Here is a 72,089-nt window from a genome sequence, read left to right on the forward strand (position 1 = left end):
TCTTTTGAAGAAGCTCTTAAGGATGTATGAGCTATTAAACCTGTGATCTTCTTCTTTTCTCTCCATTCCTGTCTTGTTGTAACATTAGGAAAGACAGGAGTATAGAATTCTTGATGAACTCTCCTTGGATATCCGTGCAGCCTATAGCAGAAAGGCCTAATATGTCCTTTCCTTCCACAATGATGACATGTCCAGTTATAGAACCTGGGCACAGGATGTTCCATAAGATGTTGCGACAATCCTCCTGACACAAACGTGTTGTTGATTGGAGTATGTATAGTGGCATTGTTGAACTTCATCTGTTGCTTTACTCTTTCATGTTCAAAACCAATGGGCTTAGGTTTCCCGTAGTTTTGTCTTTGTAACATTTCCTCAAAGGCATCAGTACCTTTGGTCATCATTTTAGCCACTTTTGTGACTTGATCCAAGTCAGCATTTAACTTGGTCACTTCTTCACCTTGTTCAGCAACTTTACACAGGAGGTTAGACTTCTCCATTTCCAACTGTTGAATTTGACTACTCTGATCTTCAACCTTAATGTTGAGATTATTAATGTTCATGAGTAAGTCATTTCTCTCAGCTTGCAGTTTTCCATTGATCTTCTTTTGTTTCTCCAATGCTTTGCAAACTTCTATACTTCTATTATGAAGATCTTTGTAAGTAGCAGCTAGTTCCTCATAAGTTACCTCCTCATCACATGATTCTGAGTCAGATACACAAACTCCTGTTAAAGCATTAACAAATTTGGCAGATTCTTCCTCCTCTGAATCTGTATCAGACCATGAGACCACAAGACTTTTCTTTTGCCTTTTTAGAAAGGTTGGACATTCAGGTCTGATATGGCCAAAACCTTCACATTCATGGCATTTCACTCCTCTTTCATCTTCATTTGTCTTTTTCTGAAAGCTGGACTGTTTGTTGTTGTTGAATCGACCATTTGGCTTGTGCCTTTGATCCACTTTCTTCATCAACTTGTTGAACTGTCTCCCAAGCATAGCCATAGACTCAGCTAAGCTTTCTTCACCTTCAGATTCAATTTGTAAATCATCAGCAGCACTTTTTGAAGCAAAGGCTAGATTCTTATCTTTCTTTCATTCCTTCTGTTCAAACCAATTTCATAGGTCTGAAGTGATCCTATGAGTTCATCTAAATTTAGGCTTGAGAGATCATGAGCCTCCTCAATGGCTGTCACCTTCATATCAAATCTTTTAGGCAAAGATCTGAGTATTTTTCCAACTAGCTCCTCATCTGAGATAGGTTTTCCAAGTGCATCAAACGAATTTGCAAAGTCAAGCACATTCATCTGAAAGTCATGAATGGTTTCTTCCTCCTTCATTCTGAGATTCTCAAAATTGGTTTTGAGCATCTGAAGCTTAGATAGCTTAAGTTTTGATGTTCCTTCATGAGCTTTTCTCAGAATTTCCCAGGCATGCTTAGTAGTAATACATCTCTTAACAAGCCTGAACATGTTAGCATCCACACCATTGAAAATTGCATACAAGGCTTTGGAGTTGCCAAGTGCCAGATCATCCTCATCTTTAGTCCATTCATCATGTGGCTTCTTAACATCAGTTTTATTGCCATCTTTGTCAAGAACCATTGGTGGTTCCCATCCACGTAACACAGCCTTCCATGTCCTGCTGTCAATTGATTATATGAAAGCCTCCATACGAGATTTCCAATAATCATAGTTCTCAGGACCTGTCAGTAAAGGAGGTTTGGACACTGACCCTCCTTCTTTATCCATTGTACCAGAAAGTACTCTCCCTGGAGCTCACCCAAAATAACAGAACAGGGTGCCTGCTCTGATACCAATTGAAATTCTGGTATCACTAGAATGATGTTACCGAAGATGTCCCAACAACTACTTTATGAATAATGTTGTTTTTATTGTTGGCACATCTTATAACATATAAAAACTGACAGAAAATAAATAAATGACACAAGTAATTGTTAACCCAGTTCAGCCAACTGCCTACTCTGGGGGATACCAATCCAGGAAGGAAATCCACTAATAGCTCTAGTTACTAAGACCTCCAGCAAACCCTAGGATTTACGCCTTAAACTAAGACCTCCAGCAAACCCCTGGTTTACGCCTTATAACCTCGACACTACTCATGCAACTTCTGCCTAGGAACTCCTAGACATGAGATCCCATCTCACTTCCACTCACACAACACAACCTGTGTTGTTTAAACAATGTTAGGAATGATGTGGCGACAACTTGCCAATACAACACTTCACTTTTGCTTAAAAGCTTCAAGTGAATCACACACGGTAAACTCCGTACTTCAAAGCTTAGGAGTCACCTTAAAATAATAAACTTACTTCTTAACTCGTGTTATAGAATCCACAAGCAAGAATTACAATCAAACAATAAAAGACTCAACAAAGACTCAATATGTGTAACTAATACTTTTCAATGAGATACCTAGTCTTGAGCTTGGTCTTCGTATATATAATGATTAGGCATGCTCCTCTTTCTTCACAAATGCTCAGACGCTCCTTGAGAATCATAAAGGATGATCTGATACTTTTTCAATCTTCATTAAGGATATATCAAGACTTTCCAAAAGTGTTTAAAGAACTTTATATGATAGGATAAGTCATCCAGCTATTTCATTAAGTTTGTCTTATCCTTATAACTCCTGATCAGATCAGAACTCCATTAAGCGTGCTCTTTAAGTGGATTTCCATATATAGCAGATGCTCTCATAAATGCGCGAGATTTCCTTCAGCAAAAAGGATGTTGTAACATGTTTTCCAACATCTTGTTAGTATATTTGTTTTAGCAAAATTAAGCCAATTCAAATATCCAACATGTTTCATCTAAGAGAATTACTAAATGGTACGAGTAACTTATGCAAGAAAAGCAAGAATATAGTATTATAGTGTGTTTCTATTTTAAAAAAATAAAAAACTATAAAGTCCATGTTTTGCGGAAATCACGTCCATGTGTTGGTGAAAATGGACGGATTATAACATTTTGCATGTTTCGTTTTTCTTTTGGATTCGTACCAATGATCATTTTCCTTCATCTAATTAACAAGGTGTTCGTGCAATAAAACACCCCTCCAGAGGTCATGGTTGTTAAGGTGAAGATTCTATATTAATGATAGCTAAAGTCCCGTAAAAGGATTTTAATTATATATTGCCCATGTGAAGTGATTGATTAATCCTTATTTTGTTTAGGAATTAACAATAAATAATTCTTTATTTTCCAACCTATTAACTTTATTTTGAATTGTAAATACTTTTTTTATATTAGTTAAACACACCTTAATATATTTCAGTTAACTACTTAAAAAAAAAGAAAGTGATGTTATAAGAATATTTAAAAAATAGTGTTGATATCATTCTTCTTAAAAAAAAATCAATTAGAATTAGAATATAATAGAAGAACATATTTTATGTCCACTCACACTTTTCCTATGACTATATGGAGTGAATATTTTGAACCTATAATATACTAAAAAAATATTCTATGGATGTAATCGTCCACCAATGAATTTAATTATGGTCCATGTTATTACAAAGCAAACTCTCTCTTCCATGTAAGGAGAAGGCACAAAACTCTTCATGTTCACCTCAGCTGATTAATTTAAACAACACTTATCCTCATCTCTTTCTCCATACTCTTTTGCTTCCTCTTTCTTCCAAGTTCCAACATCATCCATCAACCACCTTTATTTTAACATTTTTCCACACCTACCTTAATTTATTTAATAATAATTCATTTTTAAGATTGAATTTGGTCATAATATTCAACCTAACAATTTCAGCATTTTTATGGTGTTAACTCTTTGATTTTTAAAGGAAAATATAGTAATTCAAAATTCAACCACATAGTAAATAAAATTTTACAAAAAAAAAAAATTGACTTTTTTATGTAGTAGGTGATATTTGTGAACATTTAATAATCCATTTTAATAATATTTATTATTAATAATTAAGTCATGGAAACAAAACAGTATTATTTATATTTTTAAAATATTGACTATCCAAATTTTAAAATAAAATTTATATTTTAAGTTTTTTTCTATATCCTATATTTTTAGTTTTTTTTTGTCAGATAGCCTAGTGACTTTGTATTTTTAGTTTTCTTTATTAGTGACGAACATTAATTAGCATTTTCCTTATTAATTTTAAGGTTTAATTATATATTTGGTCTCTTATATTTATTTTAGATTTTAATTTTGTCACTCAAGTTTAAAAAGTTTCAAGTGAGTCATTTTTGTCAAATTTCGTTTTAAATTGTCAATGTAGTTAACAAATTTGTATACACGGACAACTTAGGAGGGTGCACGTGGAAGTTTTAAACGAAATTAACTCAAAATTTAATAAAAATGATAAACTTAAGTTGAAATCAATAACATAAAAAATTAAATTAAAAAATTTAAAATATAAAAAATAAATTTAAAATCTAAAATAAAAATAAGGACTAAAGCCGCTTAATTTTAATTTATATTTAAGTCGCTTTTTCTTCAACCTTACTTCTTGGTTATTGAATCATCATCACAACACAAGTCCAATATTCTAATATCACAGACTCCGTGCACTCAACTCTCTTCTTTCTTCCCAAATCATCCATCCATGGCGTCACCAACAGCATCTCTTTACCAAATCCAATCCATTTTCCATTATAAAAACAACAACAAACCTTTATTCTCATTATCATCACCAACACATCAATTTCCTTCCAATTCCAATTTCTTCTTACAAAGGAAGTTATCATTGACGATGCCCAGGAAAGAATCTGTTATTGTTGTGTCGGCGACGACGGCGGAGAAGAAACGGCATCCGGGTGAGAAAAAAGGGTTTGTTGAAGAGATGAGGTTTGTGGCTATGAGGTTACATACAAAGGACCAGGCTAAGGAAGGTGAGAAAGAAGTTAAAGAACCTGAAGAGAAAGCTGTTACTAAGTGGGAACCTACTGTTGATGGTTATTTGAGGTTTCTTGTTGATAGTAAGATTGTTTATGATACTCTTGAGAAAATTGTTCAAGATGCTGCTTATCCTTATTGTAAGACTTTTTTTTTTTTTTTTTTAATGTTTTTATTATATTAATTTTATTACATATGTGTTTATTTTTTTTGGTGAAAAAGGATATTTGTTGTTTTGTTTGTGATTGATATTGCTGACAATTGTGATTGAACTTGGTTGGTTGGTTGGTGTTATCTTTTCATTTTTTAGTATTAACCTTCATGTTGTCGGGGGAAAAGGGTGTCCTGGTAATCCAGAGTTCGGCTGCGGGATATGTAAAGTCTGGTCAAGAATTGTTCCCACCGTGTAGAACAATTTGTCCTTGGGTAACTCATTAAGACATTAACCATTTGAGTCAAATTGCTTGGTTGGTTGGTGTTATCTTAAAGACATAAAAAACCATGATGTAGTATACAAGGTTGTAAATTAAGGTCTAATACCGCGAACTAGACTGTGACATAATGATTTTGATGCTACTCTGAAATTGTGATGCGTTTGCGATTGAGGCCGCATTTGAACCTGCATAGGTTCTTTTACGATGATACTTGGCCGGTGAGGTACCAAGCTTAGGTCTTAGGGATAACTGTTTGTATGGTAAAAAGTGAGTGTGTCTCTTTTGCTGCCTTTATCCCTTAGTATATATTCTCTGTCTAGCCGAGACTATCCCATCTTGGTTGAGACTTGAGACTACTTCTCCTCATGGATCGTGCCTTGCCAAGTGTCCCACGTGCTGTTTGCCTGCGAGTTTACCTGACATAATCTCGTCATGGATTCATCGAGATAACCTCATCGTGGGTAGATCTTATCACGGATATTGAGCTATACCCGGTTTCCACCATATCTTAGTTTTGGACCATAAATGGGAAACATGTATGGAGCTCAAAATGATTGTGATGGTCCAAAACCAATTCTTTGAAATATCAAAGTTAAGGCTTTGTTTGAGATTGGATTATATCATCTTTCTTCTATACAATGTAGAGTAGTAGTTTTGTGAACAAATAACGGCAAAACCATTAGATATTATTCTTTCTTAACATGTATCTTCAAGCTTCTTGATAACTAGGCCTTGTTAGTTCGCGCGTGTTTTCTTTCCAAGTGTTTCTTGATGTTACATGTATCGGTTACTTTAGCATATCTAGACAGAGCTATTGAGTTGGTGTTCTCGGGTATACTAAGGTTCTCAGCAAATTTGATTACATAATTGGATGGTGATTTTGTGTTTGTTGTGTAGATGCTGAATTCAAAAATACTGGATTAGAAAGGTCTGCAAGTTTGGACAAAGATTTGGCATGGTTCAAGGAGCAAGGTTATACCATTCCCGAACCTTCAACTCCTGGTCTTACTTATGCAGACTATCTTAAAGATTTATCTCAAAATGACCCCCAAGCCTTCATTTGCCACTTTTACAACATCTACTTTGCACATTCAGCTGGGGGTCGAATGATTGGGAAGAAGGTAATCCTTTGCATCTATGCTAAAAGAGCTTATATCATGTTTGAGTAGCACATCTTTGATTTTGAGTATCTTTTGCGCTCCATAACATGTATCTTTTCACGATTGATAATGATTAATGAGACTTTATCCAGAGATATTTTCATTTTTCATCGTGATAGAGATCTCCTTGGAGATGTTAGATCATACTGGATTTTTCTTTTAGATGTATTATGTATACAATGTTTCATATCTTTCACCGTCAAATACTCTGTTTGGTGGTACTATGGACATGCTGATTGTAATTAAACAATATTCCGATTGAATATGTACATAATTGGATTAGCATATTCTGTGTTTGAAAATAAATTTTCAGCACAAAGCATTTTCTGTATGATTTTGATTATAAGCTGTTTAGAAATCTCAACAACCAAAACAACTGAATCTTGAAATGCAACTGGGCAGAAAAGTTTCTTATATTACTTTATAATTATCAATAATAATAAGCTTTATGTACAATGGCCTGTTTGGATTGGCTTATTTGAGCTTATCTACGACTACTAGTATATGCACTTGTGAGATCGTATAGAAACAACTTATGACATGTCCATAAACTGTTTTCAACGTATTTCCATAAGCACTGCAGAATAGCTTATGAAAACAACTGAGTTTATATGTAAACAATGTGGTGGTTTTGTTATATATATAAGACTTCTATGATAAGCGCTTATTCTATAAGTGCTTAATTAAACTGTTTATCCAAAGAGGGCCTTAAATTTGGTTACCTCCTACTTTTGGAGTAAATCATTCTTACAATAGCTTACATTCTTTTCATAATAGTATGAAGTTTCCTTCGGTCATTGTTCACCTGATGCGAGAAAAACTAATAATGATTGTTGCTTATTACTTTCTCTTACAGATTGCTGGGCAGTTACTTAACAACCAGGCTTTGGAGTTCTATAAATGGGATGGTGACCTTTCCCAGTTGTTGCAGAATGTTCGAGACAAACTGAATAAAGTTGCTGAAGTATGTTTCTCAAAATCTCGTTTTTGTTTCCATATAACCAATTAGCTTTACAGATTTTCAGTCATGGTGATGAATATATATATATACCTCTTTAGTAATAATTCTTCGTTGTTTCTTCAGGAATGGACTCGAGAAGAGAAGGATCATTGTCTGGAAGAAACAGAAAAGTCATTCAAGCTCTCGGGAGAGATTCTGCGTTTAATTCTATCATGATGATAGTAAGAACCCAACTATGTGTAATTACTTGTGTTGAAGTGCATGGCCGAAGCCAATGCCAATAACATTTTATTTCATCATATGTATATATAAAAAAATGTAGATGCACATTTAATTTTCAATTCACTAAGGAATAATAGTACTTATGTTGTTGAAATGATGCACCATTTTGTTGATTACTGACTTTTTTCTCTTTAGTGCTTTTAGTTTTTAGATGCCGAGAGAGCATTTTCTGGTTATGGCATTAAGCCAAAAAAGTCTACTATAAAGGAATTTTTTTTGTCAAGTAACTTAGTGGCTGTGTTCGGGATTTAAACCCCCGCCCTGCATATATAATTCGATGTTCTTACCAACTGAGTCAAGTTCAGTGAGACACTATAAAGAAATGATTAGTAGTGTGATAATATAATAACAAAAATCTCTATCATTGCTTAATTCTGTCAAAATACAGTCCACCGGAATACATTAAACCATGGGCAAGGAAAGTAGGAATGAAAAAGTGGAAACAAAATCCTACTGAGGTAAATTGACAAATTACAACATGACTCATGACTCTGCATTTCTCTTTTTTAGCTAGAAGTATCTTTTGTAACTAAACTGAATAAACAATGAGTTTTGAATAGGAATATCATCGGAGCGAAGATTGAGTGGGGAGTACTTTATCACTCTCTTTTCTACTATCTAATATGTTCTTCATTTTCATTTTCTATTTCGTAGAGTATGCTTCCACCACCCCATATTTTTGCGGAGATCCATCAATATTAAAAAAAAGTATTGAAGTTCTATTATTTTTTAATCAAACTAGTTGTTAAAAAAATATAATCATAAACAACTTAAAAATTAAGCAAGGTAATTGAAACCGGACCGGACGTCGAACCGATTGAGGCATCGGTTCACGGTTTAAAGGTTCGACTGGGGTTGAAGCGGGGTTCAACCGGTATTAATTAAATATAGTTTTTATATTTATAAATATTTAAATAGTATATAAAATAATAATAATAATAATAATAATAATAATAATAATAGTAATAAATAAAAATAAAACAGTTGCTTTTATAAAGATAAGTGAGCTGTTTTTAGTCTATGGAATTTTTCACTTAGGCCCAAACCCACTTATACTAAACCTAAAATGCTAAAGAAAATTAAGGATTTTCATTAATTCACAACAACAGCAGCCGCCAGCTCTACTCATCTCATATCTTTGATTTCTTTAACTGTAGAAAAATACCCATTTTTTCTTTATGCAATTGGTACTGGTACAAGTTGCTTGTTGGAAATATTGATGAACACTCTAAGATGAGACCTTGCTTTTTATGAGTTGCTTTTAATTACCCAAATATAATTTCTTTGGCATCACCTCTGTTAGAAGTCTCACATTGGCTAGAGATATGAAATGGATAGTCTTTATAAGTGTAGTGCAAATCTCAACTCTTAAGCTAACTTTTGTGGTTGAGTATAGGCCTCCCAAATTCTAATATGGTATCATAACATATCCTAAATCCATTTGTTGTTTGTTGCGGAGACCTCCCATATTTGGGCCACCTGTTGTTGTTGATTTCACGTTTCGGTGATATGGTTTTTTGTGTTTTTGTATTGCGGAATTTGGTGAGATATAATTTTAGGGAGAAAACTCTCCTCAAATATAGGGTTATATGAAGAATACTAAAGTTCTTGTTTTATTCATTATATAAAAACAAATCATATATTTTTAAAACAAAACTAATCCTATAATAAATTCTAAACAAATCTTAAATATTTTAAATAGAAATATAAATCATAAAACCTAATATTATCATATTTTAAATATAAATCTAAATAATATTTAAATCTAAGATCTTCAGAAGATATTTAGGCATATTATTCTCAACACTCCTCCTTGACTGAATATCTTTTGTACGTATCCAATCTGAGCTTCTTGAAAAATTATTCTTCTTGTTTTGATTCTTCTTCTTATCGCAAGCTTTAACATCTTTGTGCCTTGTGGACTTCATGGTAAAAACATTGCATTTGTTATGACTTTTAGGTGATTTTTCACAAGCATATTTATTCTCCTCCTTAACTTGAAATTTCTTCAAAATACCTGAATCTTCGCGATCTTCTTTGAATTTAAGTTCTTTTTTCTCTTCAATAATATGATCATTCTTCATTAAATCTAAAACAAATCTTTTGTCTTTAATCTGAGATGTGATCACTACCTTATTGTTTTGATCCTTAATCACACAACTTTTATGTTCAAATATCACTTTATAATTTTTCTCCAACAGCTGAGCAACACTTAAAAGATTCTGATTAATTTCAGGAACATATAAAACATTGAAAATTTGTTTCATACCTGCATGAGTTTTAATTGAAATTGTTCCAATGCCTTCTACTGCAATTTGTTCTCCATTCCCAATTCTGACTTTGGAAATAGAAGTTTTATTGAGCTCTTTGAAAAGATCTCGATCATAAGTCATATGGTTTGTGCAACCACTGTCAATGAGCCATTCTTTTGACGGTTTGTTGGTTGTAAAACCTGAGATTGCAAGTAGTAGTTCCTGGTCTTCTTCATATTGTTCATGAGCAATGTTAACATCTCCTTGTTGTTGTTGTGATGTGCATACCTTCATCATATGACCTAATTTACCACATTTTTCACATTTTGCATCAGGCCTCCACCAACAATTCTTTGGTGGGTGATTATCCTTTTTGCAATGAGGACATGGTTTGTGTTGGTATTTCTTTCCAAAACCTTTTGCTAGACATATACCATCTATAGTTCTTTCTTCCCTCATAAGTCTTCTTTGTTCTTGTGCCTGCAATGCATGTAACACTTCTGGCAGAGTGATTTTACTCAAATCTTTTTTGTTCTCCAAGGCGGCTATAGAGGCTTCATATCTTTCAGGTATCGTTACAAGGAGTTTTTCCACAATTCTGGAATCAGAAAATTGAGTGCCTAGTAATCGTACCTTATTAGCAATACCCAATAATTTATCAGCGTATGTCTTGATTGTTTCATCCTCCTTCATTCTTTGCAACTCGAAATCTCTCAATAAATTCATAACTTGCATGCTTCGAATCCTTTCATCTCCTTTATATTCTTCTTTTAGGTAATCCCAAATTTCTTTTGGTGTTTTGAGAGTCATGATTTTAATAAAGACGGTTTGTGAGACACTTGCAAACAAACAAGTCTTTGCCTTTGCCCTCTTGGTTTTTCTTTCTTTATGAGTTTTCATCTGTTCTACTGTGGGATCTTTTGGTAACGAAGAAACATCGTAATCATCCTCCACAGTTTCCGATAGATCTAGAGCATCTAAGAATGCCTCCATTCTCACCGCCCAAAGATCATAGTCTTCTCCATCAAAGATCGGAGGAGCAACCTTTGAAAAATCCATCTTCACAGGTCCTTATGAACGTTGGCTCGGATGCCACTGATATGGTTTTTTGTGTTTTTGTATTCCTGAATTTGGTGAGATATAATTTTAGGGAGAAAACTCTCCTCAAATATAGGGTTATATAAAGAATACTAAAGTTCTTGTTTTATTCATTATGCTTATGGCTCTATATATAGAGCTACATAAAAACAAATCATATATTTTTAAAACAAAACTAATCCTATAATAAATTCTAAACAAATCTTAAATATTCTAAATAGAAATATAAATCATAAAACCTAATATTATCATATTTTAAATATAAATCTAAATAATATTTAAATCTAAGATCTTCAGAAGATATTTAGGCATATTATTCTCAACAAGGGGGTGTGTTAGAAGTCCCACATTGGCTAGAGATATGGCATAGATAGCCTTTATAAGTGTAGTGCAAACCTCAACTCTTAAGCTAGCTTGTGTGGTTGAGTATATGCCTCCCAAATTCTAATAACCTCCTTTATTTCTTCTTGTTACTGTTCTTCTGTAATTATTTCTTCTTGTTATTGTTCTTCTGTAATTATTTCTTCATCTTCTCTCTCTTTTATTTTTTTATTTTTCTGAGACAAGGTTGTCAAAACAGGGTGGAAAAGGAAAAAACTGAAACGACATTGAAAAGAAAAAAAATCCAGACCGCCGAATCGCCCAGACCGACCGGGCCGCGTCATCGGTTTTTACCGGTTCGGATCCGGTTTAAACATTTTTTTCCCGGTTTGTGTGCACAGCGATTTTAAGCATTAACCGGACCGGATATAGGTCCGGTTCACGGTTCGACCGGCCGGTCCGGTTTTGACAACCTTGAAATTAAGACATTATTGTATTTTTGTTGAAACCGTTAATCTTGATAAATCTCAATTACATATCAAATGGTTTTAGATTTCAATAAAATTTATATGAATGATTTAAACTTTAATCCAACGGTGAATTTTATAAATCTCTGACTCTCTCTCTCTCTCTCTCTCTCTCTCTCTCAACCGTAGACAATAGACCAAGGAGCGAAAGCCACTCAATTGATTGCTAAATCTCGAATTCGTTAGAAGGATTTACTGCTTGAATTGATAGAGGAATAAGACAAGGGCTTATAGTATAGCGTCTTATCTTTTTATTTGTAATAGGAATGGAGTATCTTTTAAGGAAACTCAAGCAAAAAGCCTCTAACGCCCCGAAATTTATGAATAGTTATTTCGTTATTATTTAATTAATTTCGACAGAAATATATGTCGAACCAATTAATTAATGGGAATTTAGAATAGATGAGATGGGATAGTGAAAATAAATAATTTAATTATAATTAGAGAATTTTTGTTTAAAAAAAAAAAGAAGAAGAGAATTTTAGTAAATTAAATAAGTGGAGAAAAATAAAGAGAAAATTTGAAAAGGGAAGTCAACCAAAATTAAGAGAGTATAAATCACCTCTTAACCTTCCCCATATTAGGCACACATTTTAATTTTCCCCTTATTTCTAGTCGATCTAATTACTGATAGATGAGTCAAGTCGGTATTTCTTTAATTAATTTCCTTTATCGCCGTTTCGATGGAGTGCATTGTTTCACATTGACTCCAATTCTTTTTTCTTTTGGGTGAAATAAAGGGGTCAAGCCCCAAAAGAAAAAAAAAATATAAAGTTATACGAACATTGACTCCAATTCAATTGTCTTAATATTATGTACTCCCTCTGTCCTAAATTATAATAGAAAATAAAAAAATCACATTTATTAAGAAAAAGTAAAACATGAGAATTTGAAATATGTTTTTGTGAGTTTTCCTTGGAATAAGTTGCATAGGAAGATATAAAAACAATTTTTATTGGTTATTGTTTATTGACAAAAGGGTAGAGAGAGAAAATTAAATGCAAATTGCATTTAATTTTATGAGAATAAGGGAAAAACATTCTTGAAAATGATTTTCTCCCTTATAATTTGGGACAAAAAAATTGGTTTTTTTCCCTTATAATTTGGGACGGAGGGAGTAGTCCTTTCGATTCTTTTTATAAGAAACTCTTTGAAAAAATCACACAGACTAAGAAACACATTGTAAATGGTTATTTTCAGTTAATACTCTTAAAAATTTAAATTTATTTCATATATACCCTTATTTACATGTGATTTTAAAAGAAGCAACGTTAAAACATGTATTTACTTATTTTATTTTAAATTCTAATGATGATAAATTATAAAAAGGGTAAATGTGGATTTTAGTTAAAATAATAAGGGTAAAAGAGGAAGACAAAATGAAATGCTAGAAGCTATAAACTCAGAAGCTACTTGAAATAGCTTCTAAAAAAGAAGCTATAAGTTAGTAAAATAAGCTAAATGCTCTTTATGAAAAAGACTGTTACCAAACAGATCTTTTAGCTTATAAGCCATAAGACAAAAACTAAAAGCTAACTTTTTTGACTTGCCAAACAGACCCATTGGTCAACATATTTTCCACGTATTGCTAGCTAGCTCAACATAAACTATATTAGCAATAATCACAATTGAAAGCTATTTCTATTCTCGCCGCAAGACAAGTCGGTAAATGATTTTTATCGGTAGTAATTGTGCTAGAAATAATTCCTTTAATTTCTCAAATGATTTAGAACATAAGAATGATCAGCAATTTGAGGACAAGATCACTTTTAGAGGGGTTGGTAATGATATGATCAATGTTGTAGTGATTGCATGTTTGTTCACAACTCAAGTATGTTTTACAATGAGGAAATCATTTATGACATCAAGGTTTTTTGGTGTTGCGCTTGTTTTTCTTTTGGTGGTTTTTTGGTGCTGTTTTTGTTGCTGTGTTGTGCCGCTGTAGCAAGGCATTTTGGATTTTGCAGGTGTTGCCTTTGTGTTTTTTAGGCTGCCTGACAGTTTTGTTTTGTTTAGGGTGAAATTTTTGTAAGCCTTTATATGTTTGTCCTTTTTGTTGTAGTGGGGGCAGACTTTGCCTTGTTGGTTTCAGATCTTGTAATGTTCCTTTCCTTTTGCTGCTACTAGTACTCCTTGTTCTAGAGTAAGCTTTAATAATATTTGCTGATTCAAAAAAAAAAATTTATGACATCAAGGTTGTTGAAGTTGAAATGATGGAAAGAATTAGGCATAAGAAGATGTTTTTGTCATCATGGAGTGATGCTCTTGAATTTTACCATGTTCAAATTATGGTTACACAGGGTCAATTCAAAAAGGTTTGTGCTTGGGATAATCCTTGTGGTGTTTCCTTTATTATTTGTACTGATATTAATGATCCAGGGAGAACTTTATTGCTATTATGTGTTCTTCTGTTTATGAGGAGGATACATGGCCCTCATTCTTTGAAGATTGGACAAGCTCTTTGGTATTCTTTTTATTGTGTGTTTGCTAATATGGACCAAGTTAACAATGACGGTGAACTCAATGTTAATTGCACAAACTCAAAGGTGTTAACAAAGGTGGGGCATGCATCCACTTGTGATTTGTTTCCAATTTCTTGTGCTCACTTTGAACCATGGTAAATTCTACCTAATTACCCCCTTAATTTTAGTTGTAATTTAATTTCTTGAAAGTCTATGTTGTAATTTTTTGAAAGTCTATGTTTGAATTTCCTTGGAATACCTTATTTTTAGTGGTAGTTTAATTCAAAGTTTATGTTGTAATTTAATTTCTTAAATTTGCAAATTATTTTCAAATGCGCTGCGGGTTTGGGTTTGGATGGAAAAAACCCGAACCCAATGGGTGTGGGCGTGGGTGTTGTTTTGCCACCCGAACAACCTTTGGGTTTGGGTGTGAGTTTGGTAAATGGTAAGTATCAAACCCGCACCCACGGGCGCCTGTTGCCATCCCTAGTTTCTGGGCCAAGTAACTTCACTTTTCCAGGTATTTGCTTGCTTTTGGGCTTCATTTGCTATTAAAATCATCCTAATCTCCTGTTAAAAACATCATATAATTGACTGTCATCAATAATCTAATTGTTAGTCGATTAGAGTGCGGTACCATCTGCGGGAATTAGGGATGGCAAAAAAACCCAAACCCGAGAGACCCACCCGAACCCAAACCCAAGTCAACGGGCGAAACCCGATTTTGCCTGGGTTTGGGTTCAGGTGACACCCGATAATATGGGTGTGGGTTTGGTATCAGTCAAACCCACACCCGAAACCCATACACCCACCCGAAATATTTTATAATTACCTAATTACCCCCATAGTCTCCCTCAATTTCCTTGGAAGACCTTAAATTTTAGTTGTAATTTAATTTCTTGAAAGTCTATGTTGTAATTTCTTGAAAGTCTATGTTTGAATTTCCTTGGAATACCTTAATTTTAGTTGTAATTTAATTCAAAGTCTATGTTGTAATTTAATTTCTTAAATTTGCAAATTATTTTCAAATGTGATGCGGGTTTGGGTTTGGGTGGAAAAAACCCGAACCCAATGGGTGTGGGCGTGGGTGTTGTTTTGCCACCCGAATAGCCTTTGGGTTTGAGTTTGGTTTTGGGTGATGATTTCGGGTGTGGGTTTGGTAAGTGTCAAACCCGCACCCATGGGCGTCCGTTGCTATCCCTAGCGGGAATTCTGTAAATACCTGAAATGGAATGATGGCAGAAAGAATTTTGATACAAACATAACGACTGTGACTAGAGAAACCAAATTTCTCTTAAACAATTCAATACCACCTAATTGGAATGACACACATATGATTCAAATTTTTGACAATATACACGCCACAATGTCAACTAGTTTGATTAATTGTTACTCAAAAAACCTAGTTATATCAAGAACTGATAATTAAGACTCTACCAATTCTTTTTTTTTGGTCAATAGTCTCTACCAATTCTACCAAAAGAACTAAGGAAATAAATTGACCAAATTGGAATGGAAAATATTTATGAATTTAAATGTCGACAATTTAACAGTTCAACAACAACTAGTTAGATTAACTATTACAATAAAATATTTAAGCATATTAAAAAATTTAATTTTTTTTGTACAAAAATATAATTATATGTGTTAATGGTTAAACGATAAATAAATATTAAACTTTGTCAACTAATAATATTAAAAAAAATGAAAGCAAATAATAATAATAAGAATCCGTCAATAATAATAATAATAATATAAAAAATTTGTTTAAATCATACATTTTTTTTTCTTTCAGAAAATACCATGTGTTTTTCAAATACTAAAATTATATTATTTTAAAGGATATTAAATTATTTTATTCTTGTTAAAAAAATGTGACAATCTAGATTAAAAGATTTGACGCATGTTTTGATTTATTGTAGAACATGATTGATAATTATATTTATGTGAAAGATACATTTATAAATATTAAAAAGTAGTGTTTAATGATGAAAACTTAATAAAGAAACAAAATTCGCATTAAATGATTGTCACCTATTAACCACCTCAGCGGTGTATCGGTACACATCCACATAATATGTGTACTGGACTGGGCAATGGTCAATGGACTAAGAGAAAATTGTCTAGGCCCAATAGATCCAAGAAAGCAAAGCCCAATCAAAGACAGATCATGAAATTTAAAAGACACGAGGGCGAGAATGAAAGCACGTGGCGCCAGCGATCCAAAAGTTGGTTTGTTAACTAGTGCTTAAGAGACACTAATTAACCTACCCTTCTAAAATCTAATCATTTAGAATTAGAATGATATGTTATATAAATGGTAGTAGTAAGTTGAACATTTAAGAGTGTGCTTGCGTGGGGTATTGGCTATGTAGAATATACATTGCAATTTTAAAATATTTGTTATGAACTGATCGAAAATGTAAAGTTAGCATTGACAAAGAATTGGGTGATGGTAAGACAAATTGAGGTTGAAATTTCTATGAATGTTATGAACTAACAATCCTAAGGCATCTCTATTTTATTGCATATTTTCGAATTAAAAAAAAAAAAAAAACACTTTTTTTCAAATATCTATATTTTAGTTAATAACTGTGGTGGGAAGAAATTGGTACTTGATACAAAATTTGTTGAAAAATGTTATTTAAACACAAATTTTTAACAAATATACAACAAAACTACACTTTTTGCTTTTTTTTTAATATTTCTTGCACGTCTCGATATCCGTGCTATGAGTGCCTTGTATGGTGTAGATACCATCATCAAGAAATAACATGTTGAAAGCGCAAGTGACATTCATAAGTTGGTTAGTTGACCTATGTTCAGTTTTTAAATTTTCTCTCATAATAAATAAGGGTATAAGTGAAATTTAACATTTAAAACATTTGAAAATTGGTCAAAGTTTCTTATAAAAATGACCAATTTTTTTCTTCTCCAAAGTATTCCATATAAAAAGGACAGAAATGAATATATAAACAAGATGATGGGTATGTAAATTAAATTGTAACAAAAATTGAGTAGAATCTTATTCTTTCAATTGGGTGTATTTGGTTTGGTTTCTACTTGAGCTATCAATCTTTAATCCAAACCCACTCATTTATTTACTTTGGCATCGCACAAAGTGGACACTAAGACTAACTAGTGGACACCGCATTTTACAAAAGCCAATTTGCATTCCACTCATTTATATCTTATGCCATTTAGACTACACATTACCACACTTTGATTCGATGGACCTAATAGCTTCTGTCATGAGATGAGATGAGATTGATTTTTATTTATAAAAATTAAAATCAACCAATGAGGTGCAAATGCATCCCAATATTTTAGCTATGTTGACACTTTAACCCTCAGAATAATTTGTAGCCCCTCAAAGAAATGTATTAGTATAAATAGAAATAAAAATGACACATGTACCAAAAAAAAAAAAAATGACACGGATTATGTCAAAACTCAAAGAATGAACATATAAAAAACCGCTAATTAAAAGTCTTATCATATTATATTAGTAAAAAAAAGTAAAACAATCTTATCATATTATTATTTTATTTCGGTGAATATAATTCAGTTAGTAAAAAATTATATTATATATATGTAGATACCGATATTTGAATTTAAATTCTTTTACTTATTCAAAACTCAAAGAAATATATACAAATAATTATTCAGGAGTGTAACAACAACAAAAAAACTATTCAGGAGTCCTATCATAAACTACTGAAATCAGAATTTCAGTGTAAAGTTATTTTACACATGCGTCAAATAATATAGCAACACATCATGTATGATGTTTAAACACACATGATGAGTCACATTCATTAAATGCTGTGTCAACACATCATTGGATGCATGTGTAAAAAAACTTTAAACTAACGGTGCATACAAATTAAACTCATCAAATTATTGGGTTTAAGTGATTAATGAATTTTACTAAAGAACGAATCATTCGGAAGAATTTAAATTCGACTCTGCCTGAAACAATTTTTTGACCAATGATATAAATTTTTTTACATAGAAGCTCATAAACATTTTCTATATCGTATCGCATCGTATTAAAATTTCTTGTGTTTTAATAAAAATAAACTTCTGAAATTGGCATGAAACATCACAATAAAAATAAACTTCTGAAATTGGCATGAAACATTACACACAATAAACATAAAAGTAAACTTCTGAAATTGGCATGAAACATTACACACTAATAATTAATATATATTTATAACAAAATTAATATTTCAGATATGCTGATTCAAAATTAATATTAATAACAAAATTGATTAAGCAAATTACAACGTCATATGCTAATTTTTTTACAACAAGTCAACAACAGCAATCAATGTCTTATTCTATTGAATGAGATCGGTTACATGATCAAATGATAGCATCATTTTTTTTTTACTAAGATACCATCATTTTTTAAGTGAATGGAAAATACATGTTTTTGTTTATTTGAAGGAGATAAATACATTTACTTATTTTTTTTTAGACGAAATGATAAGCATCACCTAAAATATCAAACACAATCGCAAGGTTCTAAATTTTTTTTTTTTTTTTGAACCAAACAAACTTACTGCATTAACACATATAAAAATGTTCTACATAATAATGCCATTTTTTCTTGGTTAAGCTATAGCTACAAACTAACGGGACACATACATGTTATAATGGTTAAAAAAAAAAAAAATCTTTTTGGAACGGCAATGGTTAAAAACTTAAAATAATATTAGCAAATGTTTATATTTTTCTAACTAACATTTTAATTTTTGTCAAAAAAAAAAACTAACATTTTAATTCATTTAATATTTTGTTAAAGAAAAAAAAAATCACATCTCAATTGGTACGTTGCAATTGCGTGAGGTTAACATATGATGTATATTTATTTTCTAACCGCTCCACAATTCATTTCACACAATAATAACATGTTAAAACTTAAAACTATCTCTCAACCGATATAGACACAAAATCAGGACGTAATTTCATGTATATTACTATCATTTATCACTCAAACAAGAAACCAACTACAATACTAATCCTCCACTTATGGAAATCAAAATTAACAAATTATGATAAAGCAAAATGAAAAATATAAATTTATACGTTCACGTGAGGTTAATTCAATAGGTCAAAACATCACAAAGACAATATAATTTGATCGAACGGTCAGATTTTTTCTGATTGCAAATTACTATATGGTCTATATATGAAATACCTAACTTACCAACAAAACCATGGTTGATAGCTCAAATCTCACAACCAATTAAAGACTTTGTAACCTTAATTATAAAGTTTGAGGGTTTCCCTCTCTTAGAGGGGACTCGACTCATGGACTCGACTCATGTAAACTTATTTTTGTAAAAAAAAAACTCAAACTTCCACAAACAATATATACAAAAAAAAAAAAAAAAACTTCAAGAAAAAAAGACATACATATTATAAAAATCGACTGAAAATCCAAAAAAAACAAAACGAAATCAGGAAGCATGAGACTGAGATGCAGTGGGTGTTCTGAGAGGGTATTCATTCACCTGTTCGCCTTTACTATCATAATAAATTACGCCGGAGAAATCCAACGGCTCACATTTATCACCCATCATGATCGCTTTTTGCCAAACTCCACCATCTCCCCAATCTTCTTTCCCTTTCTTTTTCTTCTTCATCTTTTCAATAAACGGCATCGTTTTATTCGTTATGTTTTTCAGCAATTTCTTCGTTGTCGACGACTTTACAGTAGTTTTCCGGTTCTGATCATTAGTTGCCGGTGGCGCCGCCTTCAGTTTCAACGTAAATCGACTTGCTCTCTTCACCATCATTGTCATCAACGTTGCTGTGTTGATCAAAAAACGGTTAGCTTTGCGCTTTGCCGATTCTCTTCTTGTTATTATGTCGGCCATGGTGTTTTGAAATTTTGTGAGGTTTTTTCTATTGAAACAGACTGTGAAATGTTGTGGTATTTATAGTTGGTTAACACAGTGTCTATGCTTGTGTCAAAAAAAAAAAATACTTTTTATTTATTTATTTATTATTATTATTATTATTATAGTGAAAATACATTTGTCTTTATGAGCTTGACTCAGTTAGTAAGAGACATAATATTTTCCCAATATTTTATATGTGGGAGGTCAGTGTTCGAATTTCGAACATCTCATTTATCATCTTGAGGGTAAATTTTTTAACAACTAAACTACTCGAAAAAAAAATGAACATACATTTTTATATAGATTAGTCATTTATTTAATAACGAATCACAAATTAATTTACTTCGGTATATAAATATCAGAGATTATTATGAATTTTATTTATGTGAGAGATTAAATTGAATTTTTGTGTAAAAAAAAAAAAGAATTTCTACTCTTATTTTACATATCTTTTCTTATCAAGATTACTGCATTTTTTTGGTCAAGAACAAGATTACTGCATTTAATTTTTTATTATTTTTTTTAGTAAAGATTATATGTTATTATTGTTTGGAAAGAAAAAACCAAATGATATTCCATTAGAATACTTTTCTTTTTATGTACCAAAAAAAAAAGAATACTTTTCTTTTTTGAATACAATACTTTTCTGTTTATGGGATATATATACTTTGCATTCATTTTCTTTTATGTGATATGATTTTTACTATTTTCTGTAACATACTCAAATTTATTGTCATTCAGAAAATTGACTTACTCCCTAAGTTGTTATTATTTATTTAAAACACACGGAGAATTGATGGTTTTCATTAATGGAAAAATTGCAATTTTAAACAACTTTCACTTATGTTTAAATAACACACGGAACGGAACATTAAGAAACACGCATGTAAAACTACTCTTTTTTTTACTAAAAAATATACATTCATTCAAATTGAAAGTACATCTGATCATTACCTAAAAATTGAAAAAAGTGAATCTACAAAAAATCTTACAGCATCTAGGTTAATAGCATATAACATCATGAAAGTGCCTACAAATATGACAAAATAAAAGTAATCGGAATTTTCATACTCCCGGATCTGCAACGTTGACGTCCAAGTTTTCATCAGATCTGTAATGAGTTGAGGTAAATATGTCAATTTGAATCAACGAAATATCGTACTAAAATGAACCACCAACAAACGCCGCACAAGACGACGCCAAACACAACGCCGCACAAGACGACAAACTTAAAATACAAAAAACAAAATGTCAATGAGAAATATAATATACTAAAAACAAATTTTCATGAGAGAGAGAGGTAGAGAGAGAGAGGCGCTGCTTCTAGGGCACACCTAGGGCAGCCGTTTCGGTCATCGCCTTCACCGGAAGTAAGGCAGAAACGGGGGGATGCTTTGCTAGATAGCGGAGAATGGACCGAGGTGAGACGGCGAGGTCGGAATGGGCGTAGAGAGGATGACAGAGATCGATACTTTTCAAGGCAGACCAGACGTTACTATGCTTCATGATCGATTTCAACATCCAGTCTTCAAGGCTTTAACGATCATCAACCCTTCCCTTCTCATCGCACGCGTGATCGCTATCAATCTGGGAGATGCCAGACTCGTTACAGTAAGGAACGACGTGATTTTGCGCAAAAAGGAACTCATCTAAACAGGCGATATGCTTCAGGAATTAACTTTAGATCACGATCTCCTTCTGGTATTGAAAGACGGCTGCATCAGCACGATCATGAGAGAAAGAAGCTCAGCCATCGTGTGCGACGTGATCCGGTTCGCAGTCGGTACCAATCACGTTCTTATTCTGCTCATCGGCGTCGGCGATTAACGTCTCAAGGAGGTTGTAGGTTGTCGGAAGATGGGAAGGATAGGAGCAGAGAGCAGGGTCGACATTTAAATGATGGTATGACGGCATCATTTGATGATGACAACAAGGATTTCAGCCTTCGTGCGCGACGTGATTCGTTATGCAGGCTGCGCAATTCACGCTCTCTTTCAGTTAATCGACGTCGGCGGCTGCCGTATCATGGAGATCGCAGGTTGTCGGATGTTGGGAAGAAGAAAAGCTCAGTGCAGCGTGATGGTGTGTCGGTGACGTCTGATGATGGCAGTGGTAAGATTGCAGGAGGCAAGGTTCTAGCTGGTGGTGTGTTTGATGGACGCAAGGAGTTAAAGGATGGTGGTGGTGTGAATGTTGGCTTCAAGCTCTGTGATGTCAATGTTTCGGGTTCAAACCTTAAGCGGTACGTCTCTTTATACTTTACAAATTTTCCGGCACAACTACCAAAGTTTTATCTTAGAAAAGATTTTGAAGTTTGTGGCATGCTGGAGGATGTGTTCGTTGCTAAAAAGAGGAATAAGTATGGTCAACCCTATGGCTTCGTCAAATACTCCAATGTTAGAAATGTTTCTAAAATGACGAACGCCTTGAACAATGTCTGGTTTGGTCATTTTCGTGTTAGAGCAAGCATGGCTTTGTTCGAGCGTAATGATTCGAGGGCAAGCAAAAGAATGGAGACGCAAAAGTCTAAGAAGGCTGTAATGGAACAAGTAGATGCATCATTATTGAAGGACGAGAAGCAAGAACTCTCGAGGCATGAAGCACCCATTATTAGGGAGGAAGGACTTAAGCCCTCAGAGCGACATTCTCAATGTGAAAGTGTACGTGTTCCAAGAGTGGAGAAGGAGTTAAGTGTCCCTACGGAAGGAGTCCGAGTGGGGGACATAGTTGTCGGGTTAGGGGCAAGGAAGGTCCAATTAGCCCAAAAGAAAGCCCAACAAGAAAGGAACATGTTGCCTACTGAGAAGAATAAACCGCAAGCAGTTACCGGGACGGATTGTGGTTTCTTTATGAAAAGCTATCGCACAAAATCTGTTGATGTGGAGTGGGCTCGGAATGGTGTAGTGGCTACCATTATCAATGGAGAGGCGGTATCTTTAGTACAGGAAAGAATAGTGGATGCGGGTTTTCACGATCTGGTTATCATTCCTATGGGAGCTGGCAAAGTTTTTATCTGTAGTTCGGAGGGTGTCGACACTATGGAGATGGTGAAAAACGCCAAAAGTTTTTCCAACTGTTCTTTTCGAATTGGATACGCTGGGATACAGATGTGCTGCCTTATAGGCGAGGTGCGTGGGTTCGTCTTTACGAGATCCCTTTACACGCTTGGAACGAGGAATTTTTCAAGCTCTGTGTTTTCGATTGTGGTCGTTTTCTGCGTACGGATTGTTGGTCAGCTGAAAAGGATAGACTTGATTATGCTCGGGTCCTGATAGCTACACCCAACCTGGGTATCATTAAAAGAGTTGAGACTGTTTTGGTGGATGGTTGTCAGGTGGAGGTTAAGATTGTGGAGGAGTGGGGTTTTGATATGGCAGAAGACTCTTGTCTTGTAGTTGAGGAAAGCGGGTCGGATGTGGCTAAATCAGATTGTGGCGAGGGTCATGTGGATCCGGAAGTCAGTCGTGATGTCGACGCGTTGTTCAACAATATCAAAGAAGGGTTCGAGGACGAGGCTGGTGTTGATGTTCAAGGTTTGCGTGAGAAAGAATATTTAGACAAGCAAATTGAAGGGGAACCTGAGGAAGAGGTGGAGCAAAGATCCCTGCCTCCTAATCCAATCATTAATAGTGTTGAGACTTCCTCTAACATGAGGCCGAGCTCTCAGAGAACGCCTAGGGATCCTGCTTTTAGGCCAGAAAGATCTTCTGCTGCGGTGGAGGCACATGCTCATCCCTTTGTTCGGATGCCCCGTAATAAACGCACGAATTCGTGTCCGCCTGTGGCGAGACGTTCTGTTATCTCGGGGCCTTGGAGTTTGGAATGGATTAATGATCAGAATCACGGGGATGCTGGTGTGATTTTTTCTGCGAGTAAGGAAGGTAGGAAGGGTTACTATTCTGGTCAGAGTTCTATTAAGAAAGGGCAACAGGATACTCTAAAAAAGAAGGCAGGTGGGGTCCTTCGTCACCCGCTTCACAGTATTAAAAAAGTTGCTCGGATGCCAAACAATGATCGTCGTGAGATTTTAAAAGTTTTAAAAAAGAAGGTTCGACGACGTAGGGGTGTGGACGATATTAATCGTTCTTGCTCTGTGAGTCGCCTAGCCTCCAGTGGAGATTCCTCCTCGTCCGGATCCATTAGTAACGATTGGAAGAACTGGGTGGCCGTTCACGGCAATGATCAATTGGCGGTGGATGATGTTTGGGGTATAGGGAAAGCAATTGGGATCAAGTTTAAGGGAGACAACGTGAACATGTTCAATATTTTATCCAGGGCGGGTAAAGGTAAGAAGGAATATTCAAGTAGGGGCTCGGTGGGGGAACCTCGTCCTGAGAAAGGATGCTAGTTTGTGTGATTTTTGCTGAGTTAGGGGAGAGAGTGTTTGTGAATGAAGATCGTTTCTTGGAACATAAGAGGGTTGGGTGGGTTCGAGAAGAGGAAGGATGTAGGCCAGTTGGTGGGGGAACTGAAACCCTTTATTCTTTGTCTGCAGGAGACGAAGCTACAAAATTGTGATGTTTTTCTTTGTTCTAATCTGTGGGGTAGCTCTTTTCATGGGTTTTCCTATCGCCCTTCGGTTGGGGCTTCAGGCGGGATTTTAACTTTATGGGATTCTTCTGAGGTGGAGATGTGGTGGACAGAGAGTCGTGAGCACGTGTTGTGGTGTCATGGTCGTTTCACTAAGTCTGGAGAAGAGTTTTATGTGGCAAATGTCTATGCCCCTTGTGATGATGGGGCACAGCAACGGCTGTGGGAGACTATTTCGGAGCGGCTTCATTCGCTGGTGGGGAAGAGAGTGTGTGTGTGTGGGGATTTTAATGCCGTGAAACGAGTGGATGAACGACGTTCGGTGCGGGGTGGTCATTGTTCTTTAGATCACGTTCCCTTAAGTCGGTTCATTGAAGATAATTCCTTGGTTGATCTCCCCTTGATTGGTCGTAAGTTTACTTGGTTAAAGGGGGGTGGTTTGTCTATGAGTTGCCTAGATAGATTTCTCCTTTCTGAGGAGTGGTGTTTGGTTTGGCCTAACTGTAGGCAGGTAGCCAGACTGTCCTCTTGTCTTATCGGCGAATGAGGAAGACTGGGGGCCTCGACCGTCTAAGATGCTAAATTGTTGGAAGGATGTGCCTGGATATCATTCTTTTGTGAGAGAAAAGTGGAATTCGCTTCAGGTCGATGGTTGGGTTGGTTACGTGTTTAAGGAAAAGCTTAAGTTGCTTAAGGCAGGGTTGAAAGAGTGGCATAGGTCTCACACTCATAATCTTCCTAGTCGCATCGATAATTTGAAAGCCAGGCTTTCGGCCCTAGATGAGAAGGGTGAGGAAGAGGATCTTTCTGAAGAGGAGTTAGCGGAGCTTCATGGTGTGTCGATTGATATTCACTCGCTTTCGCGGTTGTATGCCAGCATAAGTTGGCAACAATCTCGTTCGTTATGGCTAAAGGATGGAGATGCTAATTCGAAGTATTTTCATTCGGTTTTGGCGGGTCGCCACCGAAGGAATGTGTTGTCTGTTATTCAGGTGGATGGGGTTACTATAGAGGGTGTGGAGCCGATTAGGCAGGCAGTGTTCTCACATTTTGAGTCTCACTTTAAAGCTTCTAATGTGGACCGGCCCGGGGTGGAGGATCTTCAGTTCAAAAGGCTGAACCACGTGGAGATTGGTAGTTTAATCAAACCTTTTACGGAGGCAGAAGTGAAATCCGCTGTGTGGGATTGTGATAGTTATAAAAGCCCTGGTCCTGACGGGATTAATTTTGGTTTCATTAAAGACTTCTGGGCTGAGCTGCGGGGTGACATTTTGCGTTTCCTATCTGAATTTCATCGGAATGGAAAGCTTTCTAAGGGTTTAAATTCCACTTTTATAGCTTTAATTCCTAAAGTTGATAGTCCCCAAAGGCTGAACGACTTTCAGCCCATTTCTCTCGTGGGTTGTCTTTATAAAATTTTGGCAAAGGTTTTAGCGAACAGGTTGCGTCTTGTGATTGGGAGCGTCATTTCTGAGGCCCAGTCAGCGTTTGTGAAGGATAGGCAAATCCTTGATGGCATTCTTGTTGCTAATGAGGTGGTGGACGAGGCGCGGAGGTCTAAAAAGTAACTCATGTTGTTCAAGGTTGATTTTGAGAAAGCTTATGACTCAGTGGACTTGGGCTATCTGGATGATGTCATGGGGAGAATGTCTTTTCCTACTTTGTGGAGGAAATGGATTAGAGAGTGTGTCTGTACGGCTACGGCGTCTATTTTAGTCAACGGTAGTCCAACTGATGAATTTCCTCTTAGACGTGGTCTTAGGCAAGTGGATCCACTGTCTCCTTTTCTTTTCCTCTTGGCTGCGGAGGGCCTGAATGTGTTAATGGAGGCAATGGTAACGCAAAATTTATTTACGGGGTATAGTATTGGTGAGCAGGGTTGGACTTCGGTATCACACCTCCAGTTTGCGGATGACACTCTCTTGCTAGGGGTTAAAAGCTGGGCAAATGTTCGGGCTTTGCGTGCTGTTCTTGTATTGTTTGAGACTATGTCAGGTCTGAAAGTTAATTTTAATAAAAGCATGTTGGTTGGAGTTAATATTTCTGATTCCTGGTTGGGCGAAGCTGCGTCTGCTCTGTGCTGTAAGGTGGGAAAGATTCCTTTCCTTTATTTGGGTCTTCTGATTGGGGGTGATCCAAGGCGACTGAGTTTTTGGGATCCAGTGCTGAATCGTTTAAAGAATGGATTGTCTGGGTGGAAGAGTCGCTTCTTGTCTTTTGGTGGTCGTCTGGTTCTGTTGAAATCTGTCTTGACCTCTCTACCTGTCTACGCTCTTTCCTTCTTCAAAGTTCCCTCAGGTATTATTTCCTCGATTGAATCTCTTTTCATAAATTTTTTATTTTTTTTTTGGGGGGGGGGGGGGGGGTTGTGAGGATTTTAGGAAAATTTCTTGGGTTAGTTGGAAATCTGTTTGTTTACCTACGGAGAGTGGAGGTTTGGGGGTTAGGCGGTTGCGGGAGTTCAACCAGGCCCTTATGGGTAAGTGGTGTTGGAGGATGTTGGTGGACAACGGGGGGTTGTGGTTTAGAGTGTTGGCAGCTAGGTATGGGGTTGAGAGAGGCAGAATTCGGGACGGAGGTCGGAGGGGGTCTTTGTGGTGAAGGGAGATTGTGCGTATCAGGGAGGGAGATGGTGAGCAAGGGGGTAGTTGGTTCGGGGAGCATGTTGTGAGGAGGGTGGGGTACGGGTCAGAGACTTTTTTTTGGACCGATCCCTGGGTGGATGGTACGCCCTTGTGTGAGCGGTTTGGGCGCCTGTTTGAGTTAGCGGCGAACAAATCGTGTACGGTGGCAAAGATGTTCACTTTAGGGTGGGGTGCGGATGGAGAGGCGTGGGAGTGGAGGAGGCAGTTGAGGGCGTGGGAGGAGGAGTTGTTGGGGGAGTGTCAGTCTCTTCTTTATAACATTTGCTTGCAGGCTTTTTCTTTAGACAGGTGGCAGTGGCAACCTGATCCTATTGCAGGTTATACTGTTAGGGGGGCATACCAACTCCTGATATCTCATGCTTTGGTTTCTACGGATGCTGCGGAAAATCTCATATGGCACCCACAGGTTCCGATGAAGGTTTCTATCCTTGCGTGGCGGTTATTGCGTGACAGGTTGCCTACGAGAGTGAATTTGGTTACTCGACGGGTTTTATCTTCTACAGATCACTTGTGTGTTTTTGGATGTTGTGAGGCTGAGTCGGCTCATCACTTATTCATTTTATGCGGTTCTGCTGGTTCTCTTTGGGATTTAGTGCGTTCATGGATCGACATTCCTGTGGTGGACTTCGTTTCTTTGCGTGATCACTTTATCCAGTTTACATATTTAGCAGGTGAATCTCGAGCGTGTCGATCTTTTCTTCAGCTCATTTGGCTTACTTGTGTTTGGGTTATTTGGACGGAGAGGAATCATCGTCTGTTCAGAGGTTCAGCAGATTTGCCCCATATTTTGTTGGAGAAGATCAAGCTGTTTTCATTTAGGTGGTTGAAGTCGACGTGCATTACGTTAGCTTTAAACTACCATAGCTGGTGGTCTAATCCTCTACTTTGTTTGGGCCTTGTTTGACTTGTGTATTTGTTTTTTATTGTATGATGATGATCTTGTAAACTCTTGTAGTCTATCCCGGTACGCCTTGTGCTAGGAAGACTGATTTAGTTAATATATCTCATTTTGGCTTGTTCAAAAAAAAATACAAAAAACAAGAAGCAAATTTGTGTGGATAATCACTTATTTAAATGAAAAGAAAAGAAAAAACAATTCGGAGGGGAAAAAACAATAAAAAATAATTCATAGGGTGATTTTGGATCAAAAATTGATCCTAAAACCACTCATCCTTGGTGGATGAACAAAAGAGAAAACTAGGGTTGGAGGTATGTAAAACTCGAGTTCAGGTTCCCTCCATTTAATGATATCTCCATTTAGCCCATTGATTACAAGGATGAATGCCATGTGTAAAACAAATATCCTATGGTTGAGATTAGGTCCAAGATATTAATATTTTTTTAATAAAAATCAAAAAGAAAACACTATAGTTGCGCTTCTTCTGCTTACGCGTATTTCTCTGATGTTGCACCGCCGTGCCACCGGTTCCGCCGCCGTCCTTGTCTGTTGACGGTAACTCTGCAAGTGTACAGAATCGCTCATAAGTAATAAAGTAGTAAGTTATCGTCTCCATAGGGATTGCCTAAGTTATCAATTTTATTTAGGAATTTATGCTTTTAAAAGTAGATTAAAGTAAAAGACTTTGCATTCGCTTTGTTCGTTTAAAAGGGGGTTTGAATAGCTAAAAATAAATGGCAATTAAAGTGAAAAGCAGTAGTAAATATGAGTTGAGTTTCAGATGAGAACAAATGGTTAAGTACTTTTCGAATTCCTCCCCTATTCTTGTTTGGTAACTGGCGTTATATCTGCTTACTATTGATGTATTATCTGGAGATTAATTTCTATAAAGTAAGCCTAGTAGAACTATACTTACTTCTATTGTAATATGCTTAGGGCAATTCAGTCAAACTAGGTTTAGCCTTCGTTATTTCTTGTCCTTACCTTAACGAGTTCAGCCTTAAATAGGCATCTTTACCTTTAGAGGTTCCTAATTTAACAAGTTGTCTAGCGTGTCTGGTTGGCTGGTTCCCTAATATCAGTACAAAATTTAGCTATGTGAAATTCTTAATCTCAAACCTAACCGCAGATACTGAATTTAATGGTCTCATATAAGTAGGTTATAGTATCCCTTTGTTTCTGAAGTCTTAGATGTGTCACGATATCCACTTCAACCCTAGTTACTAACAAAATATGTGTACATAATATATGCTAGTGTATAAAACGATAAATACAAATACTAACAAATAATAAATGAATAGTGACGGTAACTCTGCTAGTGCACAGAATCGCTACCAAGTAATAAAGTGATAAGTTTATCGTTCTCCTCCACAAGGATTGTGTCAAGGTTACTAGTTTCGCTTAGGAATATGGATAGTTGCCTTCGCTTTGTTTATTTAAGAAGGTATCTTTGCGGGTACTTCAGTAAATACAGGAAATAAATGCGGAATTTAAATGACTGAAAATAAAAGGTATGTGTGTGTGTGTGACCACACGAGGTGGTTAAGTGTGATCAGATCCCTCCCTTACTCCTGCTTGGTTGCTCAATTATTTCCCTCTCCTAGGATTTAGACTATTGAAAATAGGTGCAATGTATTTATTATTTGTGCCTATTTCTATTCAAGGTTGTCAGAACCGGACCGGTCATCGAACCGGCGATCTCACCGGTTCAAGGTTCAACTGGTCGGACCGGGGTTCAAACGAGTCGGACCGTTTTTTATTAAATATATTTTTTAATTAATATATAAATAAAAATATATAAATAATGACTCAATATTCCTTAGTTTTACACTTTAAAATGATAAAATGTCATAAAGTCAACATAAAATAAAAACTTTAAAATTAGACATAAAATTTCTAATTCACCTAATTTTAAATTATTTTTATATTTTTAATCACTATATTAAATGAGGTATAATTAATTTATGTACTAAAAAAAAAAAAATTTATAAATTTAAGGTAAGCATGTTTTTTTTATAAGATTAATCTAAATCATAACTTTGTAACAATGAAATAATATATTTTAAAGTAAACATTGAATCATATATATATATATATATATATATATATATATATATATATATGCGCGTAAGAAAAAAATCTTTTAATCCTCCAATAATTTTTTATTATAAAAATTTGGTACTGTATTTTTTAGTTTTGAATAATAGTTTTAACTTGGCCCAAGCCCACTTGTATTCCTAAGTCCCTAACCCTAATAGTAATGAGTCAGCCGCCACCTACTCTTTCATCATCTCTTGTTCACTTTTCCTATGAATGAACCTTTTAATTTTCTTCTTTCTTTTTGTTTTAACTTCTTACTTTCATCTCTCATTTTTCTGTTTTTGAAGTGTAATACATGCATATATTATCCACTCTTTCTTTCTTATGTTGCTTGATTTAAAGATCTGTTTGTGTGTGATCTGTGTTTCATCTTCTTTCTTCTTTTTCTTCTGATAATCTCACCTACAAAGAAACAACAGAGTTTTTTTTTTGTATGGAAACAACAGAGAAACTTTTGATCCATCTAAAACATAGGAAAAACACAAATCACGATCTTACCGTGAAAACCACTCCAGAACCGCCAAACCGCCTCGTCCGATTCACCGGTTCGACCCGGTTTCGAGCCGGTTCGCACGTTTTTTTATTGGTTCTTTTGCTGTCCGTTTTTCAGGCATAACCGGACCGCTCCACCTTCCGGTTCTCGGTCTGACCGGTCCGGCCGGCCGGTTCTGACAACCTTGTTTCTATTACAAGCTTCTATAGAGCTTAGTTTAAGGTTACCCTTACTTTATTTAGACACCATGATCCAGAACTCCACTTTTTCGTTAAAACTTTGGTCTCATCGCCTTGGGGACCCCTAAATTATAAGTTGTCATGTTTGCCTAAAACTAGTCACCTACCCACAGGCATACTCTGTTAGGTAGAAATTAACGTTCTATTCTAATCCTATATTAAGACCGCAGATACTGAATTTAATGCTCTCATGTAGGCCTTAGCACGCTGTCCTTCGGTCGGGATTACTAGCTTCGTTTCCTATGCGATATCCGCTAGGACCTTAGATTTTATTCTAATGTGATCAATATTAAAATAACTAAAACCAGACAATCAAAAGAGTTTAAAGTAGAAATAACTGAATTTATAAATAACTAATATAAATATTACAACCAAGCATTCGTAAGAGAGTTTCTCGACTCCACCTAACTTAAGAAAAATAAATTAAAAAGACAGAAAGAAAAGAACCTTATTGGCCTTAGAGTTCCTTGGCCTCATTGTCTTCTCCTTAGAGTTCTCCTAACTCTTGAATCTGAACTTCATGTTTGGTCAAGGCGGTTTCTTGATTGGGGTTGTATTTATTCCCGGTTCAGATCGTACAGCAACCTTGCGGAATCTTCCCCATCGTCTGATCCACAGGTCTTCCTTCTTCACATCTGCAATATCAATTGCGGGAGGATATGATTTCTTGTCTAGGTCTAGCTCTGCTATTCCATCTTTGAGTTCCTCCATTGTTACCTTCATCCTCCATCCTGGGTTCTTGGGTTCTCTGAATTATATCCTGCAGCACTAGTCATTTTCACCTCGAATGTAGATCAGTTGCTCTTCATCCCCTATTCTTAGCTTTAGCACTTCTTTTTCCATGTCAATAACAGCACGACTGGTAGCTAGAAAGGGTCTTCCGTGAATGAATAGGACATCAGCATCCTCTTCTATATCAACTACTGTGAAATCAACTGGAAAGAGCATATTGTTTACTTTTACTATCACATCTTTCATGATTCCACTTGGGGGTATGATTGACTGATCTGCTAACACTATCTCTTTTTCATAGTTAGTGTTGAGCTCCTCAATCTCTCACTTCTTTGCGAACTTCAGCGGCATTAGATTTATGCTGGAGCCTAAGTCACAAAGGGCTTTTTCTTGCACCTTTCCCAAACAGCATGGTATGATGAATGTTCCGGGGTCCTTTCGCTTAATCGGGAGTTGGTTTACTATGTTTAATCTTTCAGCGAGAGTCTCCTCGTAGTACTCATCTAACTCTTCCATGAATTCGTCATATGCGTCTTCCAAGGTCAACCCTAGCTGTTTGAACCACTTTTGCAGCTGCCTTAGCTCCTTCTCATCCCTCTTTCGTTTTTCTTCCACTGTTTCAGTTCTCTCTCCAAGAGCTTTACACTCTTCCTTTTGTTACCTCGAATTTTTGACCATATGCATTTAATATTTACTTGGTGCGTTATTAGGCCATTAATATAAATGAATGAAAATAATAAATGGAATGTATTAAATAAGTTAATATAAGATATGAAAAGGTGATTAGAATCGCCTAATTAAGATTATTTAAAGGTCTTAAATGCATAAAATATCTTGTTAACAAAGGGGCAAAATTGCCTTCGAATCAAGTAAAGTTTTCGAATCATGGTATTCGAAGCGATTCTGGACTTAGAATTATTTTCATTGTTTTCAGCAGGAGATGGCAAGAAGTTCGAAGGCTAGTTTCGAGCGACAGTTGGAGCTAGGATGCAGTTACTCTTTTCAAGCAAGGTCAAGAGATCGTGGGATCATGGGATTAGAAAGCTGGCGAAGCACGTTGCACAAGCAGTTGTTCAATCTCGTGCCTATAAATAGTAGTTTCTTCAATTGGAATAAGGGTCACAATTCATATACAAAATTCACAAACCTAAAGTATCCATGTGTTCGAGAGAAAAGGGCGAAGTGAAGAAAATGTATGAATTCGTGAACCATTTCTTTTATTTGTAAAACTGTTACATTTTTTATGCAATTTTAATCTTTCTTTTGCAATTTATCTTTTCAAATTCTCTCATTCGAGTGAATCTTGTTTAATTTACATTTTCTTTTTTAAATTGTTCTTTCAAACCGGTTTACCAAATGTTTATTTCAATGATGAACATTAAAATCTATACACAAAACATGTCCTAGGATTTACTAGTTGGTCCTGCAAGTAATTAAAATAAACTAGCGGTTGTTTATGAAAAACCAGTGTAAACAAATTGGCACGCCAAGTGAGACTGGTTTTGTGTGTTTTTCTTTTTGTTTTCATAAAGATTGTTAGATTTTTACTAAGTGTATGAATTTGAGAAGTGGCACATCCCTTCCAAATTTAACAAGTGTTAAGTCTCTTCGAAAAATGGTGAGACCACCCCCTCAAAATGCATCCACAAGTAATTTGTCCACAAGCCTTGGCGCAAGTTCTAGGAATGCTGGCCTAGAAGGACAACCACAAGCGTTTTCTTTAGACGCTACTTTTGATTCGACCATAGGGACAACAAATCCTACGTTTCATGCAAACACACTTAGTGGACATAGTTCTGCCTCGATAGGGTCAACTCAAGTTACTCATGTCTCGAATCCAACTAATCTGAATTCTCAAGGGAATCCAAATGATGGAAAGAGTCCTCCTAGATCTCCGTTTTCATTCCCAACTAACCCTGGATTTGGAATGCCAACAACTTTAATGGCAAATTTATTTAGTAACCAACATATGGAGAGTCCTCCAAGATTTTCTCCTTCAACATCAGGTGTTGGGAGTTCAAGTTCGAGGCCAATAACTCAGGCCTTAAGTTCTTCATCTGTGATGTCCCTAAGACAACAGATGGATGAAAGTAATCATGAAATGGTTAACACTTTGACATCACAATTAGGAACTGTGTTAAACCCTCTAATTAATAACACAAATGACAGTTACCAATTGTTGGCTGGTCAAATGAGTCGAATTGCTAATTTCTTTGGCGCTCCTCCAGTGCCTAACCATCCATTTCGAACAATTCAGAACCAAATACCTGTTCAGCATTAGAACATGCCTGAATATAGTGGGTATAACGTAAGTCATACTAACGCACCAGTAAGGGTTCGAAAAGAACCACAAGTCCAAATGGGGATGCCTTGTGTCCTTAATCCTGGCGTGACTTTGGTTCATCGAAACCAAGATGCTGATGAAGTTGTTAGAAATGTGCAACAAGATAATTATGATGGCCAATACAATTTGGCTAACATGGTTGAAACTATACTTGCGCATAATGGCCTTAACGTTGGTTTACATAGGCCAAACTTGGTATCAGCATTTTCGGAGTATGTACTCCATACTGAATTACCAAGGGGTTGGAAAATCCCTAAGTTCATAAAGTTTGCGAGTGACACTAGTGAATCCACTGTCGAACACATTGTTAGATATTTGGCAGAGGCAGGGGACTTAGCAAATAATTAGAATCTAAGGATGAAATAGTTTCCTAATTCTCTCACTAAGAATGCCTTTACTTGGTTCACTACACTGCCCCCTGGTTCCATCCATCATTAGACTCAATTAGAAAGAGTTTTTCTATATGGGGCAATCTAAAATTAGCCTCAAAGAGTTGTAAGGTGTGAGGCGAAAAACCTTAGAGTCCATTGAGGATTACTTAAATAGGTTTAGACTTCTTAAGGCTAGATGCTTTACTCAAGTGCCTGAACATGAGTTAGTTGAAATGGTTGCTGGTGGCCTTGACTACTCTATTTGAAAGAAATTAAATACTCTACATTTAAGGGATATGGCACAGTTAACATATAGAGGTCGACAAGTCGAACGCCTTAAGATAAAAAAGGCTAGAGCTTCTAAGTTTCAGAAAAAAGAAAAAGTTGCATATGTTGAAACTTATGAGGATGATAATGAGTAAGAAATCAATTATGAAGATATTGATGAAAGTGAGGTTTGTGTGGCAGAATTAAAGCCAGGGTCTCCTTATACTTGTAAATTGCTAAAGCTTTTGAATGGAAAAAATCTAATCGAACCCAAAATTGATAAATATGTTGCAAAAACTTACTCTTTTGATATTACTAAGTGTGATGAAATCTTTCATATTTTGGTAAATGATGGCCAAATAGCTGTGCCAAAAGATTTAAAAATTCCACCAATAGAACAAAGAAATAAAATAGGTTATTGCAAATTTCATAATTATTTGGGTCATAAAACATCTCATTGTGTACTTTTCAGGGATCTGGTGCAGAAAGCTCTCAATGAAGGTCGTTTGAAGTTCGATGATAAGAGAAAAGCTCAAATGAAAGTTGATTCTGATCCTTTGCAAGTGGTTGAGACATCATTTGTCGAGCCATTCGAGCAAATGGTAGATATGTTGCCTTTAACAAGAAAGTCCTGGAAAAAGGTGCTTCGAGTCAAGGGACTCAGCAAAGTGCTGCAGAAGCTAAAAAGTACTCGTATAGGAATAACTATATGGGTAAGAATCCAATGACATGGACACAATGGCGTAGATTCCAATGTCAGAAGAAGCAAGAGAGCCAGAAGACTCAGGCTGGGGGCAAACTTGCCATTATTGAACAGGTTGGGGGCAAACTTGCAACTATCGAACAGGCTGGGGGCAATGTTGTTGCTGTTAAACCAGTCGAAGCATGTGCTCTTGTGGTGAAAGAACCTGAGATGGTCAAAAAACCAATAAAGGAAAGAATTTCTCTTCTTCCCAATACTCCACCTATTGCTAATGTAGAGGAAGAAGATGAATATATGGAAGATGGTCTGTTGGATGAAGATCAAGACTTTGACGTTTTGGTCGATGTGGTATCTATTTTGCCACGATAGTATGATATGTGGTCTATGTCTGAAGAGTACGATCTAGAAGAGAGCCTTCCAGTGCCTGACATTAAGCTTGTATGCTATTATGTCATGGATAATGGTTGTGTTGAACAGCAACAAGCCATTTTCGAGAAACCTAATGAAGGGATGAAGAACCATCTAAAGCCTCTCTTTGTCAGGGAGAAGGTAAATGATGTGAGCATCAACAAAGTCTTGATTGATTGAGGTGTTGTTGTTAATCTAATGTCTCTTTCCTTGTTAAGTAAAATTGGAAAGTATGAGACTGATCTCCATTCTCATAGCATAGTTCTATCAAACTATGAAGGCAAGAGTGACCATTCTTGGGGTGCCATACAGGTGGATGTGGCCATTGGAAGTTCAGTTAGGCCAACTCTGTTTTTGGTTGTTCCTTCGAAAGTTAATTACAACTTGCTTTTGGGAAAGGAATGGATTCATGGTGTAGGGACTATACCCTCAACTTTACACCAAAGGCTAACCATCTGGAGAGAAGATGGTGTGGTGGAAAATATCGAGGCTGACCAAAGTTACTATTTGTCAGAGGTAAATTATATAACCAAACAAACTTTTGACAAGAATTTGGCTTTGATACCTCCATGTGGGGAGAAGAATGCAGCGTATGAAGACCCATTATCAGATAATGAGGTCTATCATTCTGTGAAGCTCCATCCTACTCATGGTTTCATGTGGAAGAGGGAGGTAATTAATCCAAGAGCCTCTAATGATGGAGAAGCACCCTCACCTAGAGGGTGGGATGACATGTTCCTACCATGATTGAGCCCTCATCTTGGGCCAAGATTTCGGCTTACATAGCCGGAAACAAAGTAAATACGGCCTTAGAGGCTGCAAATCAACATAATGATATGGCTATGGAGGCCAATGTTGCCGAGGATATGGTTTTTGAAACCAACACTACAGAAAATGGCAAAGTGTTGCCAAAAGTGCAAAGATTGGATTGCATTTATGATGATGAACCCTTGGGCTTCGAAAAGGATCCTTCGAGTTCGAGTCAGAAAATGCAATCACAAGATCCTTTACAAGAAATTGATATTGGAGATGGCTTAATTAAAAGGCCAACGTTTATAAGTACCAATATCAATCCAGAAATGAAAGTGAAATTGGTTAAGCTGCTTATGGAGTACAGAGATTGCTTTGCTTGGGATTACAACGAGATGCCAGGTCTAAGCAGGGAATTGGTGGAACATAGACTGCCATTGTTACCAGACAAGAAGCCAGTGAAGCAGTTACCAAGAAGATATGCTCTAGGGATAATGTCCAAAATCAAAGCAGAAATCGAGAAGCTGTCAAAGTGCAAGTTCATCAGGACTGCCAGGTATGTCGAATGGATGACTAATATAGTCACTGTTATTGAAAAGAATGGAACACTTAGAGTTTGTATAGATTTTAGGGATTTAAATAATGCTACTCCTAAAGATGAATACCCTATGTCTGTGGCAGAAATGCTAATAGATTCAGCTGCTGGTTTTGAATACTTAAGTATATTAGATGGATACTCTGGTTATAATCAAATATTTATTGCTAAAGATGACGTGTCAAAAACTGCTTTTCGATGCCCAGGTACCTTAGGTTCTTTTGAATGGGTAGTAATGCCTTTTGGTTTAAAGAATGCTGGCGCCACCTATCAAAGGGCAATGAATTTTATCTTTCATGATTTTATTGACACTTTCATGCAAGTTTATATTGATGATATTGTTGTCAAATCCTCATATGATGACGTTCACTTGGAACATCTTAGAAAATCTATGGTTTTTGACTTTTACTAGGACATCTTTCATGATTCCAATTGGGCGTATGACTAACTGATCTGCTAGCACGATATCTTTTGCATAGTTAGTATCGAGTTCCCCAATCTCCCATTTCTTTGCAAACTTCAGTGGCATTAGATTGATGCTGGAGCCCAAGTTACAAAGGGCTCTTCCTTGCACCTTTCCCAAACAGAAGGGTATAGTAAATGTTCCAGGGTCCTATCACTTTAGGGGGAGTTTGCTTTCTATATTCAGTCTTTCAACGAGAGTTTCCTCATAGTATTCATCTAACTCCTCCATAAACTCGTCATATGTTTCCTCTAGAGTTAGCCCTAACTGTTTGAACCACTTTTGAAGCTGTCTTAGCTCCTTCTCATCCTTCTTCCGTTTGTCTTCAGTTGTTTCAGTCCTTTCTCCAACAGCCTTACATGCTTCCTTTGTAGCTTTGTCAACTGTATTTCCAATATAATCCTTTGAGAAATTCTTGATGAGCTTAGTCAGCTATCCTATCTGAGTCTCCAGATTTTTTATTGAGGTTCCTTGATTGATAGCAGTTGTTTGTATATTCTCAAAGTTCGTCTGACTTATCTTGACGAATTGGTTGAATGCCTCTTTCAAAGGTGATGATTTTCGTGGCTGTTGGGCCTACTGTGCTCCTTGAGCAGAGTTTTGGTTCAACCTACGATTTTGATTACCCCAGCCTGAGTATGGACTCGGTCGTCCCATGAATTTAGTGTACTCTTCGTCAGAGATTCCTTCAGGAACGCAGTAACCATTAGGATGGTTCTTATGACAAAAGTCACATATTTCGTGGACCTTTTTCACCTCGGCCCCTAGGGTGGCCTTTTCCAGCTTCCTTTTTAGTAGATCTATCTCCTTATGATAGGTAGTTTCTTTGTCCAGTTGCAGCATTCCAACAGGTTTAGAAGTTCGCACGTTGCTCATGTTGTATTCGTTCTAACACATTTGTTCAATGAGCTCCTTAACTTCCTGTGTTGTATGTGCATTCCTCCGATGAAGATTTGCATCAACTTCATAAGATCGAGACTATGGTTAGGGAACTTTCTTTTCAGTAGGTTGAAACGCTCATAGGCTTCTCCTAGTGTTTCATTGTCACGCTGCTTGAAGTTCATGATATCTGCCTTTCTCTTCTGGAATTGGTTGTGGGTGAAAAATCGTTCCAGAAACTTGTCTTCCAGCTCCTTCCACGTCTCGATGGTTCCACGGGGTAACCACTGTAGCCATTCCTTTGTTGTACCTATCAAGAAAAAAGCGAACAATCGCAGCTTTTTCTGACCTTCAGTGATCCCTTCAGGCACTTTTTGTATTTGTCAGGTCTCAGAGAACTGGTAAGATGGTCCCATGGGTCTCTGTTAGCTCTCCCACCGAACTGGTTCTCCCGTAATCCTTCTAGGACGTTACCATTGATGTCAAAGTTGATCGGGTCGGCTGGTTGGAAACCATGAGATATTTGTTCCGTGTCGGATCTCTTGCAGTAGTCTTCCATTGTTCTTCTAGGTTCGGCTGTCATAGCCTCTCTCTTTTTCTTTGCTCGTAGGTTCTTTCTTAGAGGCCTTTCTGGCTCAGGATCGTATTCGACGATTTCAGGATCTGTTTCCTGCATACACTAAAGAAGATACATTTAGCAGCACAGTTTTAAATATTTTTGGTTGTTCTTATACACAAAGATTCAACCACAGGGATTCCCAGGTAAGAGAGGTGGATCACTAGGATCGCTTAAGTACCATATTTTGCCTAGCCCAAATCGTATATTAGTTTAATTTTTGCAAGAACGGATTTTTTAATTTTTTTTTTTTCGAAATATTTACAATTCCTAAGCTACGCTAATTACTTTGTAAACACAATCCCCTACAACGGCGCCAAAAACTTGACGGTGGTTCTGCAAGTGCACAGAATAGCTACCAAGTAATAAAGTGATAAGTTTATCGTTCTCCACAGGGATTGTGCCAAAATTACTAGTTTCGTTTATGAATGATTTTTCATTAACTTTGGTGTTTGAAAGGTATCTTTGCGGGTAATAGTAAATGACAGGAAATTAAAGTGCAGAAAATTAATAACATAAAAATAAATGGTGTGTGTGTGTCAACGCGGAGTGGTTAAGTGTGGTCGGATCTCTCTCCTACTCCTGCTTGGTGGTTATTCCCTTGTTTCCCTCTATCAGGAATTAGACTATTAAAATAAGTTCAGAAAAATTCGTCCCCTATTTCTATTACAAAGTGTTCAGAGCCTAGTTAGTGGTTACCCTTACTCTATTTAAGTATCATCGCCCCAGGTTCCATTTTTTTGTTAAAAACATTGGTATCATTACCTTAGTGGCTCCATGTGTCATAAGTCGTCACGTGTGCCTCTAACTACTCTAAACTCTGCCTCTGGTAGAAATTATCGTGCTTTCTAATCTTATACTAAGATCTCAGATACTGAATTTAATGGTCTCATCTTGGCCATATCATACTGTCCTTCGTTCGAGATAACTAGCTTCGTTTCCTATCTGATATCTAGGTCCTTAGATTTTATTCTAATGTGATCAGTATTAAAATCAATATAAAACCCGACGATAAAAGAGTTTGCAATCAGAAACAATTGAATTTATACCCAAATTGTACAAAATACAAAACCAAGCATTCGTAAGGGAGTTCCTCGACTCCACCTAACCTAGGAAAAATAAATTACAAAGACAGAAAGAAAAGAACCGTATTGGCACCGTATTGGCATTGGAGTTCCTTGGTCTCCTTGCATCCTCCTTAGAGTTCTCCTAACTCTAGAGTGAATATCCCTATTGTTGAGTGATTTCTGAATGAATAATATTGGAGGAAGAAAGCTCTATTTATATTTTTTTCAGCTGGGTTTGGGCTTTTTCTGCGCGTCCATCGCATCTATCGTGGCCACGATGGCGTGTATTTTCGCCTCATCGTGGCCACGATGGATCATATCGTGGTACGATGGAAGATTTCTTCAGGATTTTCTGCGTGCTTTTGAAGTCATCATCGTGCCACGATGACAAGTCATCGTGGGATGATGGAAAATATTTGTTGCAGATTTTCTTCAATTTAACCGCCTTCTCATCGCGCCATGCCAGGATTCATCGTGGGTACGATGGCTGGGCTGCTTTATTGTATTTTTGCCCTTGTTTTTTGCTGCTTTTTCCACTTTTCTTGCTCTTGGGCCAAATAACTACACTTTTCCAGGTATTTGCTTGCTTTTGGGTTTCAACTGCTATTAAAACTATCTAAATTACTACTGAAAAAGAAACATCAGATTCAGAACCAAACAAGAAACATCAATTACCAAAATCACACTCTTTATCAATTCTTGTGTCATCAATCTTTTTCTCATCAAAATAAACAGAGTAAACGGAGCAGGAAACAATTTGTTTGACCTTTTAAAATTTCAGGGGTATTTATCTATTTTCAAATTTTAAGGAATTTTGAAATTTGAGCGAAAGTATTTGACATTTAATTTAATTTAATTTAAGTGGAAAAAATAATTTTACATCTCTTTCCAAATTTTTATCCTAACATTCTTTTTGGAACAAAAGACAGACCGGAATTGCAAGTTTTTGTCAAACATCTCCCACAACACAAACATCATCATCTCCAACTCATATTGTATTGTCACCGCTTCTCACATCGACCGTTCGATTCTTTCCATTCAATTTCTCCGATCCATCATTTTCAGGTTCTTCTCTTCTTACATTCATTCATTCGCCAGATCTTTCTTCATCATTTTGATTTTCACCCCCTCACACAGATCTTGCACAAACCCTCTTTTTTCTTCCTTATTCTGATTCTGCCACGTCATTATTATTATTATTATTATCTAAACCCTATTCATCAATTCTATTGTTACTACTAGTTTTGTAACAGAAAATAAAATCCAACTTAATTGGTTTATGTAGCAGCAATAATAATAACAATAATTGTTGTGTGTTGTGTTTTGCAATTTTTTTTTTGTGATAAGAGATATGAGTAGGTCTCCTTCGTTTCGAGTGAAAACCGAAGTGAGTCCAAATGTTGATTCAGAATCACTCAAACAATGGGTTATTGCATTTTGCACCATTAGATTCGATCTCGAACAAGGTCAACTTGTTGAAGAATGTTATCCACAAGGTGTTCTTTCTCATGATCAGGAGCTTGAAATTGCTTATAGTTCATTCCCTGATTCGGTTTCTCAGCATCAGAATCGGTCCAGCATTCATGATTGTATTTTCTTTTTCAGAATTTGCAGGCAAAGTTTTAAACCTCGAATAGGTAATGCCATTGGTAGTTCGCACGAGGGTAGAAAGGTGGATTCTTCCGAATATTTGTATGGTTATGTTTTTAATAGACAGAGACATGATGAGAGACTTAAACGCGGTGGTGAACAGAAATCTGTTGTGATTTTATCTCATTGTCCTTATTCTAGTGTTTTTAGACCGTTGTTACAAATTGTAGGTCCGTTGTTTTTCGATATTGGTAAGAAAGCACTCGAGCATATTGCTGCTTATGTTTCAAAATGGCCGCCTCCTGTTCCTGGTCAGGTAATGGATCTTCCTATCGGAAATGCAACGCTTAAAGTCAGCTTACCGCCGGCACTTAGTTTGCCTCTGGAAAGTGGACTGCCTTTAGAAGAGTCTGCTGTGCCTTTCCTTGCAAACAACAATAATCAGTCTGTCGTGCAGGGTCTTTTTCATGATTCGGATGTTTTTGGGTCTTTTCGTGGACTTTTATTGCAGCTTTGGTTGTTATGGGAGTTGTTGCTTATCGGAGAACCAATGCTGATCATTGCCCCCACGCCGCCACAATGTTGCGAGGCTGTTGCTAGTCTTGTGAGTTTGGTTGCTCCGTTGCTTTGTAGTGTTGACTTTAGGCCTTATTTTACCATTCATGATCCTGTTTTTGCACGACTAAACTCGATTCAAGAAGGTGAATCTTTCCCACCAATGATATTAGGTGTGACAAACCTTTTCTTCCTCAAAGCCCTTCGTAACATTCCACATATTGTCTCGGTTGGAAGCCCTCCTCCTAATTCGAACCGACTTCCTCTATCGAGCAGGTCCTCTACTGGCAGAGTTTCTGGTAAACCTGAAGGTCTTGGGATTCAACAACTGTCTCTAAGGAAATTTTCTCCTTCAAGTTTATTGAATGCAGTTAAGATGCGAAGAGACGGTCCTCTTTGTTTAATGACCGAACATAAGGAAGCCATTTGGAGTACTTATTCTGCTACGACTAAGCCAGATACTTCTATATTAAATAGGCTTATAGATGCTGGGTTGTCACCAAGAGTTGAGGAGTCAATGTCTGTTGTGAACAATGAGATATTACGGCGACATTTTATAGAGCTCACTACTAATTTTTTGGCACCCTTTTCCCCATATTTTAGGACTACAATGCCATTAGAAGGATCTTCTCCTTACACAGACCCTCCTTCTCTACCTCCATTTGATGCCAATGAGTTTCTTGCTAGTTTATCTGCAAGAGGTCCAGGGAAGTTCATTTTAAAGCGAATGAAATCTAACTGGCTTGACTTATATAGGTATTATCTTATTCCCCAAATTTGTTATGTACTTTCATTTTCAGTTTTGCACTAAATTTGAACTTCTTTACTAATTAAATTTTTAATCTAACTTGATTTGATTGAATGCACTTATCAGGCGATTCCTGAATGGACCTAACTTTATGCCATGGTTTCAAAGACGGCGTGCTGTTTCTGTGCAAGAGCAAGAGAGATTGTGGAGGCAAGCAAGAATAAAAACTGACATACATCAGCTTATTTCTAAATTTTCTGAGGTTGAAATTGTGGATTCCTTCAATGTTATAGAGAGGCTTCTCCTCAAAGAAATGCAGGTAATCTTCTCTCCTGAGGTTCTCAAATGATTTTACGAAGCTGGTTGACTGATTCTTTGTCTAACAGTACATCCTGCGTAACAGAAAATTTTGATAAGAACCAACTGGTATTACTAGAGTAGTAGAGTTAAATAGTGACTATCCCAAAATATTTAAATGTTGCGATAAGAACCAACTGGTATTAAAGTAGAACTCCTACAGTATTCAAGAGACTCTAGACCCTCACAATTGCCAAAAAGGCCCCAAGGCAACATGCCTTATTTCCTAATTACCTAACTAATTAACTTTTATAGCGAATAGCTAACAGTAACAAACAGTTAACAAATTAACCTCTTAAAAAACAGTAACAGACCTACTAATACAGTAATACTCCCATCGTTTGAAGCCTGATAATGGAGCTTCTGTATGTAGTTGTCCACCTGGATCCCATTGTTGCACTTCTTCAATTCCTATATAAAAAACTAATATCTCTTACTTCTTGATCACAACCAGTCAACCAGATGAGTTACCCTCATCGTCTTTCATTCCCTCCACCCTAGCTAACTCAGCACTTGTTTATCTTTCTGGTTTGTTTTCTCTATTTTCTGCTTCTTTTTCCTTCCCAAGAATCTAGTTCTAGTTTTTCAGACCTTCATCTTTCTTTTTGTTTTCTGGCTCCAAGGACTTAACCATAACTCTGTTTCTATCATAGAGAAGGTTGGTTTTCAAGCTGTTGAACATTTCCTTCTATTTCAGACACTTAAAATACCTGATCTGGTGACTTGTTTCACCCAAGAATGTTATTTTAGCCGCAGCCTTCTCCAAGATTTTGGGGGTTCCCATCAAGGGTTCCCCTCCATTTGGGATGCCCACGCATGCACCTATAACCTCCTAATTATTTACTGAAGGACTACTGGAATCCCACATTCCAAGATAGTGAAAATCCCTCCTGAAACTGTTGCAATTATGTTTTCCTCGATTGTGTGTCTCCATCTTCTTTTGTGCCCTAGATCAGAACTGTTCTGAAACCATTTAATATGGGTATTACTAGAGAAAATGGGGACAACTAGAATATTCGAGAGACTCTATAGACTCCTAATTGCGGAAAGGCTCCAAATCTGCACAAATAACAACTTAGATCACTCTCAAAGCTTTCCCCTTCTTATTTTTACGCAATATGCCTTACTTCCTAACTAGCTAACCAACTAACTCTTAACTAACAGTGACAAACAATTAACAAATGAAACCTCTTCTTGCATGATGTATAGGCTCAGTGAATGTAACAGACCTGTCAGGTTTAATATTTATGAAAATCTTTCTGTTCAGAATCATGGAAAAGTATAATAACTTGATTATGAGTTTTTGTAGAATGATCTTATTCTTACAAACTATCAAGAAGTTCTGTTTAAACTTTTATGATAAAAGAATTACTTATCCATGCCGTCTTTTAGTGTAGGCTGACCCAAAAGTCTAGTGTCACGGGACCCAGTTGAAACATATAACATAGTAGTAGATTATTTAAAGCATCTTTGTTTTCCTTTTATGTTCTTTCAGTTTCTTTTTCTTTTGTTTCGTTTTGTATGACGGTCACAACCATTCCTCCTCTGTTATGGAAATGTAAACAGAGATTCTGACTTAATGTAATTCACCGGCTAGCTAATCAACTTGTTAGAGTATATTTTCTGTATGTGTTTTATATGCTTTGTACATGTGATGCTCGTTAGCTGATTAGCGACTAGACTTTCTTTTAGTTTCCATTGGAGTTATTTACAGCTGTAACCGACTAATGTAACTGCTGCTCTGTACTTTATATTCCCGAGCCCTGTTACTCAAAAATAGCAATTCGGAATTTAGTCCAGAACATTTCAGAGATTTATCTTTCTCTCTGTTTCTTGCATTCTCCCAGTACACTGGCTCAAAATCTTTTATGGTATCAGAGGGATGAGAGGGAAGACAATGAAATTTTCCCATACAGCATTCTGCACAAAACTGAACTCCATTGTTATTTGAAAGTTGAAACAGACAGGTTCGAAATTTTTTATTACATAAAACAACACAATAGAACTGTGGTGGCCTAATCTAGTGTTACAAAGACAACATCGAGGTACTTACAATAGAGTCAACATTATTTTAAAATGGAATTTCTATCGAACTGAACAATAGTGGATAGATGTAGTAGTTGTATTTACAAAAGAATTGAAAGAAGTTTAATCCCTGCAGGGAGAACTTGATAGAAGATTCTGAAATTGTTAGGATCATCTGAGCCTAGGAAACCTTGAAGTAGGAATCGTTGAAAATCCAGCAGTTTAACAAAACAATTAGCAACAGATTTGATTTTTAAACTTTGACAATTTCCTAGGAAAACCCTGATAGTAGAAACAATAAATGGAAGAAAACCGATCAATATTGGAAAATAGTGTAATATTTCTGAAAAATAAAGGAAAATACAATATGATGAATATCCTATTGTCCACATAGATGAGCTCCTACAGAGGCATGATGCCTACTGCCCATAACAACTATTAGTTTCCAAAAGATATCTTTTCTCTATCCTTTGGTCCCTAATATAACAAATTCAACTCTCTCTCTCTCTCTCTCTCTCTCTCTACTGTTACTAACTTTTCCCCTTCTCTAATCTTGTAAGGTGATGGGTTCCTCCTCTTTATAAACTATTTCAGGTCTTGTATTATTTCAGTGTGGGACTTGTGTGCTTTTTCCAATAGAGACCAAGCAACTAATGGGGTTGGGATATGACCGGAATTTCGATGAAGAAACTGAGGTATTATTTAGAATGAAATAGTCATCCACTTCAGAGGAGTAGTTTCTGTTTCAGTATCTAAACAGAAACTACATGAAAACTGGGATAGGAAATGAGAGAGCTAAGTTCCTCACAACAGTAAAATGAAAAGACAAAAAAAAAAAAAAAAAAAAAAACAGAAAGATCGCAACATTGGCTAATTCTCTAATACCCTAATATTATCCCCCTTATTCTGTTCTTATAAGGGCCTGTTTGGATCGACTTATTTTTTTAGCTTACGAAAAATAGCTTATGCAAATAAGTTTTTATGTAAATTCATAAGTTCTCACTAACAAAAATTGTATCTTTATAAGTTGTTTTTTCAATAACTAACTTGACAAGCTTATGAATAATATTTAAAAGCTTAATTTTCATTAGCTGTTTTGCATGAGCTCAAAATTAAGCCAATCCAAACGGGCCCTAAGTCTTAATTTCGCTTACGTTTATTCCAAAATCTTCTCTCTCTCTCTCTCTCTCTCTCTCTCTCTCTCTCATTTCTCTTAATGGACCTGTCAATCTTAATTGGCTTATCAATACCTCCACCAGTTTCACATTGTCCTCAAGGTGGACAATGACATATGATGAGTAAATAAAAAAGTCCTTTCCTCAGGGGTTCCATTCTAACTGAGGTGAGATGTACTTTATCGACCACAACAATTACCACAGGAATGCTTTGCACTTCATTTATTCTAGTTGGATCTGCTTAGTTATGTGATGAATTACACAATGTCAGAATCTCTTTTTTGCGTACCCAAAACAAAGGATGAATGGTGTGACCAACTTCCTCGAATTTCATAAATCTGCCCAACTTGTTAATCACTTCCATATCAGCCTTGCTGGATCAATTGCAAAATACTCCTAGATTGGTTTGCTGCGCAACGTCGTATAATAATGAAAATGACCTTGAGCCAAGATTTTTTTTTTTTGCCTTAAACAACTTTCCACTCATTGCATAGATTTGGGCTAAATCCCATCAGGTAAAGAAATATGGTTCAACTGTTTTGTCCAAACCCTTCCTTCGTTTACCTTCCCCATCACGCTTCTCTCTGCAATTGCTATGTTTATTGCATAGTTCTAAAACGATCTCACCAGCCACCATGCATACCCCCTCGGTTCCCTGATTAATGACTGAAGGAGAGAGAAGTATCAGAAAATGACTCGTGGCTAAGGCAGAAGGAGAGAGTCATAAGAAGGGGGTAACCAAATGGGGTATCTAAGTACTAGCAAGCGGTATTTGGGAGGTAGGCTAAGAAGGGAGTTGACCCATTCTCATTTCAGTGGCCACATTTTGCTCTTGATTTCTGTTTAATATTTCTTCAACTTGTGAGGAGCTTAGCTGCAACCCCTGCCAGAATTTGTTTCCGTACAGCTTCTGTGAAAATAATCTTACAGAGGTTTATTCCACTGATTATACTGAATTTACATATAAGTTTCTTTATCTCGCCTCTGGACCAGTATTGAGTAAGGGCACGTTATTGAACCAATTAGTCAGGATTAGAGGTAGGGACATAACAAGGGGTGGGGCGTCAAAAGCAATAAAATTTGTGCTAAAACTTGAATCAGCCCCCCCGGGCAGATCATGAACTGTAGTTTGTATATGATGTATAAATTTACATGCACGTGTTTTTTTTTTTTTTTTTTTTGATAAGCAATTTACATGCACATGTGAATTACACTATTGTACTTGGTATTCTAAGGTGATGAGCAATAAGTCTGAAGAGATTACAAGATATGAAATATGTTAGAGTAGAAACACAGATTTAGCATCCTTTGACGAAATATGTTATTTGATGTCTTAGTGAAGGAGGTTTTCTTATTTCTATGATTTGAATTAGTTATGATATATGAGTAGAAACCAGTAGCATTGAGAGTTGAAGATCTTGAAGGTGGCCAAAAAACTATGTGATTAGATTATTAGAAAACATACCAGATATTTAGAGATTGCACACTTTTTGAGGAAATGAAGAGATTATGAAATGCGACACTAACTTATTTAAATGCCTTATACTAGAAAAATCTGAAAATGCTTCATAATTTTTTTTTTATTTGAAGAATGCTTCATAGTTTTCTGATGCTTTGTTGTCAACTTTCGTCCTGCACATTGCGCTGAATTTTTATTTTTTTTAACTACAGATAATTTTTCTGAGAGTGCATGCTGTGTGAATTTTCCTGTTTGTTAAAAAGAAATTTTCCTATTTGTTATTTATTTGTAAAGGTCCATGTTTACTCTATGTGAAAAGAAGCACATAAGTTTATATTGCATAATGTGCTACATGATAGATATTATACTCCTATTATTTATTTTGTAAAAATTATATACTAAAATGTTATTGATCCTTATTATCAGATGCAGCAATCTGGAAAGGGCGGTGTTGATTCGATGGTTACAAGTCAGAAATTAAGGGGAGACCTCCAAGCAGTTTTCAATGTACTTTCAAAGGACATGCAACAAATTATGCTTTCGAATCCCCAAAGGGCATCTCTTCTTGATGAAAGTCCACTGATACAAGTTGAAGTTGCGTCTTCTACGTCACCACCGAGGTAATGGAGAAAATCACGAAGCAAGTGTTCTTGCTTTCTAGGATCTTCTCATGTTGAAGGACAGATTAATTCATACACTTGCATCCATCTCATTGAGAGAAGTTCTTTGATTCACGATGGTCGTTTGAGGTAAAAAGTGTTTTATATACATCATAACTGTTTCAAGTAACTTTATAACAATATATTATGCTGATTTCAATCTTATTCTTCAAATAAACAGCTGTTCAATAACCGCAACTTATACCAGTTGAAGCAGCCGGTGTGGTATACCTTCTCTCTCGGCAAACATGCAACGAAATTCCTCTTTCTATTGAGTTTATGTTTTGTTGATTGCCTTTGTTGGCAGAGATTGATTGTAGCATCATGTTGTTTATATTCTGAAAAATCGAGCTGTAAATTATGGCGTCACATTCTTTATGATTTTTTTATAAGGTTTCTTGTAGTTACACCCTATTATGAACTTCGAGTTCCACCCCACGAAGAATGAAAGTACCCCCATCAAAATTTTCTTCCTCTTTCTTTGTCTTCATTCTTCATTTGTCTTCTCTTTCATTCATTTTCAAATATGAACCCCATTTTTTCCTATCATTTTTTGCATTCCATGATGTTCGCGAAATATAGCACCGTTCATTTATAAATTAGAGTTTGTGTTCACTCAAATTGCGTATGTTACAATTATTTTTTTATGTACACCTATGACTCGACCTATAATTTAGTCGCGGAGAAAAATAAAAACAAGTAAAACTTTTGGAAACAGTTAAAATGTCATTTACGATTAAGATACGTTGATGGCGATATATAACAGGTTTTAAAAAATTAATAAGAAGCTATAGGGGTAGTTTACATATTGTTAAATATTTTTGTGCGAGGGATTTATTCAATAAAATAAGTCATTGTAACTAGCAAAAAAAAAAAAAATTATAAAATAGTTTACATGGCAAGGCAGTGTTGACTGCAGTTTTGCCTATGGAACCAATTCTGAAAAATATAGAATGAGATAAAATTTAATATAATTTTTTTATAGAATAAACTTACATGATTGACATTTCTATATGGGTTGAAAATAAACATAAATGAATCTCTTTAAACAAAGCTTAAGTTTTCTGATTAGAGTTTTGTTCTCCTTGCAGAGTCATTTTATTAAACTTAGATTAGTGACTTATCCTTTTGCATCCTAATAATCCACTAAAAGTATTGAAAAACAATCATTCGCCACAAGAATAACATATAATTTCCATAAATTAGAAACAATTTTAAAATCACTGTTTTTCATTTCCTATGAAACAGACACTTAGGCGAGTCCCCATGGCGAGTCCCCGTGTCTGACACAAACACGACACCGACATTTTCTTACATTATTATCGGTGTCGATGTATCAATGTCTGTGTCGTGTCAAATGTCGGTGTTTGTGTCTGTACTTCATAGTTCATTTCACAACTATGCCATTAATTTCATTTTTCAAATATCAAGTGAAATTTTTATCTTACACCCCCAACTATGGTGTTCATTACCATAGGATATTCATTGTGCCAAAAGCCACCTGCACCAAAAATCTCACCTACTGAAAATATCAACAAGAAAGTTCCCAAAACTATGTAATTGTTTCTTTGTTACCATAGGATAAGATTCCTCCCATTGTCAGATACAGAAAACAAATTTACATGGATGGACATAGCTTGCTCATAAATCTAACATAAAATTCATGAATCTGTGACTCACAAGTCACAACAAACATTTCAATACTCTATGGCTTCCTAAATCTGCCAGCTATAGCAAAAACATAGCAAAAAAATATACCTCCATTGCTTTCAGCAGTATCTTGGAAAGCCCTGAATGCGAAGCGCTAGCGACCATCAAAGGGAATTGGCAGCCATTCTGTGAAGGATCCTCACGCGTAACAATAGCCAAACCAGAAAAATCACAGTCCCAAACCATCTGGTTATTAACTTGATAATACATATTGAAAGCATAAGAAGCATTGCCTTCAAGACTTAGATTATTACAACTAGAGCCATAGCCAAGTGCTGTACAATCAGATTGGCTGCAAGCATAGTCAACACTTTTAGCTAAATCTTCATCCAAATTAGTAGCTTCTGGATCCAAAATACACCACTTCTTTTCAAGGTACTTAATCCCTTCAACAGCAATAAGACCCTTTTCGTTATGTTTACCTTTTATGTCTAATTCATATTTTGGTTTTCCATCAAACTCGAAAATCCCCCAATGCCTCTCAAAATTACCTGGTGCAACACTTTTAGCATTTTCATCAATGAGACTGAATAGATAAAAATCAATCATGCCTTTTCTTTTTGGTGTACCATTACCACTTAGAGCATGTTTAATGAAACCTTGGTTGAACCTTTTCGCATTTTCGGAATTAGCATTCTTATCGCCATCCGTTGGCCAACCGACTTCACCAACTGTAACATGCAAATCAGGATAACCTGCTTTGTCTAAAGCCCACATAAGGGTATCAAGATTTGCATCGAAAACATTGTTATAAACAGCATTGCCATCTCTAAGAGATTTGTTTTTACCATCGAAAAATGCAAAATCAAACGGGAAAACATCATTTCCATAGTAAAGACTAAGGAAAGGGTAGATATTAACTGTGAAAGTTGAATTGTTTGAATATAGAAATTGGATTATTTCGACAGTGATGTCTTTTACTTCAGGCCTGAAATCACCTGCTGATGGAACTGGATTTGAGTCTGGTGAATAGTAAATGTCAGCATTGAATGGAACAGTAACTTTGATCTTTGATCCTAACCCTGCATTGTTGAGTGAAGTTTGTATATTCTTGAGAGCTGGAAGGGTTTTATTTAGATAGGTACCCTTATATGCTTTAAGGAATGGCTCATTACCAACAGCAACATACCTGCAAACAATGTAAGGAACAGTCAAACCATGACTTCAAGTCAGCCAATGTCAAATCGATTAAGAACACTTGTGTTCGATCCCTAACTAAAATATCATTCGTCATACTTTAATTACCTCGAAACTTAAGCTCAAAATTTTGCCAAACAGTGTCTAAGACCACTTTCAGAATTTCAGAAAACTAGCAACATTTGACTAAAATTAGTAAAATGCAAAAGAAAAAAACTGAAAAGAGAATGAATACTGAACTTGACATTGAACACCACATCTGAAGAACACATCGACACCAATAATAATTTGAAGAAAAAAAAATGACATAATTCAATTTAATCATCAATCATAACTGTCTGTGTCACACTCAGACGCTTGTTAGACACCGGAAAAAGCCTAATTGGAAGAGTGTCTGTGGTTCAACGATTAATACTAAAATTAGTAAAATGCAAAAGAAAAGAGAATGAATACTGAACTTGATATTGACGCCACCTCTGAAGAAATAAGCAGTGACATTTTCAAAAACCCAAGAATCAGAAGCTTTAAGACTGTTACAAATAATATTCAACATAATATTTGGAATTGCAACCATAACTTCAATATCAGTACCAATTAAAGCATTCATAATGCGATCATCAGCATCAAATAGTTTCAATTTTTGAAACCCATTTTCTTTAAGCATTTTCACAACTTTCTTAGGTGGAAGTTGATGTGTTGTCATTGTTCCCCAGTTAACACCAACCCAAGCAGATGAAGTTGAGATTATAGTTAAGAAGAAGATGATGATGATGAAGATGAAGAATCTTGCTATGTGTAATGCATTGTTCTCTTGCGCCATTTTTGTAATAGAGTGTGTTTGTGTTTTGGGTTTTTTGTATGTGATTTCAATTTTAAGAAGATTCTAGAATGATTTGAATATAACAGAATTGTGTGGGATAGAGTTTGTTAGTGAGTGGGTTTTAGTTTTAGTGAGGTAAATAATTTTATTTTATTTTTTTAAATTCTACAATAACTTAAAGAAAGTAGAAATAGATATTTTTTTTTTTTTATTTTAAATTTTATAATTTCTAACTAGTAAAACACACACCGTACTGTCCACGAGCTTGACATTACATTATATATGTAGGAGACCAGAGTTCGAATCCCGATCATCCTAGTTATCCACCTAAAGGGACAAAAAACCACTGTACTCGATCGTGTAGATGATTTAAACCAATGCTCCTAGGCTAGGCTAAAATTAGCCAATCAGTCTGCACTTATGTTGCTTTCCCACCAACAAAACGAATTTGTCAATTCTTATTCTGAAACTCTTCTTGAATACACCGAATTAGCGAATGAGTATGCCCTTTGATATTGCATTTGTTTGTGACTATGTTTATGAGAACCTTTGAATCGCTTTTCACAATAAAAAGAAATAAGTCATCCTTCCACACTATGTTTAATCCCAGGTACATATGTTTCACATCTCCGCATGAAGAGCATCGCACACTCAAATGACAACATGTGTGAATAGGTATTTAATTTATTTTTTTGGTAACAAATCATCTAGTACATAATATTTGTTTTTAATATTTTATCACTGATAATTTGTAATGTATATAATAATTATTTTTTAAATTATAGATAATTCATACTTAAAATTTAAGTTATATTGATAACATTTCTCTTATAGTAAACTTTCGAAGAAAAAGAGATAACTGATAACATATCATAGGTTTGAGCATATTATTTTCTTTTATATTATAGATAGATTGAAAAGATAATTTTTTTTTAGAAGTATGAAAATATTTAAAAGAAAAAAAGATAAGAGATCGATTTGGTACAAAGATGGAAAAAGATACAAGTGAAACAAAAAAAAAAATTGAATTTTGAAATGAGACATCTAAAAAGAAGAAATTTTTATGATTTTTTTTTTGTTGATAAATTTAAAAATTGAAGAGTATATTTTTTGTGATAACTAAAAAATGATATTTTGAAAACAAAAGAACACAATTAGTAGCATTTAAATCAATAATAAACTTTTTTTTTTAAACAGGTTTAGTTTAGCCTTGTTGGAAGATTCCTCTTAACCAATTGACAAAAATAAATGAACTGTAAACATGAAAAATAAATGGGCTATAATATTTCACATCTATCTTAGGACACATGCAATGTATTTAATCATTTTTTTACGCATATATATTTAATCCTAGAAGAAATTAATTGAATTCATGCAGTAATCACTTTACCAACATTAAACCTACAAATCTTGATGATCTTATTTATCTCAATCCTCTTTGCATCTTCCATTTTTTTCTTTGCATCTTTGCATGATGAATCAAATTCTAACTCTACAAATGCCACAATCAAATTCACACATGAACACCCTCACAACCACATACATTAATCTCTCATGGCTCCTCCATGGGTTCAAGAACTTCATCTCAATCCCTTAACTATTCCGATCACTATCGTAAACACATTCTCCGTCACTCCATCAAAACTTATTCCTGTTAAACCAGGAGATAGTTTATATCTTTCAAATCTCGATGACATGATTGGCGCGCGCGTGTTTACACCAACCGTGTACTTTTATCAATCAGACAAGTCTAGTACTTGTTTCCAAAAACCGGTCACGGAAATACTTCGCCTTGCTCTCGCGGATGTTTTAGTTCCTTATTACCCTCTCTCAGGAAGGTTAAGAGAAACCAAAACCGGTAAATTGGAAGTGTTTTTCGGAGAAAAAGAAGAAGAAAAAGGTGCGTTAATGGTCGAAGCAAGATCAAACATTGCATTATCTGAATTAGGTGATTTTGCAGCTCCAAACCCATCTTGGGAACCATTGATTTTCAAATTCCCAAATGAAGAACAATACAAAGTCTTAGAAATGCCACTTGTTATAGCTCAAGTTACAATCTTCGCGTGTGGTGGATTTAGCCTCGGTTTACGCCTTTGTCATTGTATATGTGATGGAATGGGAGCAATGCAGTTTCTAGGAGCATGGGCTGCAACAGCGAAAACCGGAACATTGGTAACCGAACCTAAACCTTGTTGGAACAGAGAAATTTTCAAGCCACGCGATCCGCCTCAAGTTAAATTTCCACACATGGAGTTCATGAGAATCGATGAAAGATCGAATTTAACAATGAAACTATGGAAAACAAAGCCGGTTCAAAAATGTTATAGAATAAAACGCGAGTTTCAAAACCAATTGAAATCGCTCGCACAACCATTAGACGCTGCCGGTTGTACTACCTTCGATGCAATTGCAGCACATGTTTGGAGATCATGGGTTAAAGCACTAGATGTGAAGCCGCAAGATTACGAATTAAGGTTAACGTTTTCGGTTAATGCTAGACAGAAACTTAAAAATCCACCATTAAAAGAAGGGTTTTACGGTAACGTGGTTTGTGTTGCTTGTACAACAAGTAAAGTTTCCGAGCTTGTGAACGGTAAATTACCAGAAACAACACTATTAGTTCGCGAAGCGAGACAGAATGTAACCGAGGAATATTTGAGATCAACCGTTGATTATATCGAGGTTGATCGGCCAAAACAACTTGAGTTTGGTGGTAAACTTACAATAACACAATGGACAAGATTTTCAATTTATAAATGTGCTGATTTTGGATGGGGTAAACCAATTTATGCTGGTCCTATTGATTTAACACCAACACCTCAAGTTTGTGTTTTTTTACCTGAAGGTGAAGAAATTGATTGTAGTCATGGTTCTATGATTGTTTGCATTTGTTTACCTCAATCTGCTGCTGACAAGTTTACACAAGCATTGTTGATTGATTCAATGTAGTATTGAGACATAATAGACCTTAATATTATATGTGTTTGTTAATTAATGTTTTCAATAAAGTTAGTATCATCAACATTCATTCACGTGTTTTGACTATTCAATTTTCACATATATATAATTGTTCTTAAATTAAGGGATAAATTGTTATCTTAATTAAGTTATAGGACCACAACAATAATTTTTCCTTTATACGGAGAACCCTCCCTTAAATATATTTTTCATATGGAGAATACTTTTATGTTCTATTTTATTTTTATTCATGGCTCAATGACTTGATATATAGAGCTAAATTGTTAGGGTGTAACCGGTTTGGTTTAAAGTGATTTTTAGTCAAAAAAGAAGAAGAAGCTGAATAGATGAAATCTATATCGGTTTGAGTTGATTAACTAGCCAGTTAGGTTCAGTTCGGTTCGAATGATTTGTTTAAGACGCTTCTTTTTTTTAAACAATATATTTATTTCGTGTATTTCCTATTATCATTTTTTCGGTGTATTCTCTACTATTAGTTTTTAGTCTATCATTTTTTTCATACAAACTAGTTCATGCTCTCTATGTTTTAAACAATTTTTTTTATCGAAAGAGATAACATTCCAATATAAAAAGTCAACACTGACCAACAATAAACCGACTAAATATAGAATATAATTACGCATAGTCCTGAAAAGAATTAGTCCAAATTTTACATCCTCACAAGATAAAATAGTAGAGATCAAGAGAGGCAATGAGAACTAAAATGTTAAATTAATCCCTTTTTAAAACAAGAACCTAAAATAGAGAAATGCTTTTTTTTTTTGACTAAAAAACAGAGAAATATTACTAAACTAGAAGTTAGGCTTGTGTGCTCAAGGATATGGAACACCAAAGGCGTATTAGATGCATGTGTCACATGAGATATGGCATAAGGCCTCATAAAAATTGGAGTCTCAAAAAAAAAATTATAGAGTAGTAGAATTAGTAAATGTGGGGTATCAAACACGCGATTGTAAGCTTTCAAATGAGGGAGAGTCAAAATATTTGAGATTCACTTTATTCTAAAATGAATGATTTATTAGTTATAAAATATCCTAAAAGAGATTGTTCTATTATGAATAAATATTTTAGATGCATTATAGTTGGTTTTATCAAAGGTTTATCAAACTTTTTTTATATTAGTGAAAAAAATTGATTATTTTTTTTAGTGTTATTAATGTTATTTTTAATTTAAATCGATTACAATTCTTTTGATTTTTTTTGCACATTTTCTTTTATTAGGGCTTATTTTTAATCATCCCACATGACCTTCAAAAAGTCAGAGACACCCCTATGGAACACACACTAAATGTTGGATTTAATGGGCTACATAAAATTTATAATATACATCGATTTGGTTCATCGGTTCTGTAGTTTTTAATAAGGGTTTTTCTCTTTGAATAAAAAATAAAAGTTTTTCTCTAAGGGTTTCTCTTCTCGCACCTCCGTGTGTCATGTGCATCCCCTTTCCAATGTACCTCGATCGCTACTTAAAAAGAGTGTGTTAATTGGCAAAATTGTCATATCATGTAAGTGGGATAAAATGGGGGTGATATGACGAAAAACATGATTATTATTAACTGACAATGTAAAATTATTTTACGTATATTTTTTTCTTGGAAAAATAACCTTTAATCTTTGGTAACTTGTGACCTAAGGTTATGGGCCTAAGGGGTAGACCTAGCCCATCTATTTTTAATTTGGCTTCTAAAAATTCAACAAAAATATTTTATTCACCCACTCCTTTCCACACATGGCATAATCATCTTTTTATTGGTTTCTTTTCCTAAATATGTTATAATATAATATGACTTTTATTTGTACCAAAAAGTTATAATATGACTTTTATTTTCTTAAATATAAAAAATGATTTTTTTTTTTTATCAAAAGAGTTAACCAAAATAAGTCAAACAAAGACATCCCAACTAGGTTGACACCCCATTTCCATAACAACAAACCAACTAAAAATCATGTATATAAAAAAGAGTACAAAATTTGAAGGGATTAGACCAAAACCCAAGTGGGAGACGTGACAAACAACCCCCTCTTTAAAAACCATACCTGTAAAACTCAAATATAAAAATCATATGAAGAAAAAAAGAGTGCAACGCTCCAAAACAACTCACCAAAATCTCTATTGTGGAAAGCAAAGTAAAGATATTACAAATACTAGAGAGGATAATTAATGCTCAAACTAATATTAGCCAGACCATCAACACATTGATTTCCTTTACGGTAAATATGGGACATGATGAAAGTCATCTTCTTAGTGAGCTCCACACAATTAAACCAACAATTATGAAATCTCCAAGGAATCATCAAAGGATTATGAAAGGCAAGGGTAACCATGAGCGAATCTGTTTCTAACGACATAAATAAATTCTAACCACGGGAACTGGCGATCTCAAAAGTGAGCTCCACATTAAACCAACAATTTTGTGGAGGTTTATAATTTGTGTGATGTTAGCACAACAATCACTGAAGCCCAATCCAACAACAGGCCCAAGAGGCCCATCAACAAACCTGCTCACCTCAAGGAACCATTACTGAGCTCCGTGGCTTCCTTGGCCTCACCGGCTTTTACCGTAAATTTATCAAAGGTTATGCCTCCATTGCACTACCCTTAACCTCCCTCCTTCGGAAAGACGCTTTCATATGGAACGATCTATCCACCCAGGCCTTCCAAACCCTCAAAACCGTAATGACCCAAGCACCAACACTAGCCTTGCCTGATTTTTCCAAACCATTTATCCTTGAAACCCATTGCCTGATTTTTCCAAACCATTTATCCTTGAAACCCATTCCACGCCATCACCATTGCGGTTAAAAAATGGCGTCAATACCTTCTCGGGCATCCTTTTGTCATATACACCGATCACTAGAGCCTCAAGGAATTGCTTACCCAAGTTGTGCAAACACCAAAACAACAGGTTTACCTTGCCAAACTTATGGGTTATGACTACTCCATTCAATACAAATCCGGTAAAACCAATGTTGTTGTTGATGCCCTCTCCCGGCTTCTAGAGACACCCTCAGGTATGATTCTTTCCCTTTCTATGCCTAATTTTATTTTTCTAGAGCATCTTAAACTAGCATTGACTGCTTGTGAAAATTTCAACAACCTTTTAACCACCATACAAACAGCCCCTTCATCAGTCCCTGACTACAAAATAAACAATGGCCTTATAATGTACAAGGATCGCATTTGGTTAGACCCTAAACTGCCTTTCCGTTTCACTATCTTAGAGGAATTTCACAGTTCTCCAATAGGTGGTCACATGGGCATCACCAAAACTCTAGCCCGCCTAAAAGCTAATTTTTATTTGGTGGGCATGGATAAAGATGTTCAGGAATTCATTTCCCACTGTTTCACTTGCCAACAGATAAAATATGAAACAAAGAAAACTTGTCCCTTGATTTCATAATAGGCTTACCCAAATCCAACAACCATACCGCCATCCTTGTAGTGGTCGATCGCTTTTCCAAAGGCGTCCACCTTGCACCTCTCCACCCCAACTATACTACTCATAGTGTAGGCCACTACCTTCTTTGATACTACTTGCAAACTCCATGGTATACCAAGAAGCCTAGTCTCCGATAGAGACCCATTATTCATTAGTAAATTTTGGAAAGAACTCTTTAACATTTGCGGCACTAAACTCCGCATGAGCACAGCCTATCACCCGAAAACCGACGGTCAAACAGAAGTCATTAACCGTGTGTTAGAACAATACTTGCGATCCTTTGTCCACCACAAAACTTCCCTCTGGTCTAAATTCCTTCCCCTGGCTAAATGGTCATACAACACTTCAAAACACTCATCCACTGCTTTTCACCCTTCCACCTTACCTATGGAAAAGAACCTCCCTCCATCCCTCAGTATTTACAAGGTTCATCCCACGTTGAAGCCGTCGACGATTGGTTGCAGAACCGTCAAGCTTTAATCCTCAAGCTTCGCCAAAACCTTCTCAAGACACAAGAAAAAAATGAAGTTTTATGCTGATAAGAAACGCAGACCAGTTACATTTGAAGTTGGACAATCAGTTTATGTGCGTCTCTGCCCATATCGACAGACCTCTACTACTAATTAGGCCTACACCAAACTGTCCAAGAGATTTTATGGTCCATACCGCATTCTGGAACGTATCGGACCAGTTGCTTATCGTCTTGAATTACCTCCGTCGTCCAAAATTCATCTGGTATTCCATTCATCATTACTTAAGCTTCACAAGGGCCCCCTGCCCTTATCGGCTACTTTGCCTCCAACTGTTGTGGACAACAAACCGGTGGTCGAACCACTTACTTTTCTTGATCACAAGCTCGATTCATCCACCGACCCACCAACACCAATGGTTCTGGTTCAATGGGCTGGCTTACCTCTTGAAGACGCCAGCTGGGAATCCTTAGAATCTCTGCAGCAAATCTATCACCTTGAGGACAAGGTGAGTCTTTCAGATGGGGGTGATGTTAGCACAACAATCACTGAAGCCCAATCCAGCAACAGGCCCAAGAGGCCCATCAACAAACCTGCTCACCTCAAGGACTTTGTCTAATGTGGCTGCTTAAAAAGAATAATATCAAAAGTTTCTAGAATTTTTTTTTCAATAATTGTATTGGATTCCTTTTTTATTCGCTGGCACTAGGCCGTTAGAATTTCCTGAATTTTAGCAACTATCTTGTACTGGCCATCAGCATCATACACTGTGGCTATATAACTTATGAGATGATGAATAAACGACAAGCAGAAAATTTATCTTTATCCCTTTTCTCAATTTCTTAAGGAGGATAGCCTTGTCCTACTAATTCAAGGAGTAAAACCTAACATGTGATTTGTGAAGTTTAGGAACATGAATATATGGTCCTTAAATTGAATTGAGAATTTGGAGATTTTAATTTTTTTAGTTTAGAAGGAGATGGAAGAGAACATAATATAGAGATTGATGTTATTTGGAGGTAAATTTGAGTAGAAATTGATTTTGGTTTAAGAAAAAAGACGATGAACATATGAAGATGGACTTTGTCTAACATGCACAAGTGATGCACATGGTGCATGGTGCACAAGTTAACGATATCATTATAACGAATACAAATTTTACAAAATCCACTGTTAGATTGATAGTTTATATCATATAGATCATCCGTGTCAAATTTTAAAAAAATTGAAAATAATTTGATATGTTATTGAGATCCATCAAGATTAACGGTATGTGTCTCAAGATGAACTTGTGCACCATGCACCATATGTATCCATCAAAATAATTTTTCTCTTACAAATATAATTTCAGATCTGACCAAGACTTTACCGCTATTGGTGACAGCGAAATTAGTGATTTAGATCTCCAAGATACCAATTCATGAGTAAGAAGGAATGTTCTTGAAGATGGAAAGAATTTTGATAGTTTCAGTGGAGAGGTAGAAGAGGAATTAGGGTTCGATGGTAAGAAAGGAAAATGGAAAACTTAATTTTGCTTTTGATGATTATTAATTTATTATGATATGATATGATGCTTATAAAATAAAAAAAGACATCAAACTTAGCTTCGGCCATGTAGAGGCTAAATCTATTTTGCCTAACATTCAGCCTCCACTTTGTCAATATAATACGAAAAAATAATTATAAATTGTATTTCATCTCTAGCGTAGGCAAGGCTGACGCTAAACTGGCTCTAGTAATGTCGGTGTCGGGGGCCGACGCTAAAATGCGACGCTATTTTGCTGTTTTCTAGTAGTGATGTTAGAATTGGCCTTGAAGATGATTTGAATTTTATGAGTTTTACTAGGACGGAGATGAAGGCTGCTTTGTCCCTTGATGTTAGACGCTCTTCACTTATCGACCAAAATATTTTAAAAAATGAAAAGAAAAAAAAAGGACTTATATGTGCGCGTCAGTAAAGATAAAAGGACTTAAATAAGAAAAAATATATAAAGAACGCAAGTGTTAAAAATAAATACGATAAATGATTCATAGTATAATTTTTTCTAATTTTAATTATTAAATTTATTTTACAGAATAATAATTGTGTTGTAGAGATGTACTCCTAAGAAGAAGAAAAAATCAGAAGATACTATCCCCTGTATTTGTGTTCTGGACTGGGTCTAAGGACATGTCCAAATTCACTCCTGCTAAGACGTCGAGGACGGTCCAATAAGGACAAGGCCTCGTCCTTCCACACATGGACACGTGGTCATCAGAGCATATCCACTCCCCTTGATACGTGCACGTAGAACAACTCAATTAGGATGAGGGCAAAATAACAGCCTCTCCCTCCATCGAAGGAGAAATCCTAGCAGTCACTCTTAATAGGCTGCTCAACATTGCCCATTAAGATGACCATTGGCCCAGCGCCGGAGGATGTATAAATATTCTTCTCTATGTAACGCCCCGATTTTTAGAATATATTTTATTAGGTTATTTTTATTCATTTATTTAATTATCTCTTTATGTTTTGCTATTTTCTGGTTTTGTGTGTTTGTGGGGTACTTTAAGGGTAAGTATGATAGTGGAATTTTTAATAGTTAGTAATTAGCAAGAGTTAAGAATTTATGTAACTTAAGAGACGGACTAATTAGTATATTTATTCATTTCATTTAGTTAGTATAGAAAATAGAAATAAGAAATTATAATAATAGAATTTTTAGTAAAGTGAATTTAGAATTTTAGAAAATAAAATTAGAAGAGAATAAGTTGTTAGAAGTTAGAACGAATAAACATAGTTTTAATTTTCATTGAAAGGTTTTAATCCTTGAGTGGTGTCCTAAATGGGTTACTTTTGAGAAGTTGATGATCTATGAGGTTGGTCATCTAATGTCTGTTGTTTAATCCTTGAGTGGTGTCCTAAATGGGTTACTGACATAGAGATGGCCTATCATGTGCTTATTGAATGTGGTGATAGTTTAAATGAAGTACATGCTAGGATAGAAAATGTGTCTGTGATAGTCTTATTAGAAAATAGTTTAGTAGAATTAATTTGAGCAATTAACAACTTGAGAGTTAGGATTAATTGGTGATGAGGGTGTTTGAGTGACTTTTTTCACTAGAAAAGATTGTATTTTAATAAAATAAAACTCTTATATATGTTCATACAAACAAACTTAACTAATAATTCTGGTCTTCTCTATTTTTATATGTTCATTATGCAGTATGGTAGTTACAAGGATAAGATAATCAAGGAGCCTAGATCTATTTATGTGCCATCCATACTTACTCTTACTACTACTATACGTTGCACCATGTAGATAGTATTTTCCTTTAACCACTTCAGAAATTCATTTTTCTTTTATTAATTCTTCTGATTCTGAATCCATCTAAGACGTATATTAGAACTTGATTCTTTCCCCTTTAAAATAGTGAGTCGCTCTTGAGGTTGGCATGTCGACGTCTCTTCTGATACTAGTAACATGGGGGAAATTCATCTAGTTTTATTTTCAACTTCTTTTAACTCATAAATACCTTATTTGGGAACTTTGATGTATTATTTGTTAAGAATAATTCAAAGTTAGTTAAAATTGAGTTAGTTTGGTTGTTGCAAAAGCTGTTACTTGCTTTACAAGTAAAACAGAATTAGTTAGTGTGTAGGTTAGTTAGTTGAGTTAACTGCTATGTTAATAAGTAACCATAGTTGGTTAATGCTAACTCATTGGTTTTGTGTATAAAAACCATACTACACCATTGTAAAGATACACCAATTGATCATTAATGAAATTAACCCCTTTTTCTCTCATTCTTTCTCACAATTAGTTCATTCACATTCATCCATTCATTGTTCATAGTTCTAACAAACTGGTATCTAGAGCCTCAAGGTTCGTGGCATTAAAGAATTGATCAAGATTCACTGCAATTTGATCAATTAACTCAGGAAGAAGATGACAAGCCAACTAGAAACACTCAGCAACAGTTTTGGTGGAAAATTGCCAATTCTTGATGCAAGTAATTGGGATCGATGGAATAAGCAAATGAAAGTGATATTTGGGTTTCAAGAAGTACAAGATGTGATTGAAACTGCTATCACTGAATTAGCAGCAGATGCAACAGACAATCAGAGGAATGCACATCGTGCATTGAAGAAAAAAGATTTCAAAGCAATGTTCTTCATTCATCAATGTGTTGATTTGGTGAATTTCCAGAAGATTGAGAATGCAACATCAGCTAAGGAATGTTGGGACATTCTTGAGAAAGCACACTCAGGGAATGAGAAGCTGAAGCAGGTTAGATTACAAACTTGGAAAAGAAAATTTGAACTGCTGCAGATGGAAAACAATGAAAGCATTGCAGATTACTTTAACAAGATCACAAACATCACAAATCAGATGAAGAGCTGTGGTGATACTTGTGACAATCAAACCATTGTTGGTAAGGTTATGAGAACTTTATCTCCTAAGTTTGATTATATCACTGTTGCAATAATGGAAACCAAAGATTTGTCAACATTGACATTGGATGAATTACAATGTACACTGGAGTCTCATGAACAAAGAATCATGGAAAGAACAAAAGATAGGGCCACTGATCAAGCATTGCAAGCTCATGCAGAAAAGAAAGGCAATGGCAAGTGGAAGGGGAAAGATAAGTCCAAGAAGAACAATAGTTCACAAGATAACTCAAAGAAAAACAATGATCAAGCTGAATCTTCATCTCAAGGCACTGCATCAAATCAAGATAAGAAGGGGAAGTTCAATTTGAAGAACATACAGTGCTATAATTGCCAGAAGTTTGGTCACTTTGCAAAAGATTGCAGAGGCAAGAAGGTTCCAAGGTATGGAGGAAAGAATAAGGCTGATGCACATATTGCTCAGGAAGATAGTGACTCAGAGGTTGATCCAACATTGTACATGGCAACCATTACAGATATTGAAGATGATCAAGAACATTGGTATCTTGACACAGGTTGCAGCAATCACATGACAAGTCATAGAGATTGGCTAATCAACTTCAACAGTTCATCAAAAACTAAAATAAGGTTTGCAGACAATAGAACAATTCCAGCTGAAGGAGTAGGTGATGTATTGATCAAAGGCAAGAAAGGAAATCAAGCCATCATCACTGGTGTTCTATATGTACCAGACATGAAAACAAATTTACTAAGCATGGGACAGTTACTAGAGAAGGGATTCATTATGCATATGGAGAATAACATCATGGAAGTGTATGATTCTCAGAACAACACTATTCTGAGAGCCCCTCTATCTCAGAATAGAACATTCCAAGTCACCTTGACTGCAAATCAATCCAAATGTCTGGCTACAATAAAGATCAATGACCAAGCATGGTTATGGCATCTGAGGTATGGTCATCTGAACTTCAAAAGCTTGAGTTATCTGCAAAACAATGAACTGGTCAATGGATTATGTAACGACCCGATTTTTAGTAAATCGATATTTTATATATATGCATATATTTTGGGTTAGTGTTAAATATTTATTTACGCGACCTATAATTATTTATCGCGAACATAAGTTTGTGAGCGAAACCTTTGTCGTGTTAGTGGGCTTTGGGCGTGTGATAGGAGCTTAATGGGCCTAAGCCATTGGGCTTGGTTCATGACAATAGAGAGTGGTATAAGTACCAAGTCAAACCAAGGAATAGTATCACAATTCATTTTTCATGAGAAGTTAGAGTTTGTAAGCTTAGAAGCAAAGCAAGAACCCTAGGAGAGCAAGAAGAAGAACACGAGCAAGGAGAAGAGATTTAGAGGCCAAGAATCATCATTCAATCTAAGGTGAGAGTGGTTAAGCATAAGCTTGGGTGATCCAAGAGAGGGGAGGTGTCTAGCCTCCATTCCCAAACTCTCTCATCCTATTTCTTTGGGGTTTGGGTGAAATTTCTTTATCATAAACATGTCTTTTCATCTTAGTATGCTTAATGAACATCTAGGAGGGAATATGTATATGTTTGATGATGGTTTTGCATGTTTATGCAACTTTGCTTATTTTGCAAGAAATTGACATGATTTTGTATGTGTGATGTGTTTTGGTGTTTGTGAATGTTAATACATGTATATATGTATGGTATATACATGATTCATCACTTGTTATGCATTTATAACATGTTATAATGTATTTTGGATAGATTTGAGTGTTAAACCGCCTTATTGAAACTCAAGAACAGATATTTTTCTGGTGTAGTTCGCTAAGCGACCAGGAGTTCGCTGTAGCGAACATGTTCGCTGAAGCTCGCCAATGCTCGCCATGAGCAGGTGACTTCCTGGTGAGGTTCGCCAAGTCTCGCTAAGCCCTCGCTTAGCGAAGGCCTCTGCGACAGCAATTTTGTTAATGTTTGTAAAGTGTGTGTATCCATGTATTTGGTTTCGTTTTGGTTTGGAATTATTATATGTTTAATAATTGTGTTGTGTGATGGCATTTATATAAAATGTCAAAGAAGTATATGTATGTTTGTATATCGGGTTGTCCGATAAAGAAGAATATCAGTTTGTCTGATAAAGAAGTTTAATGGATTATGTTATCCATGTAATGAGCAGTAGCTTCGTGCTAAGTGATTATCATATGTTTGGTAAATGCATGGCATTCATAAACTCATGCATTACTTAGGGATATCAGACTTGTCTGATAAAGAAGGATATTGGACTTGTCCAATAAAGAAGAATATCAATGGTAAGTTCCTTGATAAAGAAGATGGTACCACATGCATTAGTCGTGTCTAGGTTGGCATGACATTGAATGTTTGGCATTAGTCGCATTTGAGTAAATGTGCAATTATGTGTTATGTGTTATGTGAGTTCTTTGTGTTGTCCGAGACGACGTGAAACTATCTGGTTGTGTATTTGTGTTATGTGTTATCTGGTGTATTGCTTATTGAGGCATGTGTGTGAGTTAGTAATACGTGATAGGTTGAATATAGGTGCGTTTCTATATTCGTATGTATGTGATTATGTTTACTAACTCTCTACCTATTTGTTATGTGCTGGACCTTTGGGGGTTCAGGTATTTAGGTCGAGGTCTCGTTGAGCTTTAGCTGCAGATCGTTTTGGTGTGGAGCACTTTTGTGAGGAGCTAGTGTAGGCTACCTTTGTATAGCTTTGTTAAGTTTAGTTTGGTTGTGATGTATATTAGTGCTCTGGTATTTGTAACATCGAGTCGGGGATCGTTTGTATTCCGTCGTATATCGATGCGAACATCTTAACTTATGTTATATGTAGATGATTTATCTTTTGAACTATTTTGTTAAATCCTTTATTTAAATGTTTTCCGCTGCGACGTTTCGTGTCATGTGCACGATCGTTTTATAAAATGTTTTCCGTAGCGCTCCGGCTACTTATCTTTAAAAAGTTTTTAAGATCACGTTTTTAAGGGTAGTTAGTTCGGGGTGTTACAATAGTGGTATCAGAGCAGGTCGGTTCATGTGAGCCATTAGGATTTTCTTTCTCTTGTATGAAGCATGTGTTGGGTACACTGTTAATACATTCTAACGTCGAGTTGTGATTCGTTCAGGAATCATGGCTGCTGCTAGGACCAACGCTCAGATTGCACAAGCTTTGACTGCTTTGACTACATTGGTGGTAAGGGATAATGACCCGGGAAGGGATAGTGAGAAAAGATTGGAAAGGTTTATGTCGCATAAACCGACTCTGTTTACCGGGGGCTATAACCCGGAGGGGGCTATCAAGTGGCTAGACGAGGTTGAGATCATCTTTGAAGCAATGTGATGTTCTGAGGAGAACAAGACTACTTTGGGAACTTATGCCCTTAGAGAGGAGGCAATCGTTTGGTGGAGGAATGTGAGACTCAGGATAGGAGTGGACGGTGTTGCTATCGTTTGGGAAACTTTCAAAAGGGAATTTTTAAGGAAGTACTTTCCGGCTGATGTGAAGAATAAGAAAGTGATCGAGTTCATGGAGCTCAAGCAAGGAAATTTATCGGTCGCCGAGTATACGGCTAAGTTTGAAGCTTTGTGTGTGTTTAGTCCACACTACAACACGGTGGAAGCCGAAGAGGATAAGTGTGTCAAGTTCGAGAGTGGACTTCGTCCGGATATCAAGCTTTTGATTGGATTTTCTGAAATCAGGGATTTTCCGACCTTTATGACCAAGGCAAGGATTTGTGATGAAGATAGCAAAGCCAAGACCAACTACTATAAGGTTCTGAATGATAGGAAAGGAAAAGGTTTGGATCGCGGTAAGCCGTATGAGAACAAGGGCAATGGAAGTGGAAAGAAGAAGCAAGGAAGTGGAAGTTGTTACAAATGTGGAGAGCGGGGTCATATGTCATATGATTGCCCGAGGAAAAGCGACAAGTGTTTCAATTGTGGACAGTTTGGGCACAAGGCCGATGCTTGTCGGGTGAAAGTGTTTTGTTTCAATTGTGGCGAGGAAGGTCACAAGAGTCCGGTATGCAAGAAACCGAAGATGCCGCGTTGAGGGTTCGTTCTCTGTTTTATCTCTTAGGTAATTTCGAGGGCGAAATTCTTTTAAGGGGGGTAGAGTTGTAACGACCCGATTTTTAGTAAATCGATATTTTATATATATGCATATATTTTGGGTTAGTGTTAAATATTTATTTACGCGACCTATAATTATTTATCGCGAACATAAGTTTGTGAGCGAAACCTTTGTCGTGTTAGTGGGCTTTGGGCGTGTGATAGGAGCTTAATGGGCCTAAGCCATTGGGCTTGGTTCATGACAATAGAGAGTGGTATAAGTACCAAGTCAAACCAAGGAATAGTATCACAATTCATTTTTCATGAGAAGTTAGAGTTTGTAAGCTTAGAAGCAAAGCAAGAACCCTAGGAGAGCAAGAAGAAGAACACGAGCAAGGAGAAGAGATTTAGAGGCCAAGAATCATCATTCAATCTAAGGTGAGAGTGGTTAAGCATAAGCTTGGGTGATCCAAGAGAGGGGAGGTGTCTAGCCTCCATTCCCAAACTCTCTCATCCTATTTCTTTGGGGTTTGGGTGAAATTTCTTTATCATAAACATGTCTTTTCATCTTAGTATGCTTAATGAACATCTAGGAGGGAATATGTATATGTTTGATGATGGTTTTGCATGTTTATGCAACTTTGCTTATTTTGCAAGAAATTGGCATGATTTTGTATGTGTGATGTGTTTTGGTGTTTGTGAATGTTAATACATGTATATATGTATGGTATATACATGATTCATCACTTGTTATGCATTTATAACATGTTATAATGTATTTTGGATAGATTTGAGTGTTAAACCGCCTTATTGAAACTCAAGAACAGATATTTTTCTGGTGTAGTTCGCTAAGCGACCAGGAGTTCGCTGTAGCGAACATGTTCGCTGAAGCTCGCCAATGCTCGCCATGAGCAGGTGACTTCCTGGTGAGGTTCGCCAAGTCTCGCTAAGCCCTCGCTTAGCGAAGGCCTCTGCGACAGCAATTTTGTTAATGTTTGTAAAGTGTGTGTATCCATGTATTTGGTTTCGTTTTGGTTTGGAATTATTATATGTTTAATAATTGTGTTGTGTGATGGCATTTATATAAAATGTCAAAGAAGTATATGTATGTTTGTATATCGGGTTGTCCGATAAAGAAGAATATCAGTTTGTCTGATAAAGAAGTTTAATGGATTATGTTATCCATGTAATGAGCAGTAGCTTCGTGCTAAGTGATTATCATATGTTTGGTAAATGCATGGCATTCATAAACTCATGCATTACTTAGGGATATCAGACTTGTCTGATAAAGAAGGATATTGGACTTGTCCAATAAAGAAGAATATCAATGGTAAGTTCCTTGATAAAGAAGATGGTACCACATGCATTAGTCGTGTCTAGGTTGGCATGACATTGAATGTTTGGCATTAGTCGCATTTGAGTAAATGTGCAATTATGTGTTATGTGTTATGTGAGTTCTTTGTGTTGTCCGAGACGACGTGAAACTATCTGGTTGTGTATTTGTGTTATGTGTTATCTGGTGTATTGCTTATTGAGGCATGTGTGTGAGTTAGTAATACGTGATAGGTTGAATATAGGTGCGTTTCTATATTCGTATGTATGTGATTATGTTTACTAACTCTCTACCTATTTGTTATGTGCTGGACCTTTGGGGGTTCAGGTATTTAGGTCGAGGTCTCGTTGAGCTTTAGCTGCAGATCGTTTTGGTGTGGAGCACTTTTGTGAGGAGCTAGTGTAGGCTACCTTTGTATAGCTTTGTTAAGTTTAGTTTGGTTGTGATGTATATTAGTGCTCTGGTATTTGTAACATCGAGTCGGGGATCGTTTGTATTCCGTCGTATATCGATGCGAAACTTATGTTATATGTAGATGATTTATCTTTTGAACTATTTTGTTAAATCCTTTATTTAAATGTTTTCCGCTGCGACGTTTCGTGTCATGTGCACGATCGTTTTATAAAATGTTTTCCGTAGCGCTCCGACTACTTATCTTTAAAAAGTTTTTAAGATCACGTTTTTAAGGGTAGTTAGTTCGGGGTGTTACAGATTACCTGCAATTAAGATCCCTAGAGATCTATGTCAACATTGCTTGTTAGGCAAGCAAGCAAGAAAGTCTTTTGTCAATGATATTGCAATGAGAGCTAAGCAGGTACTTAATGTAGTATATACAGATGTATGTGGTCCATTTGACACACTATCTTTAGGAGGAAACAGGTACTTTGTATCATTCATTGATGAATTCAGCAGAATGGTGTGGATTCACTTAATGAAAAGCAAAGATGAAGTGCTTCAGAATTTTAAGTCATTCAAACTGTTAGTTGAAAAGCAATCAGAAAAGAAGATTAAAATTCTAAGAAGTGATGGTGGTGGTGAGTACACCTCAAATGAATTCAAGACATTTTGTTCAGAAAATGGAATTCAGCATGAAATAATAGCTCCATACACTCCTCAACACAATGGAATGGCTGAAAGGAGGAATAGAACTATAATGAACATGACCAGATGCATGTTAAGAGAAAAGAATCTACCTCACAGCTTTTGGGGTGAAGCTGTAGTTACAGCCTGCTATGTTCTGAACAGATGTCCTACAAAACAAAACCGGAAGCAATTTGGTCAGGTCACACACCATCAGTGAAGCATCTTAGGGTATTTGGATGTCTTTGTCATAGACACATACCAGATCAAAAGAGGAAGAAACTTGATGATAAAAGTGAAATGATGATCATGATAGGATATCACACTGCAGGTGCCTATAAACTCTACAATCCAATCACAAAAAAGGTAACCAGCAGTAGAGATGTCACTTTTGAAGAAGATAAGAGCTGGGATTGGAATGGAAATACAACACCAGATAAAAAGTATGTTCCATTTCAGTTACTTGATGAAGAAGCAACTGAAGAAAACACTATGCTAACACCTCCAACAACTGCAACTGAGCCAGTTGCACTAAGAAGATCAGAAAGAGGAGGTATCCCAAACAGAAATCTGCAAGGGTATGAAACAATCCCAGATGACATGATCACACCAGATGGTGATATAGTGCATTTTGCATTATATGTAGACACTGAGCCCTTGACATATCAACAAGCAACAAAATATGAAGAATGGAGGGGAGCAATGGAGGAAGAAATAGCCTCAATTGAAAAGAACAACACATGGAACTTGGTCCATCTGCCTGCAAACAAGAGGCCTATAGCAGTCAAATGGATATACAAATTGAAATACCTACCTGATGGCACTATAGCAAAGTACAAAGCACGATTGGTTGCCAAAGGATTCCTACAGAAACAAGGTATTGACTTTACTGAAATCTTTGCACCTGTGGCAAGGATTGAAACTGTGAGACTAGTAGTTGCTATTGCAAATCACTTTGACTGGGAATTTGTTCAATTGGATGTCAAGTCTGCATTTCTCAATGGCAAACTTGAGGAGGAAGTATACATTGAACAACCTCAGGGTTTCATAGTTAAAGGAAAGGAAGATCACGTGTTGAAGCTGAACAAAGCATTGTATGGCCTAAAACAAGCACCAAGAGCTTGGAACATGAGAATAGATGAGTTTCTTAGCAAAAATGGATACTCAAAATGCACTGTTGAACATGGAATCTATGTCAAAGGTACATCACAGAATAGACTTTGCATAGTGTGTCTATATGTTGATGACTTACTGATAACTGGCAGTAGTAAAGATGAAGTTAAGAAGCTGACAAGTCTGCTAAGCTCAGAATTTGACATGACCAATTTAGGAGGTTTGAAATATTTTCTTGGGCTGGAATTCACTAAGACAAGCAGTGGTATGCTGATACATCAGAGGAAGTATGCTTCAGATATACTAAAGAGATTCAACATGATGGATTGTAATCCAGCCAACACTCCAATGGAAACTGCATCAAATTTGAATGCTGATGATGAAGGCAAATCTGTGAATAGTACTCACTATAAACAGATGGTAGGAAGCCTTAGATATGCTTGCAATTCAAGGCCAGATATATGTCATAGTGTAGGGATTGTTAGCAGATTTATGCAATCACCTAAACTGTCACATATGCAAGCAGTGAAGAGAATCCTAAGATACCTGCAGGGCACAATTGACTATGGTGTCTTGTACACCAAAACAGATGAGAACCAAAAGAA

The 72,089-nt window shown here is 35.9% G+C and overlaps 6 protein-coding genes across 7 annotated transcripts; 4 read left to right on the plus strand and 2 right to left on the minus strand.

The window, feature by feature from the left end:
• The first annotated feature begins 4,470 nt into the window (after window positions 1-4,470).
• Window positions 4,471-7,814, plus strand: LOC123884959 (heme oxygenase 1, chloroplastic). Its single transcript, XM_045934189.1, has 4 exons — window positions 4,471-5,023; window positions 6,215-6,438; window positions 7,334-7,441; window positions 7,562-7,814. The coding sequence occupies exons 1-4, from the start codon at window positions 4,594-4,596 to the stop codon at window positions 7,652-7,654; spliced, it is 855 nt and encodes a 284-aa protein (XP_045790145.1). The 5' UTR covers window positions 4,471-4,593; the 3' UTR covers window positions 7,655-7,814.
• Window positions 7,815-19,612: 11,798 nt separating this feature from the next.
• On the minus strand, window positions 19,613-20,305 carry LOC123884960. The gene has a single exon (XM_045934190.1). The coding sequence runs from the start codon at window positions 20,269-20,271 to the stop codon at window positions 19,852-19,854; it is 420 nt and encodes a 139-aa protein (XP_045790146.1). The 5' UTR covers window positions 20,272-20,305; the 3' UTR covers window positions 19,613-19,851.
• A 4,380-nt stretch (window positions 20,306-24,685) lies between these two features.
• LOC123885973 (exodeoxyribonuclease-like) lies at window positions 24,686-25,372 on the plus strand. The gene has a single exon (XM_045935312.1). It carries the CDS (start codon window positions 24,686-24,688, stop codon window positions 25,370-25,372), a length of 687 nt encoding a protein of 228 aa, XP_045791268.1.
• Window positions 25,373-41,275: 15,903 nt separating this feature from the next.
• Window positions 41,276-49,437, plus strand: LOC123884961 (protein DENND6A). Of its 2 annotated transcripts, none has more exons than XM_045934191.1 (4): window positions 41,276-43,296; window positions 43,415-43,607; window positions 48,731-49,053; window positions 49,145-49,437. In XM_045934191.1, exons 1-3 carry the CDS (start codon window positions 41,747-41,749, stop codon window positions 48,926-48,928), a joined length of 1,941 nt encoding a protein of 646 aa, XP_045790147.1. In that variant the 5' UTR covers window positions 41,276-41,746; the 3' UTR covers window positions 48,929-49,053; window positions 49,145-49,437. The 2 variants fall into 2 exon arrangements, with proteins under 2 accessions (XP_045790147.1, XP_045790149.1); XM_045934193.1 differs by lacking the exon at window positions 49,145-49,437 and adding an exon at window positions 46,265-46,365 and having other exon boundaries at window positions 41,297-43,296; window positions 48,731-48,855.
• A 1,174-nt stretch (window positions 49,438-50,611) lies between these two features.
• LOC123885975 (glucan endo-1,3-beta-glucosidase 8-like) lies at window positions 50,612-52,630 on the minus strand. The gene is made up of 2 exons (XM_045935314.1): window positions 52,269-52,630; window positions 50,612-51,802 (listed from the first exon to the last, which is right to left on the minus strand). Exons 1-2 carry the CDS (start codon window positions 52,628-52,630, stop codon window positions 50,692-50,694), a joined length of 1,473 nt encoding a protein of 490 aa, XP_045791270.1. The 3' UTR covers window positions 50,612-50,691.
• Window positions 52,631-54,168: 1,538 nt separating this feature from the next.
• On the plus strand, window positions 54,169-55,605 carry LOC123884962 (omega-hydroxypalmitate O-feruloyl transferase). Its single transcript, XM_045934194.1, has one exon. It carries the CDS (start codon window positions 54,185-54,187, stop codon window positions 55,577-55,579), a length of 1,395 nt encoding a protein of 464 aa, XP_045790150.1. The 5' UTR covers window positions 54,169-54,184; the 3' UTR covers window positions 55,580-55,605.
• The last annotated feature ends 16,484 nt before the right edge of the window (window positions 55,606-72,089 follow it).

This window comes from Trifolium pratense, linkage group LG5, assembly GCF_020283565.1.
Source record: "Trifolium pratense cultivar HEN17-A07 linkage group LG5, ARS_RC_1.1, whole genome shotgun sequence".
Taxonomy (NCBI): Eukaryota; Viridiplantae; Streptophyta; class Magnoliopsida; order Fabales; family Fabaceae; genus Trifolium; species Trifolium pratense.

Excerpts from the sequence above, each read along its gene's own strand:
- LOC123884961 (XM_045934191.1), top strand. The coding sequence starts at position 41,747 with ATGAGTAGGTCTCCTTCGTTTCGAGTGAAAACCGAAGTGAGTCCAAAT. Across the intron at positions 43,297-43,414 it reads AACTGGCTTGACTTATATAG|GCGATTCCTGAATGGACCTA; the intron begins GTATTATCTTAT and ends TGCACTTATCAG. Across the intron at positions 43,608-48,730 it reads TTCTCCTCAAAGAAATGCAG|ATGCAGCAATCTGGAAAGGG; the intron begins GTAATCTTCTCT and ends CCTTATTATCAG.
- LOC123884959 (XM_045934189.1), top strand. The coding sequence starts at position 4,594 with ATGGCGTCACCAACAGCATCTCTTTACCAAATCCAATCCATTTTCCAT. Across the intron at positions 5,024-6,214 it reads AGATGCTGCTTATCCTTATT|ATGCTGAATTCAAAAATACT; the intron begins GTAAGACTTTTT and ends TTTGTTGTGTAG. Across the intron at positions 6,439-7,333 it reads GTCGAATGATTGGGAAGAAG|ATTGCTGGGCAGTTACTTAA; the intron begins GTAATCCTTTGC and ends TTTCTCTTACAG.
- LOC123885975 (XM_045935314.1), bottom strand. The coding sequence starts at position 52,630 with ATGGCGCAAGAGAACAATGCATTACACATAGCAAGATTCTTCATCTTC. Across the intron at positions 51,803-52,268 it reads AGAGGTGGCGTCAATATCAA|GTATGTTGCTGTTGGTAATG; the intron begins GTTCAGTATTCA and ends CATTGTTTGCAG.
- LOC123885973 (XM_045935312.1), top strand. The coding sequence starts at position 24,686 with ATGAAGATCGTTTCTTGGAACATAAGAGGGTTGGGTGGGTTCGAGAAG.
- LOC123884960 (XM_045934190.1), bottom strand. The coding sequence starts at position 20,271 with ATGGCCGACATAATAACAAGAAGAGAATCGGCAAAGCGCAAAGCTAAC.
- LOC123884962 (XM_045934194.1), top strand. The coding sequence starts at position 54,185 with ATGGCTCCTCCATGGGTTCAAGAACTTCATCTCAATCCCTTAACTATT.